We start from the raw sequence: 64,566 nt of genomic DNA on the forward strand, positions 1-64,566 counted from the left end.
GGGATGAGGAGGGGCCAGGTGACACTCCTGTGTTCCAGGATCTGGTCAAGAGGGTGGTACCCTGTCACTGCCTGGCTCCACCTGGTCCCAGTGGAAGAAGAAGAGCAGGAAGCTTCTAGCACCCACCCTCTGGGCCACCAACAGCCAGATCCACAGTGTGGCCACCTGAATCAGCACCACCTGCCTTGGGGACCGGAGCATGAAGGCCCAGATATGACCAGCACAGTGGGGCAGAGGATGCAGGTGGGCAGGATGTGCTGTGCGGATCCAAGGAGCCCCTCTCTCGAGGCTGGGGCATAACCTCTCCGTCTTATTGACGCATAATATTTTAGCTCTTTGTAGGGTACATACTGTAGCAGGACGAGCCGCAGACGAAACTCCTCAGACACCGGATTAAAGAAGGAAGAGGTTTTTTTATTCGGCCAGGAGCGTCGGCAGACTCGCTTCTTAAGAGCCGAGCTCCCCAAAAAAGAAATTCCTAGCCCTTTTTAGGGCTTACAACTCTAAGGGGTCCACGTGAAAGGGTCGTGATAAATCGAGCAAGCATGGGAAATGTGACTGGGGGCTACATGCATCAGCTAACAGAACAAAAAGTTTTACAATGCTTTTTTCATACAGTGTCTGGAATTTACAGATAACACAAGTAGTTTAGGCCAGGGGTTGATGTTATTACTATTACTTTGTTTAACTCCTAGGACTGGGTGGTGGTGCCAAGGTTGTCTGGCTATTTATCTTACTTTTGTTTCTCTCTCTCTTTTCTCCTGTCTTTGAACTAGGCAAGGTGGGGGGAGGAGGGCAGCAGGAGTAGTAGTGGTCTCCTTCCTTAATACAAATGCTTGTTACATGCATAAAATGTGTATTCTGGTTACTTTGAATATTTACACATAATATTGTTATTTAGTCACCATAGTCTGCTGTCAAACATTACAGCTTATTTCTTCTAACTGCGGTCTGTACCCAATAGCCAACTTCTCTTCATTCTCCCTTCCACACCCCGTCTTCCCGGCCTCTGGTACTAACATCGCATTCTCTGGGTCCATGAGATCAAGCTTTTTTTTTAGCTCCTACATGTGAGTGAGAACCTGCGGTATTTGTCCTTCTGTGCCTGGCTTATTTTACTCAATGACTTCCAGATCTACCCTTATTTCTGAAAATGACATGATTTCATTATTTGTTATGCCAAATAGTATTCTACTGTGTATATTTAGTACATCTTACTTATCCATTCATCAGTTGATGAATACTTGCATTGACTCTGTATCTTTGCTATTGTGAATAATGCTGTGATAAACACAAGCATGCAAGTTACCCTTTGTTACACTGAACTTTTTCCTTTGGAAGAATACCCCTCCCCCACACACCCCCACTCCCCGCCCAGTGAGATTGCTGGACCATACAATAGCTCTCGGTGTTTTTAGAATTCTCTATACTGTTTCCATCATGCTTGTACTGATTTGCATTCCTACTGACAGTGTAGCAGAGTTTCCATTTCTCTGCATTCTCATCAGCATCTGTTATTTTTTGTTTTATTAATAATACCCATTCTAAGTGAGGTGAGATAATATCTCGCTGTGGTTTTGATTTGCATTTCCCTGATCAATGATGTTGAGCATTTTCTCATAAACATCTTAGCCATTTGTATGTCTCTATTTCTGTCCTTTGCCCATTTTTAATGGCATTGTTTTGTTAGCTGCCCCCGCAGCCCATGGCCCATAGCCACTCCCACCTGAGCACGCCTGGGGGCCTAGCACAGCAGCTCCTCGCCTGGAATCCAGCATATGCCCTTCCGGACCCGGGCAGTCCTCCCGATGCTCTGCCCAGCCCTGCTGGGAGGGTAGCCGCTGGGTTGGTGTGGCTGCAGGCAGAGACCTTGCCTGCCCTACTCAGCCTCCTGCACCAGCGCCGGGGAGGGTGTCCAGCGCATGGGAAGGTGTGGGCTGGCTTTGAACTCAGGGGAGCTGGAGCGGGCAAGCTGGGAGGGGACCGTGGGCAAAGCCGTGGGCTGTGGGCTGTGTTCAGGAGGAGGTTTGTGGCCCACCAAGCCTGTGGTGGCGGTTAGGGACGTGTAGTCACAGGACTGGGCAGGGCCTGGACCAGTAGCCCAAAGTCGGCCTCAGCATTGGCACAGCAGGACAGGCCTGGGAGGCCCACTGCGAGGACTGGACTGGGTGGAGGGTCTGAGGCCCTGGCCAGAGTCACAATGGGGCACAGATCAGGGTGGTTGGAGAAGCCTCCTAGGGCAGAATAAGAGAGTGAGGACTTAGGACTTAGGGGAGTAGTACAGGAGGAGTTGGGTGTGCCCCCTAAATCTCACAACATACCACTAGGTGCTGTGGGGTTGTCCCTGTCCCCACCACACAGGATGCTGACATATCTGCCACCTTCACCGCCTTCAGGCCCAGATGACTCACCCTGAGCAGTTAGAAAAGCACAGAGAAACATTCATCCTGTGAGAAGCTCGGGAAGCCGCTTCCCTTCTCAGGACACCTCCTGAGGCAGCAGAGGCCAGGCTGGCAGGGAAGGTGGGACAGCCAGAACATTCCTGGGGCTGCCCTGACACCTGGTGGCGGCCCTCAGAAACCAGCAGCTGCATGGAGGAAGTGCCGGCCAGCAGGAGTGCAGGAAGGGGGAGAGAGGAAGGAGGAAGGGGAGAGAGCAAGTCCATTCTAGACCAGTGGTCCTCAAACTTGAACCTGCAGTGGCATCACCCTGAGTGCTGTCCCTGACTCAGGAAACTGCTGGAAAACTCGGAATTGCTGGAGAATCTGCATTTCCAAGAGGTTCCCGGAGGCTGCTGTGCTGCTGGTCCGGGACCAAGCCATTGGTCTGAGAAAGGAATGAAGGGATGTCTGCGCTCCTACTGGGTGCCTACCGGGTGGTACTGTTATTACTATACCTTCCTTATAGAGGAGGCCACCGAGGCTGGAAAGGCCATGTTCCCACACTATCCACGTCCGTGCCCACAGAAGTGATAACCTTTTGAGATCAGTGCAGCCCCAGAGACCTCCCTAAGGTCACATCTGCACATGTGCACATGCTCCCTGCTGCACATCTGTTGAGCAGGTCACAGCCTGGGTTTGTCTGCACCAGGCAGGCAAGACAGCTCCTGAGAATGGGCCCTGCCCGGCACACCTGCCCAGGCACTGAGCCAGGAACACACAAGCTGCTCACCTGGCCTCTGACAGGTTAGTGAAAGAACGGGGCAGGGCCTGCCTGGGGTGCTGCACAGGAGCACCTAGCTCACTGCCCTTTGGAGATGACCCTGTTTGAGAACTGCCATTCTGATGACACAGCAGTGGAGGGTCTGGTGGAGCTGCCAGCTCCCCTGGGGCCCAGGAGGAGTTGCCTCTGACCTGTTTCCCAGTTCCCAGGCAGAGGCATGCCCAGAGAGCCATGCAAAGCCAGTGCTGGGCCCCTTCCTTCCTCCCACTGGCCAGTGACTGTCCCTGGGCTCAGTCACACCACAGGAGGGGAGGAGGCCATACTGTCCAGTGTCGCTTCTCTCAGCATTGTGCTGAGCTGGAGGGAAGGCTAGGAGGCCTCCTAGAGGAGGGGACACCTGTCCAGCAGCTCAGTGGAGGTCAGTTAGGTGAGCAGGGAGGGAGAGGAGAGAGGAAGGCAGAGGTCTCAGAAAGGGCGGGGCTCGGAGGCCAGGACCAGGGGAGTCAAGGCTTTACAGAATCACCTGAGGGCAGGCGGAAATGCAGACTCGGGCCGTCCCAGACTCCCTCAGGACGTTGTGGCTTTAAGTCCCAGGAAAATGCATTTCTAACCTGCTCCTGGCCACTGGAGTTTAGTCCTCAGGATTCCCAAGACCTTGGCAAGGTGGCCAACTTGTGCCCCCAATACCAGGTAAAATGAGAGCAAGGTGCCAGGGTAGCCTCTGCCCCAGCCCAGCCCACACTGCCTGCTCCCTGCCTGCTGGGGTCCCACAGGTCCCAGAGCCAACCACCAAGCCAAGCAGGACCTCAGACCTGTCCAGGTGCCTCAGGGCTGGCACACCACGTCTGTCGCCTCATCTGTAAGCCTGCATCATGAGAAACACGTATTGTCAGTAGTTACAAAGGTTCCCAGCACCACTCTCCGTGCCTCCCGTCTGTGCTGGCTCAGCGAATGCCCATCACAGTCTTCCAGGGTGCTCCTACTGCACCTGTCGTAAACAAAAGGGGAAACGCAGAGGCGAGCTGCCCCCCACAGCACACAGCTGGTAAATGCCCGGTGATGGCTCAGGCCAGACATCACTGCCACCGTGCCTCGTTATCCCCGCGTCCACCAGCTTAGGTTAGTGGTTGAAGGGAGAAAGTTCTGCAAGAAGAGTAAAAGTGGGGCATTATGCAAAGACCAATAAAGGGTCCTGGGAATACAGAAATGCCAAGACTCCATGTTTACACTCCCTGGAGGGGCAGAGGAAGCCTTTCCCACCTGCAAAGCTCAGGCGTGGCAGGGCCTTCCTTGGCCATGAGAACAAGAAGGGAATGGTCTCATCTTTGAGGGCTATGGAGACACCAACTGTCACCCAGTTTTACAAATAACAGAAGAGAAGCTCAGGAAAAAAGGAGCAGAGGAAGGGTCAAACCTACAGAGGACTCAGTGTGCCCAGCACCGCGCTCGGCCTTCCCACACACTCAGGCCACTTACTCCTCTACCAGCCCTGTGGGCTTGGTGTCATCCCTCCCCTCCCGTCATTCACAGAGATGAAAAGGCTCAGAAGGGCAAGCTCTGAATCTGGGGCCCGACGTGGTGTAATCTGGACCCCACATAGTGGGGTGTAATCCGGACCCGTCACTCATGTGGTGTGGTGTAATCTGCACCCCACATAGTGGGGTGTAATCTGGACCCCCACATGGTGGGGTGTAATCTGGACCCCACGTGGTGTGGTGTAAGCTGGACCCCACATAGTGGGCTGTTATCTGGACCCGTCACTCTGGTGAGGCCTGGGCAGTGCTCCCACTGCCCCCTCTCCAAGTATGGTCTCGCTGACTGCTGTGCCCCCTCACCTGGCACAGCACCCGGTGGCAGCTCATCCCGGTCAGCTTTGCTGTATGGCAAACAATGCTCCCCCTGCCTTCCGTGACATGGAGCCCCTGAGGGGCAGCTGTGAAGGCTCTGCTGCATGAGTCCTATCTGGGACCACAGGGGAGGGAGCAGCTCCTGCAGTGGGGAAAAGGATGAGAAGGCTGCAGAAGCCCCCTCTGCTTCCTAAAGCACCTGCTCAAACATGACACACTCACGCTCCCTTCCCCCAGGCACGGCACACCACCCGTGAGGCTTGGACTCTGTTCCTCTGGTGGGCAAGATGACACGGACAGGCACTCGGCATCGGGCAGGAACTTACAGGCTGCTCACAGGAAGGGGCAGCAGGACAACCAGGGGCAATAACGCGTCGTCCTCAGCATGACTTTAATTTAATAAAGGACAAACGGATGAAGGAACTATATTCCTTGCTGGAAAGGGTGAACATCTTCTCTAGGTCCATCCACACCAGTTGATAAGTAGGGAAAGAAACGATCGAACAGCAACAAAAATATCCGTGACCAAATGACATTTGTGTTGTGTGAACTAACGATCTGCTTGTAATATGCAACCACTGGCTTTATGAATCAGTAAAAACTCTGCAAAGGAAAGTTAGTATAAACCCAGCTTCCACCGAGCATTGACGATACTTGACAATCATGATCTGTCATTAACTATGGCCTGTTGCGTTTATCAGCAGCTGAGGCAAGGGCCATTTCTTCCTGAGCTCAGACAACACCTCCCAGACTTCAAGCACTGAGTCCAGGCCACATGATTAGCTCTCACCACTGGAAGGGGAGCGCCACTCCAGAGCTGAGGATGATGTGTCTTCACTGTCTTTTTTTTTTTTTTTTTTTTGAGACAGAGTCTTGCTCTGTTGCCCAGGCTGGAGTGCAGTGGTGCTATCTCGGCTCACTGCCAGCTCTGCCTCCCAGGTTCATGCCATTCTCCCGCCTCAGCCTCCTGAGTAGCTGGGACTACAGGTGTCTGTCACCACACCAGGCTAATTTTTTGCATTTTTTAGTAGAGACGGGGTTTCACTGTGTTAGCCAGGATGGTCTCGATCTCCTGACCTCATGATGCGCCCGCCTCAGCCTCCCAAAGTTCTGGGATTACAGGCGTGAGCCACCGTGCCCCGCCTTCACTGTCTTTTCTTCCAGCAGGTTGTGTAAGTTCCCACAGCGGATTCCAAGGCAAAGAGAGAAAAGCAGCTTTGGTCCCTGAACAACAGCCTGGAGCAGAGAATTCTCATCCCTTTTGAACCCACAATGGACTGCGACTTGAACAAGAAATAGAGCTTTTCGGTCAGGTGCGGTGGCTCAAGCCTGTAATCCCAGCACTTTAGGAGGCCGAGGCAGGCGGATCACCTGAGGTTGGGAGTTTAAGACCAGCCTGACCAACATGGTGAAATCCTGTCTCAACTTAAAATACAAAGTTAGCTGGGCATGGTGGTGCATGCCTGTAATCCCAGCTACCCAGGAGGCTAAGGCAGGAGAATCACTTGAACCTGTGAGGTGGAGGTTGCGGTGAGCCGAGATCCCACCATTGCACTCCAGCCTGGGCAACAAGAGAGAAACGCTGTCTCAAAAAAAGAAAAAGACGAGACAAGAAATAGAGCTTTTTCTGCATTCAGCTGCTGATTTGGGGTGGCTTACTACAGCAGCTGACCTCGTGTTAACCTCGTGTGTACAGCGCTGACTTCCGCTTCTACGTCCTGGTGATCCTGGAGGTGAGCTGTGAGCTGCACTGCAGGAACCTTTAGTCACCGACTAGTTCCACACCACACTGAGGGGCCCCCAACCAGGAGTAACTGGTACATCCTAGCATTGTTAGCTATAGAAAAAGTCAAAATGGTATTGGATAAATTATGGGACAAATAAAACGAATAAACAGGTTCTTTAAGTGCTGATATGGAAATATCAGGTATGTTAAGTGAACAATTAAGGCACAGAACAACATACAGAGAAGTTTTTAAGGTCTGACCCAAGGACCTTGAGACTGCCCAGGATCCTTTTACGGGGTCCGCTAGGTGCTCCCTTTCCAACTACACAACAGTATAAGGATGTACATCCTTCATATATCCCAACCAAAAAGCGTCATGACAGTTGGAATGCAAAGATGAAAATCCAGCTGTCTTCTACTAAGCATGGCACTAAAGAAAATTGTGATGTGAAAACAATGTCATGCTTCACTGATTCTGTTTTGAAGAATAAGTTTTCTACGTTCTTTTAAAATGTCGCTATAGGCCGGGTGCAGTGGCTCACGCCTGTGATCCCAGCGATTTGGGAGGCCGAGGCGGGCAGATCACCTGAGTTCAAGACCAGCCTGGCCAACATGATGAAATGCCATCTCTACTAAACAAACAAAAAAAAATTAGCCGGGCATGGGGGCAGGCGCCTGTAATCCCAGCTACTCGGGAGGCTGAGGCAGGAGAATCGCTTGAGCCTGGGAGGCGGATGTTGCAGTGAGCCCAGATCATGCCATTGCCCTCCAGCCTGGGCAACAAGAGTAAAACTGCCTCAAAAAAAAAGTCACTCTGGGTGGCTCATGCCTATAATCCCAACACTTTGGGAGACCAAGGCGGGCAGATCACCTGAGGTCAGAAGTTTGAGACCAGCCTGGCCAACATGAGGAATCCCTGTCTCTAATAAAAAAAATACAAAATTAGCCAGGCGTGGTGGCGGGTGCTTGTAATCCCAGCTACTCAGGAGGCTGAGGCAGGAGAATTGCTTGAACCTGGGGGGCAGAGGATACAGTAAGCCAAGATCACACCACTGCACTTCACCCTGGGTGACAGATAGAGACTCTTTCTCACACACACACACAAAAAAAATTAAATAAAAATAAATATCACTATACAATGGGTTTATCATTTTGTAAATCTCAATTTTATTTTCTAATATAATATTGATATAAATCACTTTTTTTTTTTTTTTTGAGACGGAGTCTTGCTCTGTCGCCCAGGCTGGAGTGCAGTGGTGCAATCTCAGCTCATTACAAGTTCCGCCTCCCGGGTTCCCGCCATTCTCCTGCCTCAGCCTCCCGAGTAGCTGGGACTACAGGCGCCCACCACTATGCCTGGCTAATTTTTTGTATTTTTAGTAGACATGGGGTTTCACCATGTTAGCCAGGATGGTCTCAATCTCCTGACCTCGTGATCTGCCTGCCTTGGTCTCCCAAAGTGCTGGGATTACAGGTGTGAGCCACCGCGCCCAGCTGATTCACATTTTAAAAGCTCTTTGGGGGCTCAAAAACTTAGTAGTGTAAAATCATACTGAGATTGATTCAAGCACCACTGTTGTATATCGTATACTACTTTCGTGTAAAAAAGAAAGAAAAATCATCTTGTACTAGCTTACAATGCATAAAGAAACCCATTAAGGATAAACCACTATCAGTGGTACTGGGCAGATGAAAGACCTTTTACTGAATGTATCTTTTTGTTGTTAATTTTCGAGCTATGTATAATCTATTCACGAAAGTAAGTTAAAAAACAAACCCTAGAGGGCCGGGCGCGGTGGCTCACGCCTGTAATCCCAGCACTTTGGGAGGCCCAGGCAGGCGGATCACGAGGTCAAGGGACTGAGACCATCTTGGCCAACATGGTGAAACCCTGTCTCTACTAACAATACAAAAATTAGCTGGGCATGACGACGTGCACCTGTAATCCCAGCTACTCAGGAAACTGAGGCAGGAGAATCGCTTGAACCCTGGAGTCAGAGGTTGAAGTGAGCTGAGATCGTGCCATTGCACTCCAGCCTGGCAACAGAGCGAGACTCCTCTCAAAAGAACAAAACAAAACAAAACAAAACCCCTAGGGGCCAGAGGAAGCAGGAAGGCCAGCCCCAGAGAAGATGGAATAGGCCAGAAAGTCTGTGTGTGGATGACACCACCTCAGCCCAACCCCTCCAGAAACATGGTCTCCAGGCAAAACATCAGAGGATTCTTCTCTAAACAAACAAAAGCAAGAGACAGAGCTTCCAGGGTGTGGCTCCCCCAACTTAACTGTAACCGGCAAACACCATCACCACACACTCAGGGTCTGCAACATGGGAGGCAGCCAGAAATAACTGTAACCGGCAAACACGATCACCACACAGCCAGGGTCTGCAACATGGGAGGCAGCCAGAAAAGCTAGCCCAGAGGAGAGGGAGGCAATTCAGGAACTAAAATGATTTTTTAAAACAAAAATAACTGGCCAGCGTGGTGGCTCACGCCTGTAATCCCAGCACTGTGGGAGGCTGAGGCGGGTGGATCTCGAGGTCAGGAGATCAAGACCATCCTAGCTAACACGGTAAAACCTCGTTTCTATTAAAAATACAAAACATTAGCCGGGCGTGGTGGCGGCGCCTGTAGTCCCAGCTACTCCGGACGCTGAGGCAGGAGAATGGCGTGAACCCGGGAGGCGGAGCTTGCAGTGAGCTGAGATCCGGCCACTGCACTCCAGCCTGGGCGACAGAGCGGGACTCTGTCTCCAAAAAAAAAAAAAAAAAAGTTAAAAAATAAAAAAAACAAAAAACAAAAACAATAAAAGTTAAAAAATAAAAATAACAAAAAACAAAGTCATGTATCCAAATATGCTGGAGAAGTTATTGGACACACACTGCCGGGGAGTCTGGGTGGGAAAAATAGTGTCCATTTTCTCACAGCCATCCCGAGTGTGACTACACAGGCCACTCCTGTTTGTGGAAATCATATATTCACATGGCACAGGGAACAAGAAGGCGTTTTAACCTCAGATGTGGAGACCTACTACCTGCATGTTCCTGAGTAAATTATTTAACTTCTGGGCCTTGGTCCCTCCAGTGGAACTTGGAGAATACCTCCCTTACAGAATCACTAAGAATTCAGTGAGTTGTCTCTGATGTGACGATATAGTCTAGCATTTGGTAGGTTCTCAATAAATGGCATTCTTATGATCCATGACAGCAGAAAAAGCTGAGAGTATGTTACTACAAAGTAATTTTTTAAAGACACAGAAGTCACAATGAAACATGCTTTAAGGTTAATGCTTTAATGTATTGACATTTTCACTTACAAATGTACAATCTGCATATGTAGGAAAAAATCAGTTCTCTAGACACAACAGAATACTAGAGACGGGAAAGCAATCACAAAAAGATCAACTCTGGGGAGAAAGTGGAACTGCATTCCATGCCTTCATCTACACACACTAGGGAAGGAAAAAGAAATATTACAGAGGATCAAAACTTGTGGAAAATACACTTGGGTCATTTTGTCTCAACTACAGGACCTTCTTATGATCCAGATGGCTACCTTGAGTCCTGGATAACCTAAAATGGGCAAAGTCTGGCCTTGTTCACAAATGATGACCCGAAACATTAACAGTTCTCCCTCTCCTCTTTAATATCCAAGACCCTGAAGCTGACTCAAGGAATGAAAAGAACAACCGGATCAGCATGTATATAATGTCACTGGCCAACTTCTTCAAGGTATGGATTATTTAAAAGTACACATGGAAGTAAAATGCTTACTCAAACCTGAATAAGAAGTTTCTTCTAACTCAAGTACTTCTTGACTTGTATGAAGTGTAGCACTGTAAACAAAGGACATCATTGAGAAACCGAGGCTATCAAAACATTGGCATCTATGGGAGTTGTGGCCAAGAAATAAAATACCTGAGTGACCTTATCCCGAGTATGCATTTTACACCAGGATCAAGTCACTAGTGACAGTCAAGTTCCAGGCTCATCTACGGCTGCCTAATGAGGCTGGCCCCACTGGGATGGGGACTGGGGAGGGGACACACATGAGTGCCCAAGCTTCAGTCCACACCTCTCCCCTTCAGCCAGAAGCAGCCAAGGGAGCACAGGAACATCTGCCTCAATAGCATTTTGGCAGCAAAAATCAATACTCTGTGCTTCCTGGAATTCTCACCCAGCAATTCCAAGTTCAAAATTACCAGTACAACATGAAAAACTGTTAATAGTTTTTAAGTAAAGGGTACATACAGCTTTAATAATGATTATAATCTGAAGAAAGTCATTCTTCTTATACAGGATGGAGAATCCTCAAAGCAACATTTTAAACCATGGACACTAGACTTGTCATATATTACATCTATTCAGAGATGAGAGATAAACACACATCCTTCCATGTGGGAACAGATACTCCCATGTCAACACGTCCCCTAGGATCAGAGAGAAAAGCAGACCCGTGGTCACCACTCAGTTTCTCTGGCGTCTGACTTTAGATGGAGTCCCAGGTAGGTTGGCCTAAGTTGGCCTCAGAGGGAGGCGGCTGAGCAGCAAAGCAAGACAGCATGTGTGTAACCAGCCAGGCAAAATAACAAGTCTGTGCTACCTGGAGTGTATTTTCAGGACAACAGGACCATATGGAGTGTGGGGCAGGGACATTCACTGTGCTAAACTGCCTCTGTAAAAGCACACTGTTGAAAGCATGCGGGACAGAAAACTGGAATAATTCAGAGCTTAAAAACAAGAAATAACAGAAATGTGAATATTTCAAATACATACTTCAGAATATTGAAAATAAGAGCATTTGACAGAAAGGCTGGAATGGTTTTTCCAAAGACTCACACATTTTGGGGCTCAAAATTCAATGTTCTAAGCTTCTCTATCACAAAGAGATCAAGAACAAAAACAAGGCTGGGGATCCTGGCCAGGCTGAGTGGTACCTTGAGCCGGTCCCTGTGTCCTGAGGGTCCCTGGGCCCCATTTCCCACCCATAACCCAAGTCTGCTCAGCTACGGTCTGCCCTGGTGCTCTGTGAACAGCCACAGGCCCCACTTCTGCACAGGATGGGCCTTCAGAGAGATGAGAACATCTCCCGCACAGCGCAACCCCATGAAGGCCTGAAATGGGAACGCCCTAACTAAGGCTCTCCTTCCACTCCCTCGCTGTTCCTTTAACATTACTTCCTCAGCAAGTAGAAAACTAGGCTATCGGGAGGCTTAGGCAGACACACACTCAAACAGCTCTCTTGGCATAAAGCAAATCTGCCTCCACACACTTGTTTGTTATTGTTCCGGCTTCTCCAAGTTTTAAAGGATAAAGCCCTCAAACTTGCAGGCTCAAATCCATTCCCAATGCGGGAAACGTTCTCCAAGTATGGCTACCAAAACCATACCAGAATAAGGTGAGAAGCAGCAGCTAGAGTCAGGCAGACTTCTGAAGCATCATGTTTCAAAGGCGGGCTGTGCCCTGTCATCCTGAGCCGTAGGCCTTGCGGGGGGTCTGTGGAGCCCCAGAGGGCAGGACAGGGGCTCTCACACCATGGCCCTGGGAAGTACCTGGGAGCTTACCAACCCACAACTCCTAAAGTAACAAGCAACCAGTTCTGGTCTGTGGTTTGAAAAAGTTAAATGGAAAGCTATAGCTTTTCTTGCCACAATCACTCATTAGGCATACAACACTATATTACCAGCATAACATGAAAATAAATTAACCCTTAAGCACTACACCTAACTCTAAAAAGAAAATGCCTTTCAAAACAGGTATGCTCAAATAAGGTGTTCCGAGAGTTGCACAAGGACAGTCTCGGAATGAGCCAGTGCCCCGGAGAGCCAGCGTTTGAACACAACAGCACAGTTCAAACCTTTCTCTGTGGTACTTATGTGGATTAGTTACAATTATGACATCACTACTTTCAAAGGAACCATTAAAACTATTATTAAAAACATTTGTCACAAACAGAAATGCCCTGCAAATCATATTATTGCACACAGGGTTATCAGAAGCTATGCACATCAAGACCTTGAGGCCCCTAGAAGACCCAAAATAGAGACCCTAAGGCCATGCCCGTGGCTGCTCTTGCCAGCATGCCCAGTGCCAGGTCACTGTCGTTGTCTCGATACTGCTCTCGAATGATGACTTGGTTAGCAGGCTGCTGTCCATAAAGTCCTAAAACAGAAGGAAAGTAGCAGATCTCTAAGCAGCAGTTTGTGAAGTTTAACATCACGTGAAGTGCCAGTTCTCCTTTCACAAAAGGGATCTGCTGTCTCCTGTCACACTGGCACCCCAGCCCTCCTCCACAGCAGGCACATCGTGTGGCCCACATCCCTGAAACCGCACTGGGAGGAAACCAAGATCCTCAGCTCACTAAGGGCCAAGGTCCCTAATCTGCAAAGAGCAGAACCCTAAAGATGCTTTCAGACTCCAGCCTTTGATTTCTACTTCAGCCCTCCACACCATGCTTACTGGGTGGCAGACAAATGGGGAACATGGGAGAGACACAGTGCCCAACAAAAGCCCAAAAAGGAAATGCTCACTTAAAGCAAATTAGCTTCTTAGTATGCATGCAAACCAATTTTTAAATTAAACCTTAAATCTGCACATATAACTTGATTTTTTTTCTTTTTTTTTTTTTTCTTTTTTGAGATGGAGTCTTGCTCTGTGCCCAGGCTGGAATGCAGTGGCATGATCTCAGCTAACAGCAACCTCCACTTCCCGGGTTCAAGCTATTCTCCCACCTCAGCTTCCTGAGTAACTGGGACTACAGGTGCCTGCCACCATGCCTGGCTAATTTTTGTATTTTTAGTAAAGACAGGGTTTCACCATGTTGGCCAGGATGGTCTCAAACTCCTGATCTCAAGTGAGCCACCCACCTCGGCCTCCCCAAGTGCTGAGATTACAGGCGTGAGCCACAGTGCCCGGTCTACTCTTCTTCTTTTTTGTTTTGTTTTTTGAGACAGAGTCTCACTCTGTCACCCAGGCTAGAGCGCAGTGGCTCGATCTCGGGCCACTGCAAGCTCCGCCTCCCAGGTTTACACCATTCTCCTGCCTCAGCCTCCTGAGTAGCTGGGACTACAGGCGCCCGCCACCACGCCTGGCTAATGTTTTGTATTTTTAGTAGAGACGGGGTTTCACCGTGTTAGCCAGGATGGTCTCCATCTCCTGACCTCGTAATCCACCTGCCTCGGCCTCCCAAAGAGCTGAGATTACAGGCGTGAGCCACCGCACCCGGCCCAGCCTACTCTTTTTTATTACATGTCTTTATGGAGAAAAAATATTTATGTTAAGAGGTGAAAACTTCAAAAAAACAAACCACAGACAAATATTTAATTTGCAAGACTAAAATTTACAACTGGAAATGTACTGTTTGCTCTCTTCCATGCTTCACAGCTACAATGCCTAGTAGCTAAGTAGCTTTCAAACTGCTCAGGTATTAATAGGGTTAGCTTTCCTCCTTGATCCTCTATTCCTTTAATGGTTCAAAGGCTGGCTGGCCAGGCTATATGGCTGGCACCTGTAATACCAGCACTCTGGGAGGCTGAGGCGGGTGGATCACTTGAGGCCAGAAGTTTTAGACCAGCCTGGCCAACATAGTGAAACCCTGTCTCTTCAAAATTTACCAAAAAAAAAAAAAAAAAAAAAATTAGCCAGGGGTAGTGGCGCATGCCTGTAATCCCACGCTGAGGCATGAGAATTGCTCGAACCTGGGAGGCGGGGGCTGCAGTGAGCTGAGATCCTGCCACTGCAATCCAGGGTCTGGGCAACAGAGTGAGACTCTGTCCCCCCACAAAAAAAAAGAAAAAAGAAAAGAAAAAAAAACAAACTACTCACTAGTGATGTGCACATGTGGATGAAGAGCAGAAGTGAAACCCTCAGTGATAACAAAGGTGAACATTTCCAACCACTTGCAGCACTACATACACTGAAATGCTCTTACTCAACTGAGTGCGCTCTTATCCCTATTCTGCAGATGGGCAAACTGAGGCACACAATGGTTAAAGACACTAAGGCCACACAAACCCAGGCATTCTGGCTACAGTATGCATTTATACCCACTAATGCCTCAAATCCAACAGAAGATGATGAATGACAAAAATCAAAAGGCACAGAGTAGTACAATGAAACCATTGTAAATCTAAGAGCTGATCTCGTACAGGTAACAGTATTGGAAGCAAGTGATTATTTTTGCAATGTTTAAATATCAAAACTAGGGAATTATGGCATTTACTTTCACAGCCCTGACATATTAAAACATTCAGTAATGTTAACTCCAACTAGCCAAATGTAACACGATGGAACCTGTGAGCTGACCTAATGAAAAGCTCTCCTGGAAAATCTGCATTCTCCTGCCCTTGCAGGTCATGCTGAGGTCCGCTGGCTGCAGGACCAGGCCACTCTCCTGTGGCTCCTGCTCAGCTCTGCTCCTGCACTGAACTCAGTCCTTGCCAGAATCAGCTGTGGATGCTTCCAGGTCACACTATTTTAATTGCCTAGTTTCACTAATACTACATAAATGGTCAAAATGTGAATGAGAAAAAGGCAGACACAGTTTCTATGGCAACTAAGATACTACAGGAAAACTAAATAAAGGAAGGTACTTTTACAAATTATCATCAAATCAGGGAATGGAGAAAACTATAAAAGATGGAAGGATGGGAGCACTATAGTCTCAAAATCTAGATGTCTGCTCTTGGACTTACCCCTGGAAACTGCAGTGCAATGACGTGTCATGAGGATGGTCTCTACAAGACAGAAATAGAAGACTCCAACCAAAGGAGCCAACTCAAAGCAAACACCCTAACCCCACATGATGAGAGAGCCGAACGAGCACCCACTAGTGGGTGAAATCACAGCACAATGTTTACAGAACGTCTACAGTACTCTGTACTTTCTTAATTGGCTGACCAACCACTGGTTCCAATCACTCAACAGAAAGCCTTAACCAGCTCTGTGTGTGACTAGGAGGGTTCTTGTGGACTAGCTCTAGGCTCTGAGACCCTGGCAGACAGGATGGCATGGAGGTGGCAAAGCACCCATCTGGTTGTCAGCACAAGCTGCTGTGTATCAACCACAAACCCAGCTGACCCTTCCACAGCAAGCAGGTCTGGGGGCTGCCTGGTCACCACCCTGAGGCAGGCTGCATAATGCCCACTGATCCAGCCCCTTACGTGGCAAGCATTCCGAGTACTGCCTGTGAGAGTGCTACTTCTACTCTACTGACGAGAGCTAAGGGCAAGGATGGACTCATTTCTGGAAGCGCCCTAAACAACCACGTCCGCAGTATCTGTGCTCTCTGTACAGTAAGAAAACAGCGGCAACTGCCCTAAGAAGCTGAGAAAGAGGCTGGCTCTCATGTGGCAAGGCTCAGGCTTAAAACTCACCACCCCATGGGATTTCAACAGAAAAATGTGCAAAAGGAAAATGATTCATAAAAGGGGATATAAACTAAAGCAACTCGATGATTCCATTTCAGACCTACTGAAGCTATCAAAACTTGCAGAGCACAACAAGCAATCTTTATGGAATTACAGATAAACCACAGCATCAGTGACTGCTAGTGATATTATCAGTTGGTAAATCATTCTGGGATCAACTTGGTAAAATGCTATCCAGATTTAATGTAATATTAAGAGTTGAAATGATTACAAATCTGGGATGTCCCTTAAACTAATCCAGAGGTAGAGAAAGGAGGCTGAGGTAGAGATAAAAGATTAGACATGATGTGGTAACTACTGAAGCCAGTGATGGACACATGATAGTTCATTATACCATCATCCCTATTTTTTATGTTTGAAAGCATTTATATTTTTAAATCATATCCAAAAGAACCCTCAAAAATGTCTATGCTTTCTGACGTATTAATAGAGATGCTTCTCAACTTACAATGGGGTTACCTCCCAATAAACTCATCGTAAGTTGAAACATCATAGTCAAAATGCATTTAATATGCCTAACCTACTGAACATCATACCTTAACACAGCCCACCTTCAACTGCTCAGAGCACTAACATCAGTCTGTAGCTGGGAAAATCAGCTAACACAAAGTCTACTACAATCAAGTGTCGAAGATCTCATGTAATTGAATGAGTACTACACTGAGAGTGAAAAACAGAATGGGGGTAGGAGTACCTGAAGTACAGTTTCTACTAAATGTACATTGTTTTTGCACCATCGTAAAGTCAAAAAATCATTAAGTCAAACCATCCTGAGTTAGGGCCTGTCTGCATATACAGATATATTCTAGTTGGGGGAGAAAAAAAAAAGAACTATATTCTAGGCCGGGCAGGGTGGCTCACACCTGTAGTACCAGCACTTTGGGAGGCCAAGGCAGATGGATCACCTGAGGTCATGAGTTTGAGACCAGACTGGTCAACATGGTGAAACCATCTCTACTAAAAATACAAAATTAGCCGGGTATGGTGGCACATGCCTGTGATTCCAGCTACTTGAGGGGCTGAGGCAGGAGAATCACTTGAACCCAGGAGGCAGAGGTTGTAGTGAGCCGAGATCATGCCATTGCACTGCAGTCTGGGCAACAAGAATGAAACTCCATCTCAAAATAAAAAAAAGAAATATATTCTAATGCATATTCAATAGGAACAAAAAGGAAAATGACTAAAGATGTTAAAGAGGTATCTACAATAGCAAAAAAAGAAAAAAAAAAGAGAGAGAGGAAAAAAACAGCCAATACTGGAAGGTTTAGTAACACATCACCCAATATGATAATAGGCAATTACTAAAAATGCTTATGAGTATTATGTAGCACTTGGGATTCAATACATATAATTTAAAAACAAGACTAGAAACACAAATGCATGATTATAAGAAGAAAATATTTTATATGGAGGAAGTACAGTAGGTCCTCAAATAATAGTTTCATTTAACGTAGTTTCATTATAACATTAATAAGAAGAAAAGAACCGATTCCCCTCGGGGCACCGCCTGTGCAGAGCGGGAAGGTTCTTTCCACGTTTGCGTGGGTTTTCTTGGGATAGGTCAGTTCCTTCCCATCCCAAAGTTGTGTCCCTGAGGTGAATCAGCGTGTCTAAACTGTCCCAGTCGGAGTGAGGGGGTGTGGGTGAGTGTGCCCTGCAATGAGATAGGATCCTATCCATGGTGCATTCCCACCTTGAGCCCTGAGCTGCTGGGAGAGGGTCCAGCCAGCCATGGCCATGAACTGAAATAACTGGGTAAATAATTATCTTACTTGTCTTTATTAATCTTACATGTATGTATAGCTCACATTAATTTCAATGGTTAATATTAGAAATGGTGATGTTTTTGTGACCAGAAATAAGCCACAGAAACTTAACTCTTGTTTATACCAATTAATCTGCGGTAAAATCAGTTTCATTACATGTTGTTTCACTGAAACTCAGAGTTTCCAAGAATCTACTGTTGATGTTAAGTGAGGACTTACTGTAATTCAAACAAAAGTATGTGTGCTAGACTCACAAGACAATGGACAAATATTTAATCTGTCATAATTCTTTATTATTTTAATGGTTTTTCAACTTGACATGAAAAAGAGTCAAGCAAAGCAGGATCCTCCCAAGTCCCTGCTAGTTGAGTGACTGTGCCTCAGATTCCCAGAAGAGAGCATTGTGGAATTTCTCTATTTCTACTCCAGACTCCAGAACCCGTTTTAAGTGCTAAATGCATCCAAAGCCAAAGCAACCACCAACAACTACAAGGACACCATCTGAGATTGTAACCAGAGGCCTCCTTGACTTCTCTGGGCACCACGATCAGTGGCCCACCCTTCTGGTACCAGCTCACCTCCCTCTGCCTCTGCACTGAGACACCATGCTAGTTTTGCTCACAGCCCAGGATTCCTCCTCCTCCTGCAAACCCCCACATTCCTGTCTCTCCTGAGCTCAGCCTCTGGCTCCAGCCCACCCACCTGTGCATCCTGTGCTATGGTGCTGTGCCCACTGTGCCTGGCCAGCCTCACTTCACAGGGGCCATCGACCACAGTTCTGCCCTCCCCACCCTCACTGCAGCCCCAGCAGTGGCCAGCATTGTCCCACACCTCCACCCTGCCAACCACCTTGCCCAGGAGACCCAGACATGATACCCCTACACCAGCTACTCACGCCTGCCATGTGTTTCATGTCAGGTGAAGAACAGAAAGAACAGACTCCAAGCCCAGAATAAATACAAGCCCTTTCCAGGCCTCTACTCCACTGTGAAACAGAACATCACCTCAGTAGTGATAACTTTCCAAGGACCTCACCAGAAGAACAGCTGAAAGGTCCCTCTCATCCCTCAAAATGGGCCTCTTACTCTGGCTGCTTCTCAATGTAAGTGAATCCCAATAAGTACGAAATTCTCTGAGAACTAATCCAGACACAATTAGCAAAGTTCTAAAAATCAAGCCTACTCTAGCTTTGCAGAGCAGTATGAAACTACCAAAGGCTTTTTTAAAGCACAGTAACACAGTGATATGTGGTCTACAACCAGAAAATACAGCTCACTTAACCTTAAACTGAAAAATAAAAATGTTTACAGGTCTCTCTGGTCTACTCAGCAAATGGACAGAAATGAGGAATGAAAGGCTGGCTTGAGTTACCTGCATATGGGTACTGGTAGGGCACGGCATACGCCTGCCCATTCGCAGCATAGACAACTTGAGTTCCTGGCGGGTACGCACCACTATATGGCCCATAGCCGTACGCCTGCTGAAAAGAAACAGGCCCATTAGAAATACAATTGTGAAACTTCTAGTAATGTATTAAAATTGTGGTCTCCAGGTTGCAATCAATAAAATTTAACAGTCAATTAAAAAGACAAAACAAAACATGAAACAGTGTGGTTATGCCCCCTGTTTTAAAGTTACTAAAAAACAAACAAAAGCTACAATTGGAGCCCACTTTCAGGCTACAGAATGAAGAAGGCAGAAAAACACAACAAAAGAAGGGAACTGGACTTGCATGAGATTTGGATTTCAATTCAGTTGTGCTGTTAACCTGACCTTCAGTAAGTCACCTACCTAGGCCTTCCTTTGCCCATCTGTAAAATGATACGGTTGGACCAGGTGATAAGGAGATTCACCGAAACCACTATCCTCCAGGCGAAGCCAGCCTGGAAGCAGAACCCTCTGTGGCCCAAGTTCAGCAATTCCAGGCACAATATGGAAGATGAGGGTGTCCTGAGGTACCTGGGCACGTGACTGATGGTTTTCAGGCTGCACACACCTATGAAAAGACATGGCTAGAAATGGGCAGCAGACCCACCTCAACCGGCAGTGAATGACCACTATGTGCTGAGAAATACTGAAATCAAGACCGGCCTTCCTGGCATACTCACAGGCGAGAGGAGATCAGACATACTTGCACAATCACTGTCATTCTGTGACAAGTGCTCTGATACAGGGAGAACAGAGGTGTAGCCAGGCAAATGTGTGTGTAGATCTAAACCTGTTATCTTACAAAAGCAGGAGACAAGACTCCCACTTCTCGAAGATGGAGTAGACATTCTTTCCTGTATTCCTCCTGCTAAGTACAACTACAATCTCTGGACACTACATACAAAGCAAACACAAGAAGACTGAAGAGTGAGGAGAAGACAGACGGGCAAGGAACTTTAGCACCCGAGGGAGGACCTGGGTTTCCTTTTTGCTTCACACATCCCACACTGGGTAATGGGGAAGGTGGCAAGCTGGAAGCGCCAATCAGTGCAGACCAAAAAGACCCTGAGAAGAGCTGCTCACTTTAACAAAGAATCTAAGAAAGAAAGGAGCAACCTAGCAAGACAGATCATTTTTAGACAATAACCTCTCTACTCCAGAGAACTACCACAGAAAAACCTTCAGCCTCACACCAGCAAAGGCCAAGTGTGAAGAGCCTGAATTTCCATGCTCAGCAGGCACCGCCGGGTCCTCAGAACACCGTTGAGTAAGACTGAGTAGGGGGCTGGGAATTTCTTCCCTGCCAGATGGAAACAAAACACCCCCATCCCGCTGGGTGGTGTCCACGGAGACCGTGTGGGGAGCCAGAACCCCACTCCCACCCAGCAGAAAATACGGTGCCCTCCCTATTCCACTGAGACCAAGCCGAGAGTGAGTCTTTCAGGACGTCTCAGTGGCAACCATGGTATCAGCGGAGGCTCTGGGGGAAGCAGTAAGAGCCTTTCCTCTTCTCAGACAGGGTGATTTCAGTGGAGATCTAGTGAGAACCTAAATTCACAACTCCCTCCACAGCGACAAGAAACCTGGACCATGGGTGTCAACTGAGGCTCAAGGCGAGCCTGGACTTCCACCTCTACCTGGCAGCAATAAAGCAGCCCCCAAGAAGCAGGTCTGCTAAAACATGAGATTTAAATAAGATTCAGTCTTACAGTACTTAAAATATACAGCTTTTGATCAAAAGCCATTCATCACACCAAGAACCGGGAAGATCTCAACTAAATGAGAAAAGACAACAAAAAACACAAACACAAAGATGGCAAAGATGTTGGAATTATCCAGAAAGATTTTTAAAGCAGCTATCATAAAAACTTTTCAACAAGCAATTATGAACATACTTGAAATAAATAAAAAATATAAAGTATCTACCATAAAACAGAAAAATCTCAGTAAAAAGTATATAGATACATACATTCAATTTTTTATATATCAAGATATAAAGAATAACCAAATAAAAATTTCAGAACTAATACAATAACCAATTTAAATAGTTCAATGAATGAGCCCAACAACATAATGGAGATGACAAAAGGAAGGAATCCATAAACATGAATATAAAGGGTAGAAATTACCCAATCAGAACACAACAGAGGAGAAATAGATTGAAGTAAAAAAAAAAAAAAAAAAAAAAAAAAGAGCATCTCTGGGACACATCAGACTGACAGGGATGTCATCAGAGTGCCAGAGGGAGTGGAAGGAGGCTGAGGTTGGAAAAGCACTCAAGAATAATGGTTTAAGGCCAGGCACGGTGGCTCACGCCTGTAATCCCAGCACTTTGGGAGGCCAAGACGGGCGGATCATGAGGTCAGGAGATCCAGACCATCCTGGCTAACACGATGAAACTCCGTCTCTACTAAAATACAAAAAAAATTAGCCGGGTGAGGTGGCGGGCACCTGTAGTCCCAGCTACTTTGGAGGCTGAGGCAGGAGAATGGCCTAAACCCGGGAGGCTGAGCTTGCAGTGAGCTGAGATCACGCCACTGCACTCCAGCCTGGGCCACAGAGCGAGACTCCGTCTCAAAAAAAAAAAAAAAAAGGAATAATGGTTTAAAATTTCCCCAATTTAGCAAAAACCCAAGTCCATGTATTCAAGAAGCTGAATGAATACCAAACAGGATAATTCCAAAGAAATCCATACAAATACACATTACAGTCACACTTTTGAAAACCAAAGTCCACAGAGCAAGCAGAAGGAAGGAAATAAAAGAGTACAATCAATGAAACTGAGAAACAGAAAAAGTGAATAAAACAAAAAGCTATTTCTTTGAAGCTATTTATAAAATTAATAAAACCTTTACCAAACTGTCAAAAAGAGCAAAGACAAATTACCAGTATCAGGAAAGAATGAACTGGAGGATTTTTACTATAGACTCTGCAGACATCACAAGGATAATAAGAAAACAGTATAAAGAACTCTACACACATAAATCAAACAACTTATAAGAAAAGGAACAATTCCACAAACACTACAAACTATCAAAACCTACTCCATGCAAACTAGAGAATTTGAGTAGACCAGTCACTATTAAGAAAGCTGCATCTGCAGTAGGCCTGGAGGGAAAGGTCATATGAGGATACAGGGAGGAGAAGGCCATGTGCAAGCTCAGGAGGGGCCTCAGGAGAACCAACACTGCCAGCACCTTGATCTTGGGCCTTCAGCCTCCAGAACTGTGACAAATAGACGTGTGTTGGTTAAGCCAAACAAAGGAAAAAGAGGCCGGGCACAGTAGCTCACGCCTGTAATCCCAGCACTTTGGGAGGCTGAGGCAGGTGGATCATGAGGTCAGGAGATCGAGACCATCCTGGCTAACATGGTGAAACCCCGTCTCTACTAAAAAATACAAAAAATTCACCAGGCGTGGTGGCGGCACCTGTAGTCCCAGCTACTCGGGAGGCTGAGGCAGGAGGATGGTGTGAACCCAGGAGGTGGAGCTTACAGTGAGCCAAGATTGCACCACTGCACTCCAGCGTGGGCGACAGAGTGAGACTCCGTTTCAAAAAAAAAAAAAAAGGAAAAAGAAAACAGATGTTGTCATTTAAAATCTCCCAAAAAAGAAACCTCTAGGACCTGACAGTTTCACTGGAGATTTCTACCAAATTTTAAAGAAGAATTAACTCCAATTCTACACAATTTCTCCCACAAAAGAAAAGAGCAGAAAACACTTTCCAATTTATTCTATAAGGTCAGTATTGCCTTGATAAAATAAGACAAAGCACAAAGACAGAAAACTATAGACCAATATCCTTCATAAATATAGATGCAAAAATCCTTAACAAATATTAGCAAATTGAATTCAGCAATAAATAAAAAGAATCATACACCATGACCAAGTAGGTTTTATTCTAGGGAATGCAAGGCTGGTTCAGTATGTGAAAGCCAAACACTATAATCCACCATATTAGCAGGCTAAAAAGAAAAACAAAACCTCACAATCATATTAATTACTGTAGAAAAAGTATTTAACAAAATCACTTTGGGAGGCTGAAGCAGGAGGATCACTTGAGGCCAGGAGTTCAAGACCACCCTGGGCAACAGAGCAAGACCCTGTCTCTACCAAAAAAATATTTTTTTTTTTGCAGCCGTGGTGGCTCAGGAGGCTGAGGCAGGATGATTGCCTCAGCCCAGGGAATTCCAGGCTGAAGTGAGCTAATGATAGTACCATTGCACTCCATCCTGGGCAAGAGAGTGAGTCTTCATCTCTGGGTCGGGAGGGAGGGGAGGGGAGGGGAGGAGAGGGGAGGGGAAGGAAGGGGAGGGGAGGGGAGGAAGGCAGGAAGGAAGGCAGGAAGGCAGGCAGGAAGGCAGGCAACTGACACCCCGTCACGATAAACACTCCTGGAAACTAGAAAAAGGGAATTCTTAAACCTGATGAAGAAAAAATATAAAAAACCTCCAGCTAACAGCATACTTAATGAATGCATTAAATACTAAATAAATGCATACGTAAAAACTAAATTCAACACTAATTAAATACTGAATTAAACAGTACATTAATACTAAATGAATGCATACTTAAAACTGAATACACTGGCCGGACGCGGTGGCTCACGCCTATAATCCCAAAACTTTGGGAGGCAGAGGTGGGTGGATCATGAGGTCAGGAGATCGAGACCACCCTGGCTAACATGGTGAAATCCCATCTCTACTAAAAATGCAAAAAAAAAAAAAAAAAAAAAAAATTTAGCTGGGCATGGTGGCAGGTGCCTGTAGTCCCAGCTACTCGGGAGGCTGAGGCAGGAGAATAGCGTGAACCCGGGAGGTGGAGCTTGCAGTAAGCTAAGATCATGCCACTGCACTCCAGCCTGGGTGACAGAGTGAGACTCTGTTTCAAAAAAAAAAAAAGAAAGAAAGAAAAACATTGAATACATCCCCCCTAAAATCAGGAACAAGGCAAGGATGTCTGCTCTCACTACTGTTATTCAACATAATATCTGAAGGTCTAACCAAGGCAATAAGGCAAGGTAAGGAAACAGAAGGCATACAAGTTACAAAGAAAACTGTTCCAATTTTTGTAGATGACATGATTGCCTATGTAGTATACCCCCAAAGAATCTACAGAAAAAGGAACTAGAGTAAGTGAGCTTAGAAAGTTTACAAGTGCCAGCCAGGCGCCGTGGCTCACGCCTGTAATCCCAGCACTTTGAGAGGCAGAGGCAGGTGGATCACCTGTGGTCAGGAGTTCGAGAGCAGCCTGGCCATCATGGTGAAACCCCACCTCTACTAAAAAGACAAAAAATTAGCCGGGCATGGTGGCAAGCGCCTGTAATCCCAGCTACTCGGGTGGCTGAGGCAGGAGAACCGCTTATACCCGGGAGGCAGAGGTTGCAGTGAGCCAAGATAGTGCCACTGCACTCCAGCCTGGGCAAGAAGAGCAAAACTCCATCTCAAAGAAAAAAAAAAAAAAGCAGCACGTTCCACACAACAGACTTACATACAAATCAGCTCAGTCAGCACCCCAAGCACCCCAACAAGAAGACATCCCAAAGTATTTGACATGATTTTTGTAAGGATTATTTTCCCCAAAATATAGCATTTTTTTCTGACTATAAGGAGAATTCGAGTAATTCATTCCATGTAAACTACAGATCATCAAAATCTCATTACCCAAAGCAACTATCATTAACATGATGCATTTTTAGATCTTAAAAACTTGTTACACATTAATACAGCACATTACAATGTGCTGAACTATATAAAATAGTTGCTTTATTTCATGAAAACAAAAGTTGGTAAGAAATCATCTGTTTTAAGAAGAAAAGGTTTAGAGTACATTTCTAATTTCATTCAAAAAACAAAGCAGGACAGTAGCAGAGACCCCAAGCTTCCCTCACCTGAAGGCTCAGGGTTCTCCCTACCTCAGGGGCCGGTGCAGCATAGGCCGTGTATGGTGGAGGCGAGGAAACCACGGATGTCTCATCAGTCATGACTGCAGAGCCCACATAGGCCTGCGGGAGAGAGGAGAGGGTGAGGGCAGGACAGCTTCCCAGCACCTGTGTGCTCAATGATGCTGTGCATTGTCCCTTTTATTTAGCAAATTAAAAATTTTAAAAGACAAACAGATATATAGCTCTCTGCAAAATAGGAAAAACTTTCCCGGTCCAGTGGGTGCCCCCAGCCCTACTCTGGTATCCTCTAAATGCAGGAGCGAAGTGCTCCTCACTCAACCCCTAACAGGATTACAGCTCTCACAGCCAGGAAGGCACTCAGAGGCCCCACTGTTACCCAATGCCTTTTAAAAGATGTTACTTCAGGCCAGGTGCAATGGCTCACATCTGTAATCCCAACACTTTGGGAGGCTGGGCGAGAGGATCGCTAGAGCCCAGGAGTTCCAAGGCCAGCCTAGGCAACAGAGGGAGAGCCCATCTCTACAAACAACAAGAAATTAACTGGGCATGGTGCTTATGGCCCAAGCTACTCAAGGGGCTAAATCTCAAGGATCACTTGAGCCCGGGAGCTCCAGACTGCAGTGAGCCAAGATCAAGTCACTGCACTCCAGCCCAGGCAACAGGGCGAGACTCTGTCTCCAAAGAAATAAAGATGTTACAGCACTCTCAACAGTCCTTTATTCACAAATAAAAACCCTACAATCTAAAATGTATCAGAGATTATGTCCTATACACAGTCTGTTTTTTACCTTAAAAAACAAAATTCTTCATTAAATTACTCCCCAATGTAATTTAAAGAAAAACATGTTAGCGCTTCAAAAAAAAAAAAAAAAAAAAAAAGGGGGGGCCAGGTGCAATGGCTCACGCCTGTAATCCCAGGATTTTGGGAGGCCGAGGTGTGCAGATCACGAGGTCAGGAGTTCAAGACCAGCCTGACCAACATGGTGAAACCCCATCTCTACTCAAAATACAAAAACTAGCTGGGCGTGGTGGCATGCTCCTGTAATCCCAGCTATTTAGGAGGCTGAGAAAGCAGAACTGCTTGAACCTGGGAAGCAAAGGTTGCAGTGAGCCAAGATCGCTCCACTGCACTCCAGCCTGGGCCACAGAGCAAGACTGTCTCAAAAAAAAAAAAAAAAAATCCCACAAAGAATCATTTGTGGAGCTTGCCCTTAACTGTATGGATCCTTAATACTAATTTTACCCCCAAAAAAGGATTTTCATGCAGAAAAGGTAACAGCAGCTGTAGAGTAAGCTTAGAATGAAGTTGTGTTGTGCTAACAAAAGAAGAGAACACTGACGCTTGGATATTAAGCCTTTTACTTTCTTCTCCCACATGCACACATTCTTCTGTAAGCTTTATCCATCTTTTCTTTTCTTACAAAGATAAAGGAGGGGAAAATCCCATCTAAAGAATGAAAACTCTGACCAGAGTCATACTCCCTTGATCCCTGACAGATAAAGATGGCATTACAAGGCTCTTACAAATGAGGTTCACTGTCTCAGTGACCTCCTAAGGCCAGAAACAGGACGAGAGACAAGTACAAGTCACAAAAATGTTTGTTTCACAAGGCTGAGTTCCCATGCATGAAAAGGATCCTGAAGTTCTTTCTCTTAGCCTTTACTGCAAACCACAGCAGAATTCAAAGTGTTGCAGAACTTTGAGAAATACAAACGTTTCTAGAAAGCAACACTGGAACAAGCATGCTTGTGTGAGGAGGGTGCTTCCTGCCAAAAACGTTTGGCAAACCCAGCTTGCTCACTGTTGGTGAAAGGTGCCCACCCAGTGCTACCTGCCCATTCACGGCTGGATGGCCAAGAAGCCCATTTTCCCCATTCTCCAATTGTTACATAAGACCATGTGAAAACATTACTGGTGGCCAGGTGTGGTGGCTCACGCCTGTAATCCCAACACTTTGGGAGGTGAAAGTGGGAGGATCACTTGAGCCCAGGAGTTTGATACCAGCATGGGTAACATAGTGAGACCTCATCTCCACAAAAACATTTTTCTAAATAAGCTAGGCACGGCAGCATGGGCCTATAGTCCCAGCTACTGGGAAGGGGAGGCTGAGGTGGGAGGACCATTTCAGCCCAGAGGTAGAAGCTGCAGTGAGCTGAGATAGCACCACTGCACTCAAGCCTGGGTGAAAGAGTGATACCTTGTCAAAAAAAAAAAAAAAAAAAAAAAATATAGGTGATTGCCATTAGCAACTTACTGTGTTTGTCCTAGAATCCTGGAGTGTAAATTTCCAGGCCCTGGAGAAAAGAAAAAGGGTACTTTATTTAAGGCAATCCAGTATTTCAATGATTCTCAAACCAGAGTTGACATCAGAATTCCTGAAAAGATCTGTTTAAAGAACAGGTCTTCAGGCCTTGCCCCAAACCACTTGAGACATGCCCTAGGAATATATATTTTTAAAAATTACATCCATAATAGATACATAATATTTGAAACATAATCTATACTATATTTTTTACTTTACTTTTTAATAAATGTGAAATGCACTGCCACTTGCTTTGTCAGTTCATGGCATACACACAGATCTTCTTCCTTTTTAACAGCTATGTAATATTCCATGATACAAGTAAATTTAGATTATTAGCAATTTTCAACATTAAAAAGAATGCTGGAGACCGGATGTAGTGCCTCATGCCTGTAATCCCAGCACTTTGGGAGGCCAAGGCAGGGAGATCACTTGAGCCCAGGAGTTCAAAACCAGCCTGGGCAACATAGTGAAATCCTAGCTCTACAAAAAATACAAACATTAGCTGGGCATGGTGGCACATGCTTGTAGTCCCAGCTACTTGGGAGGCTGAGGTGGGAGAATGGCTTGTGCCTGGGAGGTCGAGGCTATAGTGAGCCAAGATCACACCAGTGGACTCCAGCCCGGATGACAGAGAGAGGCTCTATCTCAAGAAAAAAAAAAAAAAGAAGAAAAGAATGCTATTAACATCCCTATTACCCTTGCACTCTTATGTAGACATTTCCATAGGGCAAATTCCAAAGACTGAAAATGCCACATCAAAGGATATAAACATAATTTATTTCAGCAGGTATTGCCAAATGGCCCTGTGAAACTATTCTAAGAATCTCTATACCTACCTACTTTCCACTATATTGTCAAAGAAACTAGATACCTGAATCTTAAGTATCACAAGAGCTTTCTTAATTGATACACAAAAAGTGGTCTCTCACCTGGGCACGGTGGCTCACACCCGTAATCCCAGCACTTTGCGAGGTTGAGGTAGGTGATCACCTGAGGTCAGGAGTTCGAGACCAGCCTGGTCAACATGGTAAAACCAAGCTTCTACTAAAACCACAAAATTAGCCAGGCGTGGTGGCACGTGCCTGTAATTCCAGCTACTCCAGAGACTGAGGCAGGAGAATTGCTTGAACACAGGAGGCAGAGGTTGCAATGAGTGGAGATTACGCCATTGCACTCTAGTCTGGGCGACAAGAGCAAAACTCCATCTCAAAAAACAAAAAAAGCGTTCTCTTGAGCACTCCCTCACTCCTTTACCTCTTACTTTTTTTACTGACCCTATCCCTCTTATCTTCATCAATTCCTTTTATGTTTTATTCTCATTTTACTATCTCCCTGAGTTGAAAGATGCATTCATTTATTTTCAAGTGTTCTTGCTTTTTTTTTTTTTTTTTTTTTGAGATGAAGTCTCGCTCTGTCACCCAGGCTGGAGTGCAGTGGCGCGATCTTGGCTCACCGCAATCTCTGCCTCCCAGGTTCAAGCAATTCTCCTGCCTCAGCCTCCCGAGCAGCTGGGATTACAGGTGCCCACCACCACGCCCAGCTAATTTTTGTATTTTTAGTAGAGACGAGGTTTCACCATGTTGGCCAGGCTGGTCTCGAGCTCCTGACCTCAGGTGATCCATCCGTCTTGGCCTCCCAAAGTGCTGGGATTACAAGCGTGAGCCACCGTGCCCAGCCAAGTGTTCTGGCTTTCTATGGAATGCAGTTAAGTTGCAAAATTCCCCAACTGATTTTGTATGCAGCATTCCATTGTCATTCACTTTGCTAAAGGGTATCATACTGGATTATTCATGTATCTTATATAGATTTTGTTGTCATTTCAGATGGAAGAGTCTAGTGTGGCCTTTGGTCTGCAAATTCTGTTCGATTATTTCAGAACATTTCTCTTGCCCTGAATTTCTAATTACCTCTTTTGGGTTCTGTACTTTATGAACATCAATAATCTTTCTGAACTTTTTTTAGTCCAACGTATCTCTGATCTTTTCATCTTTTTCCCCTCACTGAGAGTATCTCCAGTCTTTCCCTCCATGCCAGTGATTCACTTTTCGTTTGGGGTTGTATGCAAGGGAAGACCACTTTCCTCAGATGATAATGTGAATGGCACCCTCTTGACAGTGACAGACACAGAAGAGGAGAAAAGAAACGTAAATCTCTGCCCTCACACAGCATATATTCTAATGAAAGTAGATGATGAACAAGATAAACAGCTGGTAGCTGGTGAGTGTGTATGGGGACAGGGAGATGTAATTTTAAATATGGTGGCCAGGAAAGCATTCCTGAAGACTCTGCTTCTGTTCCTTGGGTTTTATTTCCCTCCACTCTAGGAGCTTTTCCTGAGGCTTACATTTTCCTTTTCTTATTTTTCCTTCATGGTATATCTGCATAGTTGCCAAGCCACTTCCTTACATCCTGCTCATGTTTAACATGGGAGGTGATATCTAAAACTTGTTTGCTCTCATAAAGTATGAGTTATTTCTCCTTGACACTCTTCCTACCTAATCTGGTATCAACTGGTAGTTCCACCCTGTTCCACCTCAGTCCAGCCCAGCAACAGTTTGATGGCTAGGTGTCACCCTCACAATCAACATTCTGTAATATGAGGGCAGAGGGCTAGAAGAGAAGGAAATCTCTTCTGAAAATGAGTAAGTCTTTTCTGAAAAATCTGGGCCCTACACTCTCTTCTGAGCATATTCCTTTGAATGTCCCATGCTAGTGCTCACTTCACCAGCCAGAAAATTACCCAACTCCTGTGAGCTTCAGTGCCTTTCAGTGCCTTGCAATGATGAGTCCTGGGAGAATCGTCCAGCCTCAGCTGAGGCCCCAAGGACATCACATTCTCAAGAACTTTTTTCCTTAGCTTCTCCAAAAAGTAACTTACACTTAATCAGCATCACTCCAGACTACAGGGTAATACCGAAATTTGCAAGATTTAATTAACTTATCTAGTTACTGCTTCCGGGATTCGGGTAGGATTAAAAAACATATCAGTAGAATCATCTATTTCTTTCTTTAGCTGTTCGTAGTTTGTGCTTGAGATCAAACTTCTTTATTTGGTCACACCATTGAAATGTTTTCCCCTGAGGGAAGATGATCTAATCCACTTCACCGTCTTTCTCAAAGGTCTCTATTACGGGTTGAATTGCGTCCTCATGAAAAAGATATGCATAAATCCTAATCCTAATCCCCAGTACCCTGGAATGGGACCTTATTTGGAAACAGGATATTTGCATATGGAATCAAATTAAGATAAGGTCACAGTGAATGAAGGTGGGTCCTTAATCCATTATGATTGGTGTCCTTTATAAGAAAACAGAATTCTGGACACAGACATAGCAGAAGGCGGCCATGTGACAACAGAGGCAGAGACCGGAGTGATGTGGCTGCCAGCCAAGGAACACCAAGGACTACCAGAAACCACTAGAAGCCAGGAAGAGGCAAGAAAGGATCCTACCTAGCATCTCAGAGGGAACAAGGACCTGCTGACACACTGATTCCAGACTTGCAGCCTCCGGAACTGTGAGGCAATGAATTTCTGCCATTTCCGTCACTCAGTGTTCAGCAATTTGTGACAGGAGCCCTAGGAACTGAGTTTCCTCACTCTTTACTTTCTTGCTTTTCTGGTCATTTTATTTCAACTATGCCTATTACCCACTGTGAATCTAATAATGAAAGAGAGCATGATGACCCCATCAAAAAGTGGGCAAAGGCTATGAACAGACACTTCTCAAAGGAAGACATTTATGCAGCCAACAGACACATGAAAAAATGTTCATCATCACTGGTCATCAGAGAACCGCAAATCAAATCCACAATGAGATACCATCTCACACCAGTTAGAATGACGATCATTAAAAAGTCAGGAAACAACAGGTGCTGGAGAGGATGTGGAGAAACAGTAACACTTTTACACTGTTGGTGGGACTGTAAACTAGTTCAACCATTGTGCAAGACGATATGGCGATTCCTCAAGGATCTAGAACTAGAAATACCATTTGGCCCAGCCATCCCATTACTGGGCACATACCCAGAGGATTATAAATCATGCTGCTAGAAAGATACATACACACATATGTTTACTGGGGCACTATTCACAATAGCAAAGACTTGGAACCAACCCAAATGTCCATCAGCAATAGACTGGATTAAGAAAACGTGGCACATATACACTATGGAATACTATGCAGCCATAAAAAAAGGATTAGTTCATGTCCTTTGTAGGGACATGAATGAAGCTGGAAACCATCATTCTGAGCAAACTATCGCAAGGACAGAAAACCAAACACCACATGTTCTCACTCATAGGTGGGAATTGAACAGTGAGAACAGGTGGGAATTGACAGAGCGGGGAACATCACACACTGGGGCCTGTCTTGGGGTGGGGGGGGGGGGAGGGATTGCATTAGGACATACACCTAATGTAAATGACTAGTTAATGGGTGCAGCACACCAACATGGCACATGTATACATATGTAACAAACCTGCACGTTGTGCACATGTACCCTAAAACTTAAAGTATAATAATAAAAAAAAGAAAAAAGAATTAAAAAAAAGAGAGAGCATGACGAGACTGCTATTCCTTTCTGCCATTTTCTCCACAATTCGATAGGCCCAGGCAGTCTCAGAGAGGCAGAAACCAGAATTGGAAAAGCGACTCTTGCATTTCTCTCACACATCCACTGAGTCCCTTATTCTGACGCCTGAAAGAGAACTCCACGCCCATTCTTTTCATTTTTTGGTAATCAGAAGTTCAAATAGAAAATACTTTTTAAAGTAAACACGTAAGAAAGCAAAACTTACAAGCAATCGTCTGTGCTTTCTGCACAAAGACTAATTGTTTTCCCATCTCGACAAACAATCTGGAGCATGCAGTCTTTTGACTTTCCATCTGGAGGCTGAATATCTATGAAAAATAAGCAGAAGAAAAAGAACTTTTTTCAGGATTTCTTCTTACATCTTCTAGGAACTACCAGCTCAGAGAAGCAAAGGACTAGACAAAAAAATCAAGCGCTACATCTATGAAAGAACCCCCTGCCTTTCCAATAATGCAGAAAGAAAGAACATAGCTAGGCTGACTGACAGGACCAGCCACCAAGATGACGTCTACAAAATGTATTCGGCTCACTGCAACCTCTGACTCCCGGGTTCAAGCAATTCTCTGCCTCGGCCTCCCAAGTAGCTGAGATTACAGGCACCTGACACCACACCTGACTAATTTTTTTGTATTTTTAGTAGAGATGGGATTTCACCATCTTGGCCAGGCTGCTCTTGAACTCCTGACCTCGTGATCCACCCACCTCAGCCTCCCAGTGCTGGGATTACAGGCATGAGCCACTACACCCGGCCAACATCCCAGATTTTAAGCAATTGATTGCAGTCACCATCAAACAGAAGCCAGTTTCTGAGTACAAAATCAACAGTCTAGGGTGGCCTGTGCTTCTTGAGGTTCCCAGCGCTCTGGTTCCCTCTGCACGAGAAGAAGAGACGTGGACTGTGAGTTTAACTCAAGTGAGAAAATTGATTTGCCCCAACCATGTGGTTCACAATCTAAGTGCCTGGGGCGCCACTGTGGCCGCCCCTCTGAGATGGAGCCCTTCTTCAATCTGTTAATGAAAGCAGAACGGGGAAGGAAGAGGACCCAGTTCCCACCGAGACAGAGGAAGAGCAGAAGACAGAAGTTGGCCAAGACAGGCCAGCTCACCCCGACATTCCTGCCCCGTGCGGATGTTGATACAGTCCACTGGCATGTGGACCTTATCCTCGATATTCTGCCGAGTCTGGTCATCATAATAGATTAGGTGACCATCCGACCACAGATCAAACCAGTTCTTCTTCCAGCGCTTCAAAATAGTACCTGGAAAAAAATAGTAAGGTTGGGTTTTTTTAAGAGATAGAGTCTTATTATTTCACCCAAGTTGGAATGCAGTGGCTATTCACAAACATGATCACAGCTCACTGCAGCCTTGAACCCCTGGGCTCAAGCAATCCTCCCACTTCAGCCTCCCATTTAGCTGCAACTGCAGGCACATGCCGCCATGCCCAGCTGAAAGGTTGGCTTTGAGCCAAAAGAGCAAGGACACAGTCACAGCAGAAACAAAAAGAACTCTTCCCCTGGCCCCTTAATGACACCTGTATAGAATTACCCAAAGCAGTCCCTCAGAATGAAAGCGAAAGCCGAGCCCAGGGCCCGCCCACTGGTGCGTTAGCAGGCTGCATGCAGCACACACTGGCAACAGAGAATGCTGCCAACCAACTTAGAAGTCCCAACACTTTCAAATTAAGGTGTTTTTTTTTTCTTTAAAAAAAAAAAAGCTTACTTTTCAGCAAATGAAACATATCTAACATTTAATTCCTCATACAGTACTAAACTTTAAACCTTTCAAACTTTTCAAGTTTCTAAATTTCCAAATATTGTCTACATTTGCTAGATCAGAAAATGCTGGACTGTTAAGTCTCTATATGCAAATAAAAATAATACCTACCTCTTTTGAAGAAACACATTTCGGCCAGGCACGGTGGCTCACGCATGTAATCCCAGCACTTTGGGAGACCAAGGCGGATGGATCACTTGAGGCCAGGAGTTCGAGACTAGCCTGGACAAGACAGTGAAATCCCATCTCTACTAAAACCACAAAAAATTAGCTGGGCATGGTGGTGGGCGCCTGTAATCCCAGCTACTAGGGAGGCTGAGGCAGGAGAATCGCTTGAACCCAGGAGGTGGAGGTTGCAGTGAACCAAGATCACACCACTGCCCTCCAACGTGGGGGACAGAGCAAGACTCTGTCTCAAAAAAAAAAAAAAACACATTTTTTTCTTGTCCTTAAGAGCTTTCACAGATACTCTCTCCTACCATTTCCCACAGGAAGCTTACAGTGTGGAAGGCACCCCTGATGCATACACTGGATAAATGAGCACAGCAGGATATAGACCAGGCCCTGCCTGGCCTCTCATGCTGTGCACATCCTACTACCTCACATATTTCTGTCAGCTTGAGCAAATTCAACCTTTAATTTGTGATCTTGGACCAGGTATTTAACTTTATAAAACAGTAATTTCCTTGACTGCATGAAGGGAAAACCCCTGCAGTGGACTTAAAGGCCAGTTCTAGCTCCGGTCATCTCTGTACCTTCCTCACTGCCCACTACACCTACTGTTCCTGTACACCTCACCCCATTCTTGGCCAACACACACAATCCCATTTTATGTACTTCCCTTTATGTTGTCGTGCCTGCAACTGGTGTCAACCAGATACGTAGCATCCAGCTTTCCTGCCAGTATCAGTCACTCTCCTCACCAGGAGGGGTGTCCACTGCACTTGCCCAACTGACCACTAAGTGATACCCAAGCATCCATTTGATTGGCTGCCTGAGCTGTGCAGAAACTGCCAAACACGCTGGGCGCAATGGCTCATATCTGTAATCCCAGCACTTTGGGAGGTTGAGGTGGAAGGATCGCTTGAGCCCAGGAGTTTGAGACCAGCCTGGGCTACATAGCAAGACCCCATCTCTACAAAGAGCAAAATAGGCAGACATGCTAACACAGGCCAGCAGTCCCAGATACTTGAGATTCTGAGGCAGGAGGACCAGTTGAACCTGGGAGATCAAGGCTGCAGTGAGCAGTTATCACGCCACTGCACTCCAGCCTAGGCGACGGGGCAAGACCCTGTCTTAAAAATAAAAAGAAAAGCCAGACACGGTGGCTCATGCCTGTAATCCCAGCACTTTGGGAGGTCAAGGCGGGCAGACCATGAGGTCAGGAGTTCAAGACCAGCCTGGTCAACATGGTGAAACGCCGTCTCTACTAAAGATACAAAAATTAGCCAGGCCTAGTGGTGCACACCTATAATCCCAGCTACTCAGGAAGCTGAGGCAGGAAAATCACTTGAAACTGGAGGCAGAAGTTGCAGTGAGCTGAGATTATGCCATTGCACTCCAGCCTGAGCGACAAAGACTCTGCCTCAAACAAACAAACAAACAAACAAAAATCCCTACTAAATAGAGCCACAGAAACACAGAGACAGGTGGAACCACTGGGTCAGGGAGTTCTGCCCAAGTATCTCACCTGCCATTAAAGCCCTGGCTGCAGACTCCCAAATCAGGCTGTCCTCCAGAGGCCAGGACCGGGGCCTAACACTGTATGTAGCAATGGCAGGAAAAGAAGTCCTAAGGACGGCTTTGCCTACATGTGACCACATCACATGTGGGTCTCTGCTATTCTACAACCCCATGAATGTAATACATCTCACCTCGTTTTACTGGCATTGATACTTCTACTTTCAGGAAAGAAGGAAAATTAACTCACACGTATGGGGATGGGGTTATGTATAGATAAGTCTTCTGAATACACATTTCTGAAACACCCATGGACCAGAATACTGGAAAAGTCTATGTGACTTATCTAAATTACATCCATTTTATGTACGTCCCCATGCTAGGCACTGATGGGGAGCACAACATTGTCCAAAGGGTCATTGATCAGTATGTTGACAAAGCACTTACATCGAGTTGTGGCAGAGAAGGGAAAGCTTACCCTCAAACAAGGGTGTGGCAGAGCCTGGCGAGAAACACCAAAGGACATCTGAAGGGCCAGCAAAGGAGGGCACACCCTCAAGGTCTGAGCAAGGGTCCCCATGTCCCCTGACTATGGGGAGGCTGGGACCACAAAACCCAAGACTAGGAAACTTGGGGCTCCAGGACTTCCTTCGTGAAGCTGACACTACAACACCTCTGTCTATTCTAAGACTACAGGACTATCACAGACAAAGGGGCACACGGTTCAGCTCCAGGTTGGGACCATGGAACTCGTCACAGACACACAGGCTGAAGGCCGGTCTCCAGGTGCATATAGAGTCAGTGTTGAAATCACACAGTTCTGACTTTGAATGTAGGTTTGTCACCCATAGTTTACACTTAGACAAATTACCTAACCTCACTGAACCTCAATTTCTTCAACTGGAAATAATACCACTTACCTATCATACAGCTGTTGTGAGAATTAAGAATATATACATAAAATCTTCTTAACAGGAACACAAATGATTCATAAACAATAGTTTTTATAAACCATCTCAGGTATGCCATCAATTCTCACTGATAGACTTGACTTTAGCTGATTTCTGAAAGTATCCCTCATAGATAAACTCACGTCTCTGAACAATCAATGGTATGTGATACAGCTCAGTTTTTGACTAGAATCATAAATGACATAGTAGTCACTTTTCCCTTAGCTTCACTCTTTCTAGTATAACAGAATGTCCTGCTTGCTCTTTTTTTTAAATAAATAAGACTGGTTCTTCCCACTTTAAAACACAGTATGAATCCTACCTGAAGTGACAGCCTCACAGATAAGCAGACAGTGTATGAAAGATAGGTTTGTGGAGATAAGCCTAGGAAAGTGGACCTCAATCCCATAAGAAAAGAACTGAGTCTCTTCTCTAGTCCTTTTGGAGACACAAAAGTTTTGGTTTTAGATAAACTCATTGCCTCAGATCAACTCTTCAGCCACATAATTACCAAGACACCAATATCTGAGAATCTGAGTCACTGCTCAATCCCCAGAGGAGAGAGGCAGAGAGACCAGCACCTCTGTGCCAGATCTCGGCTGGGCTGTTAGATCCAGGAAGTTCCAGATTCATCATTAACAATAAAGCACGTGGCTGGGCACGGTGGCTCACGCTTATAATCCCAACACTTTGGGAGCCGAGGCAGGCAGATCACCTGAGGTCGGGAGTTTGAGACCAGCCTGGCCATCACGGAGAAACCCCTTCTCTACTAAAAATACAAAATTAGCCGGGTATGGTGGCACATGCCTGTGATCCTAGCTACTCAGGAGGCTGAGGCAGGAGAATCGCTTGAACCCAAGAGGCGGAGGCTATGGTGAGCCGAGATCGCACCATTGCACTCCACAACGAGAGTGAAACTCTGTCTCAAAAAAAGAAATAAAGTAAAATAAAATAAATAAAGCACGCTAGTGAGGAGAGCGAAAGCAGCAGGGACTGCCATTGTTTCCTGGTTCCTATCAACTCAGCAACCAAGGAGGAGCTTCGTGGTGTGCAAGACAGTTCACAGAGATCTAGGAATGTCCAAGGGAAAACTCAAGGCCACGGCACTCATAAAACTTGGTATTTGTTTTTAAACATGATCAGCTTTAAGCAAACAGAAATAGAGATTGCCTTCGGCAACGCCGATCGCAGGCCGCACATCCTGTACTCACTCTGTCGCAGCAACCAGCCACTCTTCACAAACGCCATCTCTTCACCTACAGAACAAGAATAGGCAGGTTCAAAATCATACCCAGAAAGAGAATAACCTGTCTGGCCGAGTCTCTATCCTTACCCCCTTCAGCATCAGCTGAGGAAGAGCCAAGGCCATTTTAGCTCAGTGCCCCCCTGGCATTTAACAAACACCTCCGCAGTGGGGTTCATGTGCCCTGCACTCTGTACCCCCTCCCCTCCTCCCACACTAGCCTTCAGCCTCAGCACCCAGCCCACCTGCGTCTAACACCACACAACAAACATAAAGCAGCCCCAAGGACACAGCATTTAGCTCTGTCAAGGACATGGAGGATTCTCGTGGCTTGCTGGAGCCCTCAGGTGCCTACATTTGGAGTTCCCAGTGGGGTCCACATGGCCCAGGCAGGGGTGCTACACTGGTGTCAGCAGTGAGTGACATGGAGTGGCCAGGTCAGGGCAAAAAAAAACAAAAGTCATCAAGAAAAAGGTTCATAAAGTCAACTCCATAAAAATTCAAATCTTCTGTATGGAAAAAAAGCTAAATGTGACTTTAAAACCGATAAATTAGAAGAAACAGTCACAGCTGGGCACGGTGGCTCAGGCTAAGGAGGGTGGATCGCCTGAGGTTAGGAGTTCGAGACTAGCCTGGCCAACATGGTGAAACCTCGTCTCTACTAAAAATACAAAAATGGCCGGGCGCGGTGGCTCATGCCTGTAATCCTAGCACTTTGGGAGGCTGAGGCGGGCAGATCAGGAGGTCAGGAGTTTGAGACCAGCCTGACCAACATGCTGAAACCCCGTCTCTACTAAATATACAAAAATTAGCTGGGTGTGGTGGTGTGTGCCTGTAATCCTAGCTACTCAGGAGGCTGAGGCAGGAAAATCGCTTGAACCCGGGAGGCGGATGTTGCAGTGAGCCGAGATCATCCCACTGCACTCCAGCCTGGGTGACTCCGTCTCAAAAAAAAAAATTGCCAGGCTTGGTGGTGGGCACCTGTAATCTTGCTACTCGGGAGGCTGAGGCAGGAGAATCACATGAACCCGGGAGGCGGAGGTTGCGGTGAGCCGAGACACCACTACACTCCAGCTTGGGCGACAGAGTGAGACTCTGTCTCAAAAAAAAAAAAAAAGAGAAGAAGAAGAAATATTCATAACCATATGGCAGCAAGGAGCTTATTTCCTTCACTTACAAAGTTCACACACATCATACAGAAAAGGCAATCATTTAGCAGTTCACAGAAAAGGAACACAAAGGACCAACAAACTCGTAAAAAGACACTGAATTTCCCACTCAATTCAACAGATACAACTCCAGCTGTACAGTTAACTACTGTACCTATCAGGTGGTCAGAAATGAAAACCTCCAAGACACCAGCAAGGAGAAAGCGCGGTGGCAGAAAGAAAACTGCTGCAACCTTTCCGGAGGGAAATCTGACAAAACCTGTCGAAACTTTAATAGTTCACATACTTTGACCCAGCAATCTCACCATGACTAGGAAGTTGCCTCACTATGCGCAGAGGTTCACCAACACGTATATACGTATATATATAAAAACACTTGCTGCAATATCACATAAACTGCAGAAGCACGCCAACATGCCCCACGATGGAGGACTGCGGAGCGGGCACCTCCACACAGGACAGATCACCAGGCAGGCAAGGTGGAGCTGCATGTGCTGCAGGCTGCCTCCTGGGAGGAATCCTGAAACCTGTGAAGGATGTGTCTCTAGAACGTGGCGATTCTGTGTGTGTCACACAACAAAGACAGTGACCGGTCCCATTACCCCTTCCTGTACTGTTTAAATTAGTTAACAATTTGCATGTTTGTTTGTTTGTTTGTTTTGAGATGGAGTTTCGCTGCAATGCCCAGGCTGGAATGCAGTGGTGCAATCTCAGCTCACTGCAACCTCCGCCCTCCAGGTTCAAGCAATTTTCCTGTCTCAGCCTCCCTGAGTAGCTGGGACTACAGGCGCATGCCAACAAGCCCAGTTAATTTTTATATTTTTAATAAAGGCGAGGTTTCAGCATATTGGTCACGCTGGTCTCAAACTCCTGACCTCAGGTGATCCACCTCCCTCGGCCTCCCAAAGTGCTGGGACTACAGGCATGAGCCACCACACCCGGCCCATTTCATTTTTTGAAATCATTAGTTATTATCTGGAAGCTGAGACTATGGGCCATTTTTGTTTTCTGCTTTAGCTTTTTTAGGTATTTCTTTAAGGCGCTAAGGTTTGTAAGGTGAGCAGAAGCCCAAATGGGCACCTCAGAAGAACAAATGTCTCTCATGTAGCTCCTTCCCCATATCTAAGCATGGCTGAATTCTCACCTTCCTCCAAACCTTTAAAAAGAGCTCCACAAGCCTCAGTAACCCCATACCTCAGCATCTCCAAAATCATGCACGCTGAGGCTTCTCGCTCTCTTTGCAGTTTTCTTCAATTCATCCTTTCTGTCCTTACCAAGAAAGGAAATGTTTTTCATTTTTCCCCTTTCTCTACTGCATTTAGGTTCTCATACAAACCCCAGCAAACAAAAGCCAGTCTCCCTGTCTCCCAGATGACGTGAACAGGGAAGCACACCGCTGCTCACTGTGCAGGCAACCACCTTCTGACCATGAGGAACCAGCTGGGGTAGCCGACCCAGAGACAGCAGAGCTCATGCTGCTGAGCCACTGACTTCACCAACCCCCAAAACCCACCTTACCCAAGACTTTCCACTAAGCAGAATGATGGGTTTATCACTTAAGATGTTTTAATTTGGTTTCCTGCAACTTACAGCCTACAACATCCCAAAACAATCATTTTACTTCCAAAAGGGTTTGAGGCGGAGAACTACCAGCATCATATTTTCATTAAACAAATATTCTTAGAGTACCTAACATGTGTCCAGTCTTGTCTTAGACACTAAGGATACAGCAGTGACAAGGCCAAAATGCTACTCTCATGTAGCTTAATACAGCAGAAGAAACAGGCGAAACAAAAAGGAAAGAATGTTGTAGACAGCATCACATCTGTGCAGTGGTGTTATTAACCCAGAATACAAAAAAAGAGAGGGCAAAGTATGTACGCATTCACGTCAAATCCTAGATATTTATATTCATACTACAGCTTCCTGCATCCATAATGTGAATTCTCAGTATATTTCATATGAAAAAAAAATAAATGGGAACAGGCTAAAAATTACTAGAAAACGTACTGATAACTACCTAGTCACAACAAATACAAAACCTGACTGAAACGCAGCCATACAACTTCACTGGTGGTTATGGGACACAGTGAATATAAAAATGTGGAGTAACAGAAAGGAGTCTCCTCAATGTCTGTGGTGAATCTCTTTACATTTTTAATTGGTTTTTTTGTTTGTTTCTTTGTCTGCGCTGTCACCCAGGCTGGAGTGCAATGATCTCAGCTCGCTGCAGCCTACACCTCCCAGGTTCAAGCTATTCTCCTGCCTCAGCCTCCCGAGTAGCTAGAATTTCAGGCGTGTGCCATCAAACCCAGCTAATTTTTGTATTTTAAGTAGAGACAGGATTTTGCCATGTTGGCCAGGCAGTCCACCCGCCTCAGCCTCTCAAAATGCTGGGATTACAGGTGTGAGCCACCACGGCCAGCCTTCTAATGGTTCTTGATATTAATTTGGCTACATCTGCTATCTTTTTCTTTTTTTTTTTTTTTTTTTTTTTTTTGCACAGAGTTTACCTCTGTCACCCAGACTGGAGTGCAATGGCACTATCTAGGCTCACTGCAACCTCTGCCACCGAGGTTCAAGTGATTCTCGTGCCTCAGCCTCCCAAGTAGCTGCAATTACAGGTGTCACCACAGCCAGCTAATTTTTGCAATTTTAGTGGAGAGAGGCTTTCACCATGTTGGCCAGGATGGTCTCAAACTCCTGACCTCAAGTGATCCGCCTGCTCTGACCTCTCAAACTGCTGGGATTACAAGCGTGAGCCACTGCACCCAGCCTCCTATCATTCTTAAAGGTTAAAATGTCAGACTAGTATAACACTGAGATTAAGAATGGCTTCATTTATTCAAAGGCCTTTAAGAATCTGAGCCCAACAATCCTACATGCCGTAAGATTAACACTACCACCATTAGCACCCATGAGGATAAAGAGGTTTTTTTGTTTTTGTTTTTGAGACAGAGTCTCACTCAGTCATCCAGGCTGGAGTGCAGTGGCATGATCTCGGCTCACTACAACCTCCGCCTCCCGGGTTCAAGCAATTCTCCTGCCTCAGTTTCCCAAGTAGCTGGGATTACAAGCACACACCACCACACCCAGCTAATTTTTGTATTTTTAGTAGAGACCGGGTTTCGCCATGTTGACCAGGCTGGTCTCGAACTCCTGATCTCAGGTGATCTGCCCACCTTGGCCTCCTGAAGTGCTAGGATTACAGGCGTGAGCCACTGTGCCCGGCCGATAAAGAGTTAAAAGAGAGCTTTAAGTAAAACCTTAAGGATCCAGAGATTTCCTGGTATCTCTGAGTATTTGGTAGTAATTGTGTGGGTCAACATCTGATTTGCCAGATTATATGGTTTGGCTCTGTGTCCCCACCCAAAATCTCATGTTGAATCGTAATCCCCAGTGTTGGCAGAGGGGCCTGGTGGGAGGTGACTGGATCATGGGGGCAGCTATCCCCGTTGCTAGTCTTGTGATAGATTTCTCAGGAGATCTAGTTATTTATAAGTGTGTTCACTCTCTCCTACTGCCACATGAAAACACACCTGCTTCCCCTTCGCCTTCTGCCATGATTGTAAGTTTTCTGAGGACTCCACAGCAATGCCTCCTGTACAGTCTGCAGAACTCTGAGTCGATTAAACCTCTTTTCTTCATAAATTACCCAGTCTCAGGTAGTTCTTTAAAGGAGTGTGAGAATAGACTAATACAAGAATGTTGTGCATATGTTTTCTTTGGTGTTTCCTTGAGGTAAGCCTGGGTTTCTCTTTTCAGGCAGTTGAGTCTCAAGGGATGGCAACAAGGAGAAACTGAACGGCAGACTTGGGAATCAATTCAGGCCACTTGAGTAAGATTCAAAAAGAAAAAAGAAATGGAAATGTCTACATCTAGAGGACATTATAAATATATCTTTCGCGTGCCTATATAAAATAACTCAAAACTAGTAGAGAAAGGGGAAATCAGATTATGAGACAGAAAAGAACTTAAACTGGAATCAGCAACAGAAACTCTTGACTCTTTGAAAGAGTAATTCCTCTGCTGACTCAAGTAGCTTCTTATCTCATGTCATCCTGTCTATCTCTCCTCATTCTGTGGAACAATCTCATGTACCTCCCAGAGCCCAGATTTTCATCTCTAACACTAGTCTCCTCTAAAAGGAGCCAGTAGTCTTTGAAAATGAGCTAGTTACAGTTTAGGGGCAGGATATCTTATTACCAAAAAGCACAGATGCTTTCAAGAGTGCCCTCAGAAAGCGTCAAGAAGCCACTCAGGTGAAGAAAGGGCATCTAATGGCTAAATTGTGACACAAGTGTAAAATTCAAAGTAAAAATTACAGTTCAATTACAAGCAAGGCTGAAAGGCACCTTGGGTATAAGATGACTAAAATGAGATATATTACAGTAGAATGTGTTAGAGAAAAGATATACCTTCTGCTCGGGCGTGGTAGCTCACACCTGTAATCCCAGCACTTTGGGAGGCTGAGGCAGAAGAATCGCTTGAACCTGGGAGGCGGAGGTTGCAGTGAGTCAAGATCGCACCACTGCACTCTAGCCTGGCAAAAGAGTGAGACTCCATCTCAAAAAAAAAAAAAAAAAAAAAAAAGACACACCTTCTGATAATGGTTTGGCTGTATTCCCCCCCCAAATCTCACCCTGAATTGTAACAATCCCCACATGTCAACAGTGAGGCCAGGTGGAGATAACTGAGTCATGGGGGCAGTTCCCCCCATACTGTTCTCATGGTAGTGAACAAGTCTCACGAGATCTGATAGTTTTATAAATGGGAGTTCCTCACACAAGTTCTCTTGCCTGCCACTATGTAAGACATGACTTTGTTCCTCATTTGCCTTCTACCATGATTCATGATTGTGAGGCTTCCCCAGCCATGTGAACTGTGAGTCAACTAAACTTCCTTCCTGTTTTTTCTTTTTGTTTTTTGGTTTTTTTTGAGATGGAGTCTCGCTCTGTCGCCCAGGCCAGAGTGCAGTGGTGCGATCTCGGCTCACTGCAACCTCCACCTTCCGGGTTCACACCATTCTCCTGTCTCAGTCTCCCGAGTAGCACGGACTACAGGTGCCCACCACCATGCTCTGCTAATTTTTTGTATTTTTAGTGGAGACGGGGTTTCACCATGTTAGCTAGGATGGTCTCGATCTCCTGATCTCGTGATCTGCCCGCCTTGGCCTCCCAAAGTGCTGGGATTACAGGCGTGAGTCACTGCGCCCGGCCACCTCCTTCTTTTATAATCACCCAGTCTTGGGTATATCTTTATTAGCAGCATGAGAACAGACTAATACAGTAAATTGGTACCAGTACAGCAGAATGCTACTGTAAAGATAACTAAAAATGTGGAAGCAACTTTGGAACGGGGTAAAAGGCAGAGGCTGGAACAGTTTGGAGGGCTGAGAAGAAGACAGGAAGATGTGGGAAAGTTTGGAACTTCCTAGAGACTTGCTGAGTAGCCCTGACCAAAATGCTGACAGTGATATGGACAATAAGGTCCAGGCTGCAGTGGGCTCAAATGGAGATGAGGAACTTGTTGGGAACCGGAGTAAAGGTCACTATTGCTATGTAAAGAGACTGGTGGTATTTTGTCCCTGTCCTAGAGACCTGTGGAAGTTTGAACTTGAGAGAGATGATTTAGGGTATCTAGCAAAATAAATTTCCAAGCAGCAAAGCATTCAAGAGGAAGCAGAGCATAAAAGTTTGGAAAATTTGCCGACTGATGATGCAATAGAAAAGAAAAACCCATTTTCTGGGGAGAAATTCAAGCCTGCTGCAGAAATTTGCATAAGTCATAAGAAGCCCAATGTTAACCACCAAGACAACAGGCAAAATGTCTCCAGGGCAGGGCTGGACGGTGGCTCACTGGTAGGTCAAGCCTGTAATCCCAACATTTTCAGAGGCCCCAGCGGGCGGATCATGAGATCAGGAGACCATCCTGGCTAACACGGTGAAACCCTGTCTCTACTAAAAATACAAAAAAGTGGCGGGCACCTGTAGTCCCAGCTAATCAGGAGGCTGAGGCAGGAGAATGGCATGAACTCGGGAGGCGGAGCTTGCAGTGAGCCAAGATTTCGCCACTGCACTCCAGCCTGGGGGACAGAGCGAGACTCCGTCTCAAAAAAAAAAAAAAAAAAAAAAAAAAGTCTCCAGGGCATGTCAGAAACCTTTGCAGCAGCCACTGCCATCACAGGTCTGGAGGACTAAAAGGAAAAACTGGTTTTGCAGGTCAGGCCCAGGGCCCCGCTGCTGCGTGCAGCCTCGGGACTTGGTGCCCTGTCCCAGCTGCTACTGCAGTGGCTAAAAGGGGCCAAGGTACAGCTCAGGCTGTGGTTTCAGAGGGTGCAAGCCCTTTGTAGATTCTGGATATGAGACCTTTGTCAGATGCAGTTTGAAAGTATTTCTCTCATTTTATAGGTTATCTGTTTTTTCTGTTGATAGTTTCTTTTGCTGAAGATAATCTTTTAGGTACCATGTATCTATATATGTTTTTATTGCAATTACCTTTGGAGACTTGGTCTTGAAATTTTTGCTATGGCCTAGGTCTAGAATAGTATGTCTTATGTTTTTGTCTAGGATTTATATAGTTTTAGGTCCTACATGTAGGTTTTTAATCCATCTTCAATTGATTTTTGTATATGGTAAAAGGACTGGTGCAGTTTCAATCTTCTGCATATAGCTAGCCAGTTATCCTAGTACCATTTAATGAATACAAAATCTGCTCTTCATTGCTTGTTATTGTAGACTTTGTCAAAGATCAGAAGGTTATAGGGTTGCCTTTATTTCTGGGTTCTCTAACCTGTTCCATTTGTCTATGTTTTTGTACCAGACCCATGGTGGTTTGGTTAATGAAGTCTTGGAATATAATTTGAAAAGTTAGGTAATGTGATGCCTCCAATTGTGTTCTTTTAGCTTAGGATTTCTTTGGCTATTCCAACTCTTTCTTGGTTTCATAGAAATTTTAGGATAGTTTTTTTTCTAATTTCTGTGCCAAATGACTTTAGTTGTTTGATCAGAATAGCATTGAACTATCAATTGCTTTGAGCAGCAATGCCATTGTAACAATATTGATTCTTCCTATTCATGAGCATAGAATGTTTCCATTGATTTGTATCATGTCTAATTTCTTTTCAACAGTGTTTTATAATCTAATTGTAGAGATCTTTCACATCCTTAGTTAGATGTATTTCCTGGTACTTTATTTTTCTTATGGCTATTGTGAATGGGATTGCAGTCTTAATTTGGCCCTCAGATTGGATGTTGTTGGTGTATAGAAATGCTATGGATTTTTTTGTCCATTGCTTTTGTATCCTGAGACTTGGTAAATAACTAAGTTGTTTATCAGTGCTAGGAGCCTTTGGGCAGGAACTAAATGGATTTCTGTGTTTAGAATCATACTATTATTACGTTTGTGAAGAGGGTTATTTCAAATCCTCTCTCCTTCTCGGATGCCTTTTGTTTCTCTTGCTTGCTTGCTCTGGCCAGGACTTACAGCACTATGTTGAATAGGATGATGAGAGTGGACATTCTTCTCTTGTTCTGGTTCTCAGGGGGAATGGTTTAAGCTTTTGGCTATTCAGTACAATGGTAGTTGTGGGTTTGTTACAGATGGATCTTATTTTGTGATATGTTCTTTCAATGCGTAGTGTGTTGAGGATTTTTCACATGATAGATGTTGAATTTTATGAAAAGCCTTTTGTGCATCTTTTGAGATAACATATGGTTTTTGTTTTTAGTTCTGTTTATGTGCTTAATCACATTTATTGATTTGCATATGCTAAACCAACCTTGAAGGAATAAAGCCTACTTGATCATGGTAGATGAACTTTTCCATGAGCTGCTGGATTTGGTTTGTCGGTATTTTGTTGAGATTTTTGCATCTGTGATCGTCAGGATATTGGCCTGAAGTTTTCTTTCTTTGTTGCATCTCTGCCAGCTTTTGGTAACAGGATGATGTGGGCCTTGTAGGATGAGTTAGGAATGAGTTTTTCTCAATGTTTTTGAACATTTTCAGCATAAATGGTACCGGCTCTTCTTTGTACATCCAGTAGAATTCAACTGTGAATCCATCTAGTTCTAGGGTTTTTTCAGCTGGTAGTCTGGGTATTACTGCCTCAGTTTCAGAGCTCACTATTGGTTTGTTCAGGGATTCAATTTCTTCCTGGTTAAGTCTTGGGAGTGTGGTATATATCAAGGAACTTATCCATTTCTTCTAGATTTTCTACTTTATATGCATAGAGGTGTTCATAATATACTCTGATGGTTATTTGTATTTCTTTGGGGTTAGTGGCAATATCCCCTTAGTATTTTCTGATTGTGTTTATTTGAATCTTCTCTCTTTTCTTCCTTATTAGCCTAGCTAGTGGTCTATCTTATTAATTTTTTCAAAACACAAGCTCCTGGCTTCCTTGATATTTTCAATGGTTTTTAATGTCTCCGTTTTAAAAGGAGTCAAAATAGCCCAGGTAATCCTAAGCAAAAAGAACAAAACTGTAGGCATAATGTTACCTGGCTTCAATCTATACCACAGGGCAACAGTTAACCAAAACAGCAAGGCACTGGTACAAAAACAGACACATAGACCAATAGACTGGAATACAGAGTCCAGAAATAAGGCCACACACCTACAGCCATGTGATCATTGACGAAGCTAACAAAAACAAGCAACGTGAAAAGGATTTTCTACTCTGTAAAGAGTGCTGTGATAACTGGCTAGCCATATGCAGGAGATAGAAACTGGACCCCTTCCTTATACCATATATAAAAGTCAACTCAAGATGGCTTAAAGACTTAAATGTAAAACCCAAAACTACACAATCCCTGGAATACAATCTAGGCAATATCATTCTGAACATAGGAATGGACAAAGATTTCCTGACAAAGACATCAAAAGCAATTGCAGCAAAAGCAAAAAATTGACAAATGGGATCTAATTAAACCAAAGAGCTGCTGCACAGCAAAAGAAACTATCAACAGAGTAAACAACCTATGGAATGGGAGAAAAATTTTGCAAAATATGCATCGGACAAAGGTCTAATATCCAGTATCTATAAGGAACTTACACAAATTTATAAGGAAAAAAAACAAACAGCCCCATTAAAAAGTGGTCAGAGAATATGAACAGACACTTTTTAAATTATTATGCTTTAAGTTCTGGGATATATGTGCAGAATGTGCAGGTTTGTTACATAGGTATACATAGGTGGTTTGCTGCATCCATCAACCCGTCATCTACGTTAGGTATTTCTCCTAATGCTATCCCTCCCAGTATCTAGGGCTACATGCTGGGAATACAGGTATGTGACACCATCCCCATCCTGATCTACTGCAGATTCTCTTGATTTCTGGGTAAAGGGACTGACTGTACCATCCTATTCTGTGAAACTTCTCACACAAATACTTCTACTTTAAGAGTTCTTCCACTTGGTCCAGAACCATAATCCATCAATTCCATTATTTTGTCTCTTAAGAGAATACACAAATGACAAGCTGACCAACCCATCAAAACACACACCTCTTTCCCCCAGATAACAAACACAGAAAACCCCAGCTGGTCTTCTTTCACTTCATCCACTTGAGATAGTCACTTTCTCATGAGTGCCTTAACTCCTTGATTTACTGCTCTCCCTTTCTCTGGCACAATCCCCCACCTGGATGAATCCTGCATTATCTTTGTTCAATGACATCACTCAGCTGAGCCAGAAAGAATGTAGAAAAGTGGCCAGGTGGTGTCAGCACAAATTCAAAACTACCCACACACCAAATTGGCCATAAACATTGTCCAGAAATCATTGTTTATGTTTCTCTGAGGAAAATCCTTTCTTCAGAATCCCAACATCTCTAATAATCTTCTCCACGTCCTTGTAACATTCACTCACCTGGCATCTTGCCCAGTAATTCATACAAAAATTAGATCGCATGAGGCAAGAACCATCTAATCTTCCCACCACTTCCCAAAGTAATATGCCCAGGTCTGTACCTTTCTTATCCTTCTTTATTTCATCATGTCAGTAAAAAGGCATACCATAGATAAGAGACTGAGATGACATCCATTCTCGTTTGTAAGGTAATCTTATAAGGATACTGGTAGGCTGAAGTGGAGAATCCCTTGAGGCCGGGAGTTTAAGGCTTTAGTGTGCAGGGATTGTGCCTGTGAATAGCAGCTGCACTCCAACCTGGTCAACATGGTGAAAACCTGGTTATAGAAATATACATACATAGTAGCTCAGACTCAGGCCTCTAAAAAAACAGATGGAAAAGGGAAGTCCTCACAGCAATTGGTACCTTAGTGGTAACAAAATTTTCCCAGAATAGTGAGTCATCTTTCTTTAGCCCCAGTCAGTGGCTATTGCCTGCCCTGGCATGGTCCCTGCCCCAGCCCAACCCCATACCCCCACCCACATCTTTTCTGCCGTCAGCCAGAGACACAGTGGAAAGACCCACGAGGAGAGGTATATAGGAGTGCAGTCCCAGAAAAAGTCTCATCGCATCCTCAAATATCTTGCTACTGTGTCCACTTTCCCCAAGACATCACTTCAGTGTTACTCATGCATGAGTAAAAGGGGACAAGGGGACAAGGGGACAAGGGGACAAGGGGACAAGACATCACTTCAGTGTTACTCATGCATGAGTAAAAGGGGACAAAGGGGACAAGGGGACTTTCAGTTCTTAAGATGAAATCCCTCACCTTTCTCCCCAAATCCACTGGCCAGCTTGATGCATTTAAATATACTTGATTCAGCTGTTTATTCAAATGCAGAAAGCTTTTGGGAAGTTGCAGCTTTTGACAAGGCCTTGAGGTTCTCTTCGTTAGATGGTTTTCTTCAATGCCCCTACTCTTAGATTGTGACTTCCAAACTGAAGAATCATGTCTGAGACACTTGCCCATCTGTAGCACAAATAATTCTCTATTTTTTTTAACCAAGGAAACCCCACTAAACCATCTGTCAGTCATTGGCAATGAGGCTGATGTCTCATTTTATGTCTTCCGTAGGGATGACCGAGTGAAAGGGGGATGCTACACAGGCTATCTTGGTCTCTTTGAGCTCTTTTTTAAAAAGATGGAGTGGAGTAAGAGGATCAAGACCTAGCAGCAGGTGGCTCTGACCCACCCAAGCCCATCCCATCATGCAGGTTTCTATCATTCATCTTTAAGGTCCATTTTCCTGCCTGTTTGCCAGGGGAAATCTTCAGTCTAATTCCACACATCCATGGTTGCATCCTTTTGGAGTTGAAACCACCTTTGCAGAGTTATAAAGAATGAGATCAATTCAACATAACTGACTCCGTCTTACTTCTAATTTCACAAGTTACATTGTTTTTTGCTTAATCTATCATGGAGGTCAAGATAACCATGAGAGGAATTTGGTTTATTGTTAAACTTTGAGGCAGAGAAAACTGACTCCCCTCCTTGTAAGGACATTGAAACTGCATTCATAATATAAGCTGTGAATTATAGTAGATATGTAAGCATTGTTAAGGACAGGGATAGTTGCACTATACCGGCCATTGCTTAGCTTGAGTTCTGTTTTTTTTATATATATACTTTATGTTCTAGGGTACATGTGTACAACATGCAAGTTTGTTATATATGTATACATGTGCCATGTTGGTGTGCTTCACCCATTAACTAGTCATTTGCATTAGGTATATCTCCTAATGCTATCCCTCCCCTCTCCCCCAATGCCACAACAGGCCCTGATGTGTGATGTTCCCTTTTTTGTGTCCAATTGTTTTCTGTGTCCATTGTTCAATTCCCACCTGTGAGTGAGAACATGTGGTGTTTGGTTTTCTGTTCTTGTGATAGTTTGCTGAGAATGATGGTTTCCAGCTGCATCCATGTCCCTACAAAGGACATAAATTCATCCTTTTTTATGGCTGCATAGTATTCCATGGCATGTATGTGCCACATTTTCTTAATCCAGTCTGTCACTGATGGACATTTGCGTTGGTTCCAAGTCTTTGCTATTGTGAATAGTGCCACAATAAACATACGTTTGCATGTGTCTTTATAGCAGCATGATTTATAATCCTTTGGGTATATACCCAGTAATGGGATGGCTGGGTCATATGGTACTTCTAGTTCTAGATCCTTGAGGAATCACCACACTGTCTTTCACAATGGTTAAACTAGTTTACAGTCCCACCAACAGTGTAAAAGTGTTCCTATTTCTCCACATCCTCTCTAGCACCGGTTGTTTCCTGACTTTTTAATGATTGCCATTCTAACTGGTGTGAGATGGTAGCTCATTGTGGTTTTGATTTGCATTTCTCTGGTGGCGAGTGAGGGTGAGCATTTTTTTCATGTGTCTTTTGGCTGCACAAATGTCTTCTTTTGAGAAGTGTCTGTTCATATCTTTTGTCCACTTTTTTATGGGGTTGTTTTTTACTTGTAAATTGGTTTGAGTTCTCTGCAGGTTCTTGATATTAGCCCTTTGTCAGATGAGTAGATTGCAAAAATTTTCTCCCATTCTGTAGGTTGCCTGTTCACTCTGATGGTAGTTTTTTTGGCTGTGCAGAAGCTCTTTAATTAGATCCCATTTGTCAATTTTGGCTTTTGTTGCCATTGCTTTTGGTGTTTTAGACATGAAGTCCTTGCCCATCCCTATGTCCAGCATGGTATTGCCTAGGTTTTGTTCTATGGTTTGTATGGTTTTAGGTCTAACATTTCAGTCTCTAATCCATCTTGAATTAATATTTGTATAAAGTGTAAGGAAGGGATCCAGTTTTTGCTTTCTACTCATGGCTAGCCAGTTTTCCCAGCACCGTTTATTAAATAGGGAATCCTTTCCCCATTTCTTGTTTTTGTCAGGTTTGTCAAAGATCAGATGGTTGTAGATGTGTGGTATTATTTCTGAGGGCTCTGTTCTGTTCCATTGGTCTATATCTCTGTTTTTCTACCAGTACCATGCTGTTCTGGTTACTTTAGCCTTGTAGTATAGTTTGCAGTCAGGTAGTGTGATGCCTCTAGCTTTGTTCTTTTGGCTTAGGATTGCCTTGGCTGTGTGGGCTCTTTTTTGGTTCCATATGAACTTTAAAGTAGTTTTTTCCAATTCTGTAAAGAAAGTCATTGGTAGCTTAGTGGGGATGGCATTGAATCTGTAAATTACCTTGAACAGTATGGTCATTTTCACGATATTGATTCTTCCTATCCATGAGCATGAAATATTCTTCCATTTGTTTGTGTCCTCTTTTATTTCATTGAGCAGTGGTTTGTAGTTCTCCTTGAAGATGTCCTTCATGATTTGACTCTCTGCTTCTCTGTTATTGGTGTATAAGAATGCTTGTGACTTTTGGACATTGATTTTGTGTCCTGAGACTTTGCTGAAGTTTCTTATCAGCTTAAGGAGATTTTGGGCTGAAATGATGGGTTTTTCTAAATATACAATCATGTCATCTGCAAACAGGGACAATGTGACTTCTTTTCCTAATTCAATACCCTTTATTTCTTTCTATTGCCTGATTGCCCTGGCCAGAACTTCCAACACTATGTTGAATAAGAGTGGTGAGAGAGGGCATCCCAGTCTTCCACCAGTTTTCAGAGCGAATGCTTCTGGTTTTTTCCCTTTCAGTACGATATTGGCTGTAGGTCTGTCATAAATAGTTCTTATTATTTTGAGATACGTTCCATCAATACCGAATTTATTGAGAGTTTTTAGCATGAAGGATGATTGAAGTTTGTCAAAGGCCTTTTCTGCATCTTTTGAGATAATCACGTTGTTTTTGTCTTTGGTTCTGTTTATATGCTGGATTACGTTTATTGATTTGTGTATATTGAATCAGCCTTGCATCCCAGGGATGAAGCCCACTCGATCATGGTGGATAAGCTTTTTGATGTGCTTCCGGATTCGGTTTGCCAGTATTTTATTGAGGATTTTTACATCGAAGTTCATCAGGGTTATTGGTCTAAAATTCTGTTTTTTTGTTGTGTCTCTGCCAGGCTTTGGTATCAGGATGATGTTGGCCTCATAAAATGAGTTAAGGAGGACTCCCTCTTTTTCTATTGATTGGAATACTTACAGATGGAATGGTACAAGCTTGTCCTTGTACCTCTGGTAGAATTCTGCTGTGAATCCGTCTGAACCTGGACTTTCTTTTTGTTGGTAGGCTATTAATTAGTGCCTCAGTTTCAGAGCCTATTCAGGTCTATTCAGAGGTCTATTCAGGGATTCAACTTCTTCCCGGTTTAGTCTTGGGAGAGTGTATGTGTCCAGGAATTATCCATTTCTTCTAGGTTTTCTAGTTTATTTGCATAGAGGTGTTTATAATATTCTCTGTTGATAGTTTGTATTTCTGTGGGGTCGGTGGTCATATCCTCTTTATCACTTTTTACTGCATCTATTTGATTCTTCTCTCTTTCTTCTTTATTAGTCTTGCTAGTGGTCTATCAATTTTGTTAATCTTTTTGAAAAGCCAGCTCCTGAATTCATTGATTTTTTTGAAGGGTTTTTTGCATCTCTATCTCCTCAGTTCTGCTTGAATCTTAGTTATTTCTTGCCTCCTGCTAGCTTTTGAATTTGTTTGCTCTTGCTTCTCTAGTTCTTTTAATTGTGATGTTAGGGTATCAATTTTAAAAACAGCTGGGTGTGGTGGCATGCGCCTGTAATCCCAGCTACTCAGGAGGCTGAGGCAAGAGAATCAGCTTGAGCCTGAGAGGCAGTAGTTGCAGTGAGCCAAGACCACACCACTGCACTCCAGCCTGGGTGAAAGAGCGAGACTCAACCTCAAAAAAAGTAAAAAAAATTGTCTGGAAGGTTGCACAATCCTGCAAATACACTAACAATGATTGATTTATACACGTAAAAATTGGTGAAGAGTACAGTATGTGAATTATATAATTCTCAAGAAAATTGTTTCTTATATACTTGTTTCCTGGTGTATAAATAACACACAACTGATATTACGCACTGTTCTTACAGTCAACCACCTCACTAAACTGTTTTAATTTAAATCACTTCTGTGTAACATTTACTTCTGCTTGTACAGATATCAAATCGTCTGCACACAAAATGACAATTTGACTTCCCAACCTTCATGTTTCATTATTTTTTATTGTCTGTGTAATGGACAGCAGATCCTTTATGAGATTCAGTAAAACTGGCGATAAAAGAGATCCAGCATCTCTTATATAGAAAGTGGGCTGTGATTTTTCAACAAATAGTGTACAACATGTTTTTGTCCATTACCTTTAATTTATTTTATTTTATTTTTTGAGATGGAATCTTGCTCTGTTGTCAGGCTGGAGTGCAGTGGCACCATCTTGGCTCGGTGCAACCTCCGCCTCCCGGGTTCAAGCAATTCTCCTGCCTCAGTCTCCCGAGTAGCTGGGACTATAGATGCACACCATCACACCTGGCTAATTTTTTGTATTTTAGTAGAGACAGGGTTTCACCATGTTGGCCAGGATGGTCTCCATCTCCTGACCTCATGATCTGCCTGCCTCAGCCTCCCAAAGTGCTGGGACACTGCACCCGGCCTATTACCTTTATTAAAGGTTAAGAAGCTGAATTATTTATAGTTGGTAGGCAATTTACAAAACTTTTTATTTGGAGACAATTCTTTTTCTTTTTTGGTGGGGGGCAAGGTCTCACTCTGTCACCCAGGCTGGAGTGAAATGGTACCTCACAGCTTACTGCAGCCTTGACCTCCTGGACTCAAGCGATCCTCCCACCTCAGCCTCCCAAGCAGCTGGGACAGCAGGCATGCACCACTACACCTGGCTAATGTCTTTATTTTTTGTAGAGATGGGGTTTCACCATGTTGCCCAGGTTGGTCTCAAACTCCTGAGTTCAAGTGATCCACCCACCTTGGCCTCCCAAAGTGCTGAGATTACAGGCATGTGCCACCGTACCCAGCCTGGAGACAATTCTTAAATTGGCATGCAGCTGGGAGAAATAATGAGAAGATTCTGTATACCCCTCACCCAGTTTTCTCCATGGTAACAATTTGCAGAACTATAGCTCAATATCAGCCAAGAACTGACACTGATTCATTCAATCAACCTTATTCAGATTTCACAAGTTTCACATGCATTAGTTGTCTACATTTAGTTCTATAAATTTTGCCACATGTATAGATTTTTGTGAAAATCACAACATTGGTGATACAGAACAGTCCCATCACAAGGATCCCACACATGGTAACTACAGTCATCTCCTACCCTCTCTGCCTTCCTCACACTGGCAACCACGAATCTCTTCTCCATCTCTATGTTGTCATTTCAAGACCGTTACACAAATAAAATCATGAGGTATTATGACAAAGAGCCTAACTGCATTTGTGATAACTGGCTGATAATAGACTTCAAATCTCACCCATCTCCCCTCTTACCCTACATTTGGGCAAGCCAATAATAAAGCTTAGGTTGTCCCTCCATCAACGCCAGTAGGAAACTCAAACCAAACAAACTCCATCCTTTTTGTGTGCGCTCACCCCACCCCAAATTCCTAATGACAAGCAGCCATTCTTCTCCTTTCTCAATCCACATTTCGACCTGCTTAGGAGTCTTCTCTGATCTCCCTAGAAACCTGTCTCTATAAGTGATAAACTCTTTATTACACTCTTGATACCATTACTAGTTTTGGTATCTAGACCAAACTTTGGGGGTAGGAGGGTTCATCCCAATTCTATGGGGTGGACCAGAACAAATATGTAAATTTCTGAGATTGGGTTTTTTAAAACTCAGCTTAATCTCTTGAGATTCATCCAAAATGTTGCATGTATCGCTCATTCATTCCCTTTTAATATTGGGTAACACTTCATTATATGGACACATCACACATTATTTATCCATTCAACAACATGTGGATTATTCAGGTTTTGGCTATTACCCATAAAACTGCTATGAAATTTTTTTGATGGAACATAAGTTTTTATTTCTCAAGGATAAATGTCTAACAGTGCAACTAGTGGTTCACATGCTAAGTTTGTTTTTAGCTTTTTTTTTTTCTTTAATGATACTTTAAGTTCCAAGGTACATGTGCACAACATGCAGGTTTGTCACTCATGTATACATGTACCATGTTGGTGAGCAGCACCCATTAACTCGTCATTTACATTAGGTATATCTCCTAATGCTATCCCTCCCATCTACCCCCTCCCCACAATAGGACCCGGTGTGTGATGTTCCCCTTCCTGTGTCCAAGTGATCTGATTGTTCAATTCCCACCTATGAGTGAGAACATGCGGTGTTTGGTTTTCTGTTCTTGCGATAGTTTGCTGAGAAAGATGGTTTCCAGCAGCATCCATGTCCCTAAAAAGGACACAAACTCATCCTCTTTTATGGCTACATAGTATTCCATGGCGTGTATGTGCCACATTTTCTTAATCCAGTTGGTCACTGATGGAAACTGAGGTTGATTACAAGTCTTTGCTATTGTGAATAGTGCTGCAATAAACATACCTGTGCATGTGTCTTTATAGCAGCATGACTTATAATCCTTTTGGTATATCCCCAGTAATGGGATGGATGGGTCAAATGGTATTTCTAGTTCTAGATCCTTGAGGAATTGCCGTACTGTTTTCCACAATGGTTGAACTACTTTACGGTCCCACCAACAGTGTAAAACTGTTCCTATTTCTCCACATCCTCTCCAGCACCTGTTGTTTCCTGATTTTTTAATAATTGCCATTCTAACTGGTGTGAGATGGTATCTCATTGTGGTTTTGATTTGCATTTCTCTGATGGCCAGTGATGATGAGCATTCTTTCATGTGTCTGTTGGCTGGATGAATGTCTTCTTTTGAGAAGTGTCTGTTCATATCCTTTTTAATTGTGATGTTAGGGTGTCAATTTTAGATCTTTCCAGCTTTCTCTTGTGGGCATTTAGTGCTACAAATTTCCCTCTACACACTGCTTTAAATGTGTCCCAAAGATTCTGGTATGTTGTATCTTTGTTCTCATTGGTTTCAAAGAACATGTTTATTTCTGCCTTCATTTCGTTATGTACCCAGTAGTCATTCAGGAGCAGGTTATTCAGTTTCCATGTAGTTGAGAGGTTTTGATTGATTTTCTTAGTCCTGAGTTCTAGTTTGATTGCACTGTGGTCTGACAGACAGTTTATTATAATTTCTCTTCTTTTACATTTGCTGAGGAGTGCTTTACTTCCAACTATGTGGTCAATTTTGGAATAAGTGTGATGTGGTGCTGAGAAGAATGTATATTCTGTTGATTTGGGGTGGAGAGTTCTGTAGATGTCTATTAGGTCCGCTTGGTGCAGAGTTGAGTTCAATTCCTGGATATCCTTGTTGACTTTCTGTCTCATTGATCTGTCTAATGTTGACAGTGGGGTGTTAAAGTCTCCCATTATTATTGTGTGGAAGTCTAAGTCTCTTTGTAAGTCTCCAAGGACTTGCTTTATGAATCTGGGTGCTTTTGTATTGGGTGAATATAGATTTAGGATTGTTATATATGTGAATTGTTGAATTGATTCCTTTACCATTATGTAATGGCCTTCTTTGTCTCTTTTGATCTTTGTTGGTTTAAAGTCTGTCTTATCTGAGACTAGGATTGCAACCCCTGCCTTTTTCTGTTTTCTATTTGTTGGGTAGATCTTCCTCCATCCCTTTATTTTGAGCCTATGTGTGTCTCTGCATGTGTCTCCTGAATACAGGAAACTGATGGCCCTTGATTCTTTATCCAATTTGCCAGTCTGTGTCTTTTAATTGGACCATTTAGCCCATTTACATTTAAGGTTAATATTGTTATGTGTGAACTTGATCCTGTCATTATGATATTAGCTGGTTATTTTGCTCAGTAGTTGATGCAGTTTCTTCCTAGCATCAATGGTCTTTACATTTTGGCATATTTTTGCAATGGCTGGTACCAGTTGTTCCTTTCCATGTTTAGTGCTTCCTTCAGGATGTCTCGTAGGGCAGGCCTTCTGGTGACAAAGTCTCTCAGCATTTGCTTGTCTGTAAAGGATTTTATTTCTTCTTCACTTATGAAACTTAGTTTGGCTGGATATGAAATTCTGGGTTAAAAATTCTTTCCTTTAAGAATATTGAATATTGGCCCCCACTCTCTTCTGGCTTGTAGAGTTTCTGCTGAGAGATCTGCTGTTAGTCTGATGGGCTTCCCTTTGTGGGTAACCCGACCTTTCTCTCTGGCTGCCCTTAAGATTTTTTCCTTCATTTATACTTTGGTGAATATGTCAATTATGTGTCTTGAAGTTGCTCTTCTTGAGGAGTACCTTTGTGACATTCTCTGTATTTCCTGAATTTGAATGTTGGCCTGCCTTGCTACATTGGGGAAGTTCTCCTGGATAATATCCTGCAGTGTGTTTTCCAACTTGGTTCTATACTCCCTGTCACTTTCAGGTACAGCAATCAGACATAGATTTGATCTTTTCACATAATCCCATATTTGTTGGAGGCTTTGCTATTTCCTTTTACTCTTTTGTCTCTAAACTTCTCTTCTCACTTCATTTCATTCATTTGATCTTCAGTCACTGATATTCTTTCTTCCAGTTGATCGAGTTGGTTACTGAAGCTTGTGCATTTGTCACGTAGTTCTTATGTCATGGTTTTCATCTCTATCAGGTCATTTATGGACTTCTCTGCATTGGTTATTCTAGTCATCCATTCGTCAAATCTTTTTTCAAGGTTTTTTAGTTTGTTTGAGCTGGGTTTGTAGTTCCTGCTTTAGCTCTGGAAGTTTGATTGTCTGAACCCTTCTCTCAACACCTCAAAGTCATTCTCCATCCAGCTTTGCTCTGTTGCTGACAAGGAGCTGTGTTCCTTTGGAGGGGGATAGGCACTCTGAATTTTCAGCTTTTCTGCACTGCCTTTTCCCCATCTTTTTGGTTTTATCTCCCTTTGGTCTTTGATGATGGTGACATACAGATGGGGTTTTGGTGTGGATGTCCTTTCTGTTTGTTAGTTTTCCTTCTAACAGTCAGGACCCTCAGCTGCAGGTCTGTTGGAGTTTGCTCGAGGTCCACTCCAGACCCTGTTTGCCTGGATATCAGCAGTGGAGGCTGCAGAAGAGAGAATATTGCTGAACAACAAGTGTTGCTGTCTGATTGTTGCCCTGGAAGCTTTGTCTCAGAGGTGTACCCGGCCGTGTGAGGTGTGAGGTGTCAGTCAGCACCTAGTGTGGGATATCTCCCAGTTAGGCTACTCAGGAGTCAGGGACCCACTTGAGCAGGCAGTCTGTCCGTTCTCAGATCTCAACCTCCTTGCTGGGAGAATCACTACTGTCTTCAAAGCAGTCAGACAGGGACATTTACATCTGCAGAGGTTTATGCTGCGTTTTATTCAGCTATGCCCTGTCCCCAGAGGTGGAGTGTACAGAGGCAGGCAGGCTTCCTTGAGCTGCAGTGGGCTCCACCCAGTTCAAGCTTCTTGGCCACTTTGTTTACCTACTTAAGCCTCAGCAATGTTGGGCACCCCTCCCCTAGCCTTGCTGCCACCTTGCAGTTAGATCTCAGACTGCTGTGCTAGCAATGAGGGAGGCTCCATGGGTGTGGACCCTCAAAACCAGGTGCTGGATATAATCTCCTGGTGTGCCATTTGCGAAGATCTTTGGTAAAGTGCAGTATTAGGGTGGCCATGACCCAATTTTCCAGGTGTTGTGTGTCACAGTTTCCCTTGGCTAGGAAAAGGAATTCCCTTCCCCCTTGTGCTTTCCAGGTGAGGGGATGCCTCTCCCTGCTTTGGCTCTCACTCATTGGGCTGCACTCACTGTCCTGCACTGACTGTCTGACACACCCCAGTGAGATGAACCCGGTACCCCCGTTGGAAATGCAGAAATCACCTGTCTCTGTGTCACTCACCCTGGGAGCTGGAGGCTGGAGCTGTTCCTATTTGGCCATCTTTGGCGCCCCCCAGCCAAGGTTTTTAAAAAAGGAGGCCTAAAATGCTTTCAAACTATTGGCTTTATAAAACAGCTCCATGGTAACCAATAACCTAGACACCTTTTATAAATAAAAATTTGCCTAACAACTGTGTACAAGGATAAAAGAGTTAATTGGACAATTAATGATCTAAACAAAATAGAACTAGAGAAATATTTTTAACAGTTAGATTGGCAGATCATATAGGTCAAAATCTTGATGTTAAAGCAATGATATAAAGTAATTCTCTCCAGTGTAAAATTTTTGCTTTTTCTGCCACATAGAGACCAAAAGGAAAAAGCCAAGGAATATACCTATGTTTGCTAATCAAGCAAACCAGACCATCAAACAAAAGATAGATGTGTTACTAATTCAAGACTATATGGAGATTTTTTAAAGTACAATTCAGTCAGTTCTCATTAAAATATAAACAATTGGAAATTTAATGCTGAACTCATTTAAAACTAAAAAAGGTGTGGGGAGGGAAGAAAAAATAAAAATGACTTCTAAAAAACCAAACTGTCATGTGTATTGCTTTATACAAAATTTAGTCCATAGCCTTCATTAGATTACTTATTGGGGCAAATAAAGTTTAGCCATATGAACAGATCCTAGTTAGAGTAAAATACTATTCACCAGAGGCTGGGAAAGATGTAAGTATGTGTAGGGGTGAAGAGAGGTTGAACAATGGGTACAAACACAGTCAAATAGAAGTAATAAATTCTAACGTCTGATAGTAGAGTAGGGTGAGTACAGTTTTCAATAATATACATTTCAAATCAGCTGGAGGTAAGGACTTGAAATGATCTCAACACATAAAAATAATAAATGATCATGTTGATGAATATCCTAAATGTCGAGTTACTCATTGCCTATTCTATACATGCAACAAAATATCATACAGAACAAATATCATGTAGCATAAAAAAAAGAATTATGGCTGGACATGGTGGCTCATGCCTTTAATCCCAGCACTTTGGGATGCCAAGTTGGGTGGATCACTTGATGTCAGGAGTTTGATACCGGCCTGACCAACATGGTGAAACCCCGTCTCTACTAAAAATACAAAAATTAGCTGGGCATGGTGGTTCATGCCTGTAGTCTCAGCTACTGGGGAGGCTGAGGCAGGAGAATCACTTGAACCCGGGGGGGCAGAAGTTGTAGTGAGCCAAGATAGCGCCATTGCACTCCAGCCTGGGCGACAAGAGTGAAACTCTATCTCAGAAAGAAAACAAAACAAAACCCACAGAATTTTGATTCAATTCTCCAACTGGTGCATTTGTATTACTATGTTATGACTAAAATTCTAAAATTAAAGCTTTAAGATCTTTGTTTTATGTGTGTAGATGTGTTTATGTATATGTGTCTCTATTATGTTTTATGTTGTGTCAAAAATCTGGTGTTGCTGGCCAGAAATTCCTTAAGAATAAATGGACCCTCATAAAAAATACATAGTAATTAACCCAAAAGCCTTTTAGTCAAAGGACTTAAGTACATCTTCAAAAAATAAATAGCTTTAAAAATTGTTAGTAAATGAAAATGAACATGTCTTCAAAATTGTCACCATACTTTTTGTCTGGGTTTACCGGTAAAACAATTTAATACTTGTGTCTGACAAGTGATTTAAGGTGTTAGGATTTGACAAGAAAATGTATGTAAAACTATCAGTCCAGCCTAAAACAGAATACTTTTTGTTTACATACTTTTTAAATAAGTAACACTAATTTAATATTGGTTTAATTAAAACAGGTGTATCTTTTGAGTTATTGTCAAAATACCTACATATTTAAGTTTCTTACATTGGTGAACATCTGATAATTATATGACATAAAAATGATTAACCTAGAAATAACCTGAAATGGTAACTGGCTTTTTCTAATATCCCAGTTCTCATGCGTAATCTAGGTACACTGTTTAAATAAATAAATTAGATAAATGTAAAAGGGGTATACAGTTTTTATGTGAGTTGACATTTTAAATCAGTGTGCTGAATTCTGGCTGGGCCAGAATGGGGTACAGGGTAAGAGTACCCCACTTTGTGGTAGCTCATCCCAGAGTTCCTACACTGTTGGTCCCTCCCTGGACTGTTTTCAAACTCTTACCAACTCTGCACCTATGGCAGGAAGGAGTCCCTCAGTTACATCTGTACTAGAATAGTCACCAACTGAAAACATTACTGAAACAATGTGGCACTGTCCCTAAGGTTTTTTAACCCAGCAAGGGGATCAGTAACAGGTTATAAACTTTTGGTCTCAGCAGTAACATCTCAAATGAACAGGGAACACACTGTGAAACCTAAGAATAGTTTACAACGTATTTTGAGTCAGGAAAGAGCTTATTCATGACTGTAGCCAAAGATAGTCTTGCTAGAGTATAAAATGACCTTCCTACATATATGAAAATGCCAGATCTGCATGAAGCAAACACATTGAGATACAAGGTGTTTGCTATATATTTGTGAACATCAGTCTCCAGTGAGACACAACAAGTTTACACCTCCTCTTACACCATGGCTGCTTTTACTGTGCAGTACATTTTTAAATGTTTTATTCTATTTGCAAAATTTGTGTTCTATTGGTCTCTGACTACTCATAAGTCAATTCCACAAAATTTTACTTTTCAAGTTCTTAAAACATATGATATGAGAACTTGCTCTATTTTTCTCTTTAATTTTCAAAGACTTTTTGTCTGTTCTTTGCAATAAACTTCTATCTCCAGAACACAATCAGATAGCATCTATATTGGGTCAAACTCAACTTGTAAACTAATGACATTCTAATATTGTTGAATGTTCCTTCTCAAATATGCAGTGCCTAAGCAAAAATTGTTTCAGGATCTTTGGTGGGGGGTCAATTTTCTGGCTGGAAACCTCTGTGGCATTGTTGCAGGAAACTGGGGACCAGAGAGACCAATATGGAGAACAGGAGTATTGTTTATTTTAGGTATGCACTGGCTCAGTGGACTCACATCCAAAATCCTGAGTGTTGAACAAAGACAGAGTTGGGTTTTTACAAGTTGGCTTACAGAAGCAAAACAAAAGTAGTTAATCATACAGTGACAGGTCATGCAATCTATAGCATAACATAACTTGTGACCTTGTATAGCTAGTGACCTTGTAGCTGCATTGACAGCAAAACAAGAACTGGCTAAATACAGACCTTTGTAAAACATAATAATGCTTAAGAAGCCTGGGAAAAGAGTAACAGTAAAAGAATCTGTCTTTCTTATTTTTTCCCTTCAACCTTGCTCTGGAAGGGGAGTTGTCTGGAGGCCATTCCTTTGGCCGTGGCTATTCAGACAGCGTTATCTTATAACTGTCCTTGAAGTGAGCCTGCTAGGCAGAGGAAAACTTGTTCTTTTCTTTTTCTTTTTAATTCTTGCCTTGACACATTCTGGGCCTTGGCTTTTACTTTTCTTGGAGTGAATAAATGCAGTATTATTATTTTTAAATTTCTGCCTCAGTTCCCCCCTTTGATGCCTTTTCTGGAATAAGTTTAATAGAAGGCATCATTATTATTTAGTTCTGCCTGAAGAGGTACATTTTCATTTTTAGACAAAGGTTGATATTTATGTAGAGCCATTAGCTGAGTGGTAGTTTGCCTAGCTACTATTGTCTTTATAGTTGATTGACTGCTTCTAACAAGGAGAGGTAAGAGACAAGGCAACTTCCTAGTATGGCTAAAACCACACCTGTTAAAAGTCTTGAATCCTTCAAAAAATGAAAACCAGCCTCCAAAGAGAGAATCTGGAGACCACCTTTTCCAAGTTTGAACTGGAAAATGGGTTAATTGTCTTATTCTTGCAGTTATTTCCATAATTGTCTTTTGTTGTCATTGATATTTTCAGGCAGCAATTAGTTAGATTGAACTTTTCATACATTCTTGCTTCCTGGGCTAGGAGGCAGTCTAAAGCTAATTTGTTTGATAAATAACTTTTTAAAATTTTGTGGTTTGCTGGGCCAGTAAATCTAATGCATTTGCTGTTTCATTAGTGATGATTTTAAGTACTGCTTGCAACTTTATAAGGCGGTTAAACATGTAAATAGAGTGTGGTATTCCTATGATCTATCTTGTGTCCAGATAGTTGGCCTAGAGTATTGAATTATTTTTTCAGGGGGCCAATCTGTGTTTTTTTTTAATTTTCAATTTTTATATTTCTCTTTATGTCTGCATTTTTTTTCCTCTTTTTTTTTATCCTTTTTTTTTTTTCCTGAGATGGAGTCTTGCTCTGTTGCCCAGGCTGAGTGTAGCGTCAGGATCTCAGCTCACTGCAATCTCCACCTCCTGGGTTCAAGCTATTCTCCTGCCTCAGCCTCCTGAGTAGCTGGGACTACAGGTGCATACCACCACGCCCAGATAATTTTTTGCATTTTCAGTAGAGACAGGGTTTCACTGTGGTAGCCAAAATGGTCTCGATCTCCTGACCTCATGATCCGCTGACCTCAGCCTCTGAAAGTGCTGGGATTATGGGCGTGAGTCACCATGCCCAGCTGTTTTTCTCTTCTAACTGTATTATAAACAGGCTATTTTAAAGTTTCTTCCTGTTGCAGTGGGAGTAGGAAGAAAGATGGTCTAATTCTTCCAAGCACACAGGCCCCTATCCATTTAGCTAGCAACTGTCGATATGCTCATGATCCACAGATTCAATAAAGACCAGGGGGTGATTGCCAAGTATTTGGAGATTCAAGTTGATCTCAAGTGTGGTTTAAAGAAGAGAAACAGGAGAACGGATTTGGATGAAGTGCTTTGTAGTCATTTCTGCCC

At 43.9% G+C, this 64,566-nt stretch overlaps 1 protein-coding gene across 6 annotated transcripts; it reads right to left on the minus strand.

Moving 5' to 3' along the window:
- Positions 1–11,537: 11,537 nt before the first annotated feature.
- LOC105470218 (pleckstrin homology domain-containing family B member 2) lies at positions 11,538–37,881 on the minus strand. 6 transcript variants are annotated; one of them, XM_071070042.1, is made up of 7 exons: positions 37,777–37,881; positions 33,266–33,418; positions 32,365–32,467; positions 27,516–27,555; positions 25,246–25,359; positions 19,300–19,408; positions 11,538–12,896 (listed from the first exon to the last, which is right to left on the minus strand). In XM_071070042.1, the coding sequence occupies exons 1-7, from the start codon at positions 37,811–37,813 to the stop codon at positions 12,760–12,762; spliced, it is 693 nt and encodes a 230-aa protein (XP_070926143.1). In that variant the 5' UTR covers positions 37,814–37,881; the 3' UTR covers positions 11,538–12,759. The 6 variants fall into 6 exon arrangements, with proteins under 6 accessions (XP_070926143.1, XP_070926145.1, XP_070926144.1 ...); XM_071070044.1 differs by having other exon boundaries at positions 11,539–12,896; positions 19,300–19,405; positions 25,270–25,359; XM_071070043.1 differs by having other exon boundaries at positions 11,539–12,896; positions 25,270–25,359.
- Positions 37,882–64,566: the final 26,685 nt, after the last annotated feature.

This window comes from Macaca nemestrina, chromosome 9 (genome assembly GCF_043159975.1).
Source record: "Macaca nemestrina isolate mMacNem1 chromosome 9, mMacNem.hap1, whole genome shotgun sequence".
NCBI lineage: Eukaryota > Metazoa > Chordata > Mammalia > Primates > Cercopithecidae > Macaca > Macaca nemestrina.

Excerpts from the sequence above, each read along its gene's own strand:
- LOC105470218 (XM_071070042.1), bottom strand. The coding sequence starts at position 37,813 with ATGGCGTTTGTGAAGAGTGGCTGGTTGCTGCGACAGA. Across the intron at positions 33,419-37,776 it reads TGGCTGGTTGCTGCGACAGA|GTACTATTTTGAAGCGCTGG; the intron begins GTGAGTACAGGA and ends ATTTTTTTCCAG. Across the intron at positions 12,897-19,299 it reads CTACCAGTACCCATATGCAG|GACTTTATGGACAGCAGCCT; the intron begins GTAACTCAAGCC and ends CTTCTGTTTTAG.